The sequence below is a fragment of the Emys orbicularis genome, chromosome 2 (genome assembly GCF_028017835.1).
Source record: "Emys orbicularis isolate rEmyOrb1 chromosome 2, rEmyOrb1.hap1, whole genome shotgun sequence".
NCBI classification, from domain to species: domain Eukaryota; kingdom Metazoa; phylum Chordata; order Testudines; family Emydidae; genus Emys; species Emys orbicularis.
In genome coordinates this window covers 37,733,238-37,805,326 of record NC_088684.1, presented here as the reverse complement: position 1 = coordinate 37,805,326, position 72,089 = coordinate 37,733,238, and positions in this window count along the sequence as shown.

Genomic DNA, 72,089 nt, shown 5'->3' with positions numbered 1-72,089 from the left:
TCTTACTTAATTGGCCTCTCAGAGTTGGTAAGACAACTCCCACCTGTTCATGCTCTCTGTATGTGTGTATATATATCTCCTCAATATATGTTTCACTCTATATGCATCCGAAGAAGTGGGTTGTAGCCCACGAAAGCTTATGCTCTAATAAATTTGTTAGTCTCTAAGGTGCCATAAGTACTCCTGTTCTTTTTTTGGTTTGTAGGTGTTACTCAGATTTACAATGCATTTCAGCAACAATCATACAGTAGAATCTTATCTTTGCATATAGTGTCGCTACACATTTTAACAGGATAATGATATGCAGCAGATTAGGACTTTTTAAATGATATCTCACAGGCCATACTTTGTACAAAAATTTATCACAGTCTTGTTAAAGTGGTGAGCATAATAGTATAGACTGTCACACCATCCATACTTGATGGGGATTCTTCCACCACAGTAGAGATGTTACTGTGATAGGAACTGTTATTATGGCGTTCATGGCCTGTTTGTTTGGTGAGTACACTGTTTGAAGCCATGCCTGCAGGCAACAAAGGAGGAGTCTGGTGAACAGTGTACCATAAGTGCATGAAGCCATATGCCCCAGGAGAGAGAGACAAATTCTAATTGATGCTTGAGGGTGGTTCATAATCTGATCTATAAGGTCATTCATCACTTGAAACCTGTCCATTGGCAGATAAGCCCTTGCCATGATTGAATTTAGGGATGCTCTGATGAAGTCTAGAGTCCATGTTGAAGAGTTTACAGTGACCCTCAGGGAACACAGGAGCTGAAGCATTGACAAAGTTGACTCATAGGCGTCTTGATATGTCTTGTCAATGAGAACCTAGTCACTGAGCTAGGGGAAGATGGTGAAACCGAAATGCCTGATATGGGCTACTACTACCACTGAGAAGACTCATAGACTCATAGACTCATAGACTTTAAGGTCAGAAGGGACCAATATGGTCATCTAGTCTGACCTCCCGCATGATGCAGGCCACAAAAGCTGACCCACCCACAACAGAATCTTCCAGCCTGCGACCCCTGCCCTATGCTGCGGAGGAAGGCGAAAAACCTCCAGGGCCTCTGCCAATCTACCCTGGAGGAAAATTCCTTCCCGACCCCAAATATGGCGATCAGCAGAACCCCGAGCATACAGGCAAGATTCTACAGCCGGACCCTCATTCTACCCGCGATGGCACGTTAATGCCTAATTGACTAAAATCACGTTATCCCATCAAACCATTCCCTCCATAAACTTATCAAGCCTAATCTTGAAGCCAGAGAGGTCCTTCGCCCCCACCGTTTCCCTCGGAAGGCTGTTCCAAAATTTCACCCCTCTGACGGTCAGAAACCTTCGTCTAATTTCAAGCCTAAACTTCCCCATGGCCAGTTTATATCCATTCGTTCTCGTGTCCACATTACTACTAAGCTGAAATAATTCCTCTCCCTCCTTTGTATTAATCCCTTTGATATATTTAAAGAGAGCAATCATATCCCCCCTCAGCCTTCTTTTGGTTAGGCTAAACAAACCGAGCTCCTCGAGTCTCCTTTCATAGGAAAGGTTTTCCATTCCTCGGATCATCCTAGTGGCCCTTCTCTGTACCCGTTCCAGTTTGAGTTCATCCTTTTTAAACATAGGAGACCAGAACTGCACACAGTACTCCAAATGAGGTCTCACCAGCGCCTTGTATAACGGAAGCAGCACCTCCCTGTCCCTACTAGAAATACCTCGCCTAACGCATCCCAAGATCGCATTAGCTTTTTTCACAGCCACGTCACATTGCCGACTCATAGTCATCCTGCGATCAACCAGGACTCCGAGGTCCTTCTCCTCCTCCGTCACTTCCAACCTATGCGTCCCTAACTTATAACTAAAATTCTTGTTAGTCATCCCTAAATGCATCACCTTACACTTCTCACTATTAAATCTCATCCTATTATTGTTACTCCAATTTACAAGGTCATCCAAGTCTCCCTGCAGAATATCCCGATCCTTCTCCGAATTGGCAATACCTCCCAACTTTGTGTCATCCGCAAACTTTATCAGCCCACTCCTGCATTCGGTTCCGAGGTCAGTAACGAATAGATTAAATAAAATCGGACCCAAAACCGAACCTTGAGGAACCCCACTGGTGACCTCCCTCCAACCCGACAGTTCCCCTTTCAGTACTACCCGCTGCAGTCTCCCCTTTAACCAGTTCTTTATCCACCTCTGGATTTTCATATCGATCCCCATCTTTTCTAATTTAACCAATAATTCCTCGTGCGGCACAGTATCAAACGCTTTACTAAAATCTAGGTAAATTAGATCCACCGCATTTCCTTTATCTAGAAGGTCTGTTACTTTCTCAAAGAAGGAGATCAAGTTGGTTTGGCACGATCTTCCTTTCGTAAACCCATGTTGTAATTTGTCCCAATTGCCATTCACCTCAAGGTCCTTAACTACTTTTTCCTTCAAAATTTTTTCCAGGACCTTGCATACTACAGAAGTTAAACTAACAGGCCTGTAGTTACCCGGGTCACTTTTTATCCCCTTCTTGAAAATAGGAACCACATTAGCTATTTTCCAGTCCATCGGTACCACCCCCGAGTTTACAGATTTATTAAAAATTATCGCCAAGGGGCTTGCAATTTCTCGCGCGAGCTCCTTCAATATTCTAGGATGAAGATCATCCGGTCCGCCCGATTTAGTCCCATTTAGCTGGTCAAGTTTGGCTTCCACCTCTGATACTTTAATGTCAATCGCCCCTCCTTTATTCCCCTCTGTCCCGCTCCCTCTATTCCTAAGCCCTTCATTAGCCTTGTTAAAGACCGACGCAAAATATTCATTTAGATATTGTGCCATGCTTAGATTGTCCTTAATCTCCACTCCATCTGCAAGCTTCAGTGGCCCCACTTCCTCTTTCTTTGTTTTCTTCCTATTTATATGGCTATAAAACCTCTTACTATTGGATTTAATTCCCCTCGCGAGGTCCAACTCTACACGGCTTTTGGCCTTTCTCACCGCATCCCTACATGCTCTGACCTCAATAAGGTAGGTTTCTTTGCCGATCTCTCCTCTCTTCCATTCTTTGTACGCTTTCTGTTTTTTCTTAATCGCCCCTTTGAGACGCCCGCTCATCCAGCTGGGTCTAATTCTCCTGCCTACTGACCGTTTCCCCTTTCTCGGGATACAGGCCTTGGACAACTCGTGCAACTTCAGCTTGAAATAATCCCAGGCCTCATCTGCCTTTAGCTCTCTAAGTATGTTAGCCCAATCCACTTCCCTAAGTAGTTGCCTTAATTTATTAAAGTTGGCCTTTTTGAAATCGTAAACCTTAGTCACAGTTTTATTTCTGTTAATCCTTCCATTTAGTTTAAACCGAATTAGCTCATGGTCACTCGAGCCAAGGTTGTCCCCTACAACCATTTCCTCAACGAGGTCCTCACTACTCACCAGCACCAAATCTAAAATGGCATCCCCCCTCGTCGGTTCCGCTACTACTTGATGAAGGAATTCATCTGCTAGCACGTCAAGAAACATCTGAGCCCTATTATTGTTGCTAGCATTTGTTCCCCAATCTATGTCCGGGAAGTTAAAGTCCCCCATGATCACACAGCTCTTATTAGTTTTTACTTCCTTAAAAACGTTAAATAGTTCTCTGTCCGCATCCAGGCTAGATCCCGGCGGTCTATAGCACAACCCAAGCAGTATCTCAGGGGAGGCTCTAGTAGTTCTTTTACCCAGTGTAATTATTGCCCAGACAGACTCTGTCTTATCCATTCCATCACTTATTATTTCTTTACAGTTTACCTCATTATTGACATACAACGCCACACCCCCACCTTTACCTTTTTTCCGGTCATTCCTAAACAGCACATACCCTTCCATACCTGCACTCCAGTCATGACTACCATTCCACCACGTTTCGGTTATTCCTACGATATCAGGTTTCATTTCTTGGACCAGGAGCTCCAATTCCTCCATTTTGTTACCTAGGCTTCTCGCATTTGTGTATAAACATCTTACCGTATGCTGTCTATCCTTTCTCCCATTAGTTATGTACTTTGGTACGGACCCCGTAGTGTCCATCCGCCCCCTCCTTCTTATGTCCAATTCCCTACCCTTACCTATATCTGTGCTTATCTCCTCGCCCTCTTTTTCAGTGTTGGAATCTGGCGTGGAGATCAACTGGACATCTCCCAACCGTCTCCCCCAAGTTCCTAGTTTAAAGCCCTTTTGATGAGATGAGCCAGCCTCCCTCCCAGAAGTCTATTTCCTTCCCTACTCAGGTGAAGTCCATCCCGCAAGAACAGCTGTCTGTCCCCGAAAGCCTCCCAGTGGCCATACATCCCAAAGCCCTCCTTATAGCACCACTCCCTTAGCCAGCTATTTATCCTCACAATCCTGTCAGCCCTTTGCTGTCCTTCTCTAGGAACAGGCAGAATCCCACTGAAGATAATCTGAGCCTCGACTTCCTTAAGCGTCTTCCCCAGCCTGGCATAATCTCCCTTGATTCTCTCTAGCGAGAACCTAGCCGTGTCATTCGTTCCTACGTGAAGGACAATCAAGGGGTTCTTACCTGCTCCTTTTAGAATCCTTTTCAACCGCAGGTCCACATCCCGTATCTTAGCGCCCGGCAGACAGCACACCCTTCTGTTTTCCGGGTCCGCCCTGGTCACAGGCCTGTCTAACCTCCTCAGTGAGGAGTCCCCAATCACATAAACCTGCCTTTGCCTGGGGGCAGCGCAATCTACCAATCTATCCCCTGTTCCCTGCGGCCATAACTCCTGTCTGTCTCTATTTTCCCTTATAGTCCCCCTATTGCCATCCTGTATCCTCCTGGGGCAGAGTGTTGATGCTACTTCCATCAACTCCTCCCCGCTGTCTATTGGACTAGCCGCCCTTCTTTTCTTCCTCTGCCTCTCACCATCAGTTACCACCTGCTGCGTCCCCTCCTCGTTAGCCAAACACCCAAACCTGTTCCTGAGTTCTATTTCCCCCTCACTAGCCCTCCTTTTCCTTGGCCTGCTTCTCACGGTCACATGCTTCCACTGCTCTTGTTCTCCCCCTGACATTCCCCCCTCAGAGACCATAGCCCCCCCTTCCATCTGCACCCCCGAGCATGCTCCTTCAGCCACCCCTTGCCTTTGCTCCATTAGCTGCTCAAACCCCCTTCTAAACTCCACCAGGGTTTCTACCTGCATCTCCAACCCCCGAACCTTTTCCTCTAACAGGGCAATTAGGCGGCATTTCATACAGACATACCTCTGATCAGGTGCACCTGCTAGGACTATATACATACCGCAGCTGCTACATGCTTTCATCTGCATTGTGTCCCCTGCTGCTTGGCTCATGGCTGCTGTGGTGTCTGCCTGCAGCCTCTGCGAGAACAAAGCACACCGGCCACCGCACCCCCTGCCTCCCCTTCCACCTCCCCCTGTAAACTCCCACTTAAACTCCCCTGTTAGCCTCCCTGTTGGCCGGCTCCTGGGGGCCGCTGCTCGCTTGAGGATGGCAGCAAGGCTGAATGGGAGCACTCTATCGAAAATGGTCAGGGCCCACTATGAACCTGAGAAAACACCTGTGAGCAGGGTGCAGTCCATGTGAGAGTACACGTCCTTCATATTGAGAGCTGTAAACCATATGCCCTTTTCCAGAGATGGGATTATAGGTGCCCAGGTGACATTTCAGTTTGCAAATAAAGCAGTTGAGATGACGGAGATCAAGGTTGGGCCTCCAGCTGTACTTCTTCTTGGGTACTAGGAAGTATGTTGAGTAAAAACCTTCTGTGGAGCTGATGAGGTACTACTGTATTGCTCCTCACTGTAGGAGGGATTCTACTTCTTGTTTGAGTATCTCCTCATGAGAATGGTCACTGAAAAGAGGCAGGGGTGGAGGTTTGGGAGTGGACAAGGAGATAAATTCAATTGCATAACCAGAATGGATGATGCATAACACCCACCTGTCCATTTTTACTGCACTCCAGGGGTGGAAATAGAATGCTAGATGACCCTCCAACCGCACCTTTCCCCCCCCCCCCCACGTCTGGGAATTGGCAGATGGTGGGAACATTGGTTTGCAGCTCTAACTTCCATCAAAGATATTGTTTTGACAGGGCTGGAATGATGATATTGCCATGGATGGTGCAGGGAAACAGGTGCTTTACCTCTTACAGGGAGGCGCATAAGGCTGCTGATGGTAAAATTAAGCCATCATATAGGTTTATATGATTGCTGTGGAATTCTCTTCAGGGCAGGTGTATATATCCACAGGGTGGGAGGGTGGCTCTGGAGTCCTTTAGAGTGTGTAACGACTCATCTGTCGTTTGGTTAAAAAAGCCGAGTTTCACTGAAGGGCAGGTCTTCCCTGGTGTTCTGGCCTCCCTGGGAAACCTCCAAGTGTTAAGCCACGATTTACGGTACATCACAAAGGCAGTTACCATTGATCTTGAAAATGCAACTGCTGCATCTGCCACTGACTGGACAGCGGTTCTAGCAACCAACTTGCCCTCCTCCATGAGAGCCTGAAATTGAGCTCTATCTGGTTGCAGAAGCTTGTCAAGGAAGTCCATGAATTTGGAATAATTCAGGTAATCATACTTAGCCAACAGTGCTTAGTAACTGGCTATTCTGTACTGAAAGCTAGTAGAAGTGAAGACCTTCCCTCTCAATAAGTCTAGCATTTACCCTCTATCAACCAGAATAGATCTAGGATGTTGCTGTCTAGATCACCCCATGGAAGCCTGAACAACCGAAGAGTATGAGAAAGAACTCTGCCCTTTGGCTGGAACAAAACAGCATTTTTCTGCCCTCTTAGGGATGGGGGCATAAGTGGCTGGGGTATGCTAGACTGCCTTAGCTGGTTCCAGAATGGCTTCATTAACAGTAAGCACCATCCAGCTGGATCCAAAAGGATTGTAGGATGTCCAGGAGTTTGTTGGAGGATCCCAAACTTCCTCACGGGAAATCTGCAACCCTATGTAACAGTTCCTGGAACTGCTTATGATCACTGGGGTGGGGGGAGACGGGGGGACAGGGGAGGGAAGTGGGGATATTGGAGTGACTATTTCATCTGAAGATGAGGACAGTCTCGTTGGTACGAGCAGAAGCGCCAAATCAGGATTGTAATCTTCCTCGTCCATGGGGTCAGGAGGAAGCTCTGTATCTTCTCACAGAGGAGGTGTACTGACTCCCTGGCAGTTTGTGTTGGCTGTGGGGTGGTATGAACTAGATAAATTCATGGAGGATAGGTCCATCAATGGCTATTAGCCAGGATGGGCAGGGATGGTGTCCCTAGCCTCTGTTTGCCAGAAGCTGGGAATGGGCGACAGGGGATGGATCACTTGATTATTACCTGTTCTTTTCATTCCCTCTGGGGCACCTGGCATTGGCCACTGGCAGAAGACAGGATGCTGGGCTAGATGGACCTTTGGTCTGACCCCGTATGGCCGTTCTTATGTTCAATATGGCCATTAAGACAGGTCAAAAGGTGGTTGTGGAGGTTGCCATGGCATAGGATGCCAACAGTTCCAAGATAGGTTTGGAGGTTGAGATTGATTCATGACAAGTCCAGGTCCTTCGTCCAGGAAGGTATGCCTCTGAGGAGGACATATCAGTTCCTAGGGTGGTCCAGAGTCTCCTAAAAAAATGCTGATTCTGGGGGATTGACTCCTCCCATATGTTGTATCTCCTGGTGGAGCCAGGACCTGCCTCATGAGGAAAGGACCTGATGGCAACGGGAGTTCATGAAGAGTAACAATGTTGGCAGGTGTAGTGTAAGACTGCTCTCCCTGGAGTGGGAGGGGGGCCTGTCCACCCAAATTGACTGAGCTGGAGTAGTTACAGTCATCATAGTCAGGAGAGTACTGTCGCTGGCGGAAGCGCCCAATATTTGCTTTTTGTCAGTGCTGTCAGTTCCCAGGGTTTAAGTTTAATTGGGACCAGAGGTACTGCTGCCGCCAGAGCATGGTCTGGTACTGAGAGAGACCTGGATTTCTGGGCTCTCTTGTCACGTCCCTAAGACTCAGAAGGTCCTCAGGCCTCGTGGATTGCGTAGGAAGACTTATTCAACGTAGGCAGGGTTGCATCAGACTTCTTTGAAGTGGACTTAGAGCAGGAGGCACACTCCTTGCTGAGTCAGGCCAATGTACAGGGGTGTTCCCCAACCTCAGTTCAACTGTGGCCTCACAAATGTCTCTGTTAAAGTGCTTTTTATGGAAAGTTCCTGTCTCCCATGTGAGCAATACAGGCAGTGTTGATGGTCACAGCTGACCAAGAAGCAGCATGGGAAAGGAGCACAGATTTTGAAGCCTAGAGTCCAGGGCATAGTCCAGTACGTGTAATAGGTATGGGGGGAGAGGGGGAAGGGAATTCCCCAGGATGGGGAATCTATCTATGAAATTTATCTAAAAAGCTATGGAGTACAATCTGTAAATAGTTTAGAGTTGAAGAACAAAGGAAGAAAAGCTCCAGCCACTGTAGGTTCTGACCTAGGCCATGCAGTGCTAAGAACTGGAGTCAGTCAGTCCATTCCACCCTTTATCTCTTTGATTGGAGGCATGAGGACAGTGAGGGCGTATACGTGGACCAATGGACACTGCTTTCAAGAATTCTCCAACTCCAGGCACATGGAGCACATGTGTACCCACAGTGGAATATACATAGGGACCTTTACTAGGTCCAAGTTCTCATTTACTAATCACAGTCACTTATCCCCAGGTGGGGCCTTCATACTGCAGTCTAGGCAGACTAAGCCCTAACTTCTGGAAAAAGGGCAGCTTCCCCATAACAGTAATCAATCAGAAGCTTGAAGACTTTAATTTACTTTTGTTGGCTTCCCAGTCCATGCCACAGTGAAAAAATTATGTCCATATTAAGTTTAAGCTCTCAGACTTGAACATTTTTGATGGAACAATGTTCAAAAGAATGGCAAATTTTTGGAGAGGAGGAAATGGGCAATTCTGAAACATGTCCCCAGTTTAAAAGTGACCAAAGGGCTTCCTGGAAAAAAATCTGCTTTGGCAAAGATCAAGAATGCTGCAGATATTTATCCCAGAGGATGACTATTTCGTAAAGTTGGAAATATTTAGTTTTGGTGAATTTGGCAGTAAGTAGAAGTTGAGGATGCACAGCACCTCATAAGAAGCAGTCAACACCTTGTATGATCTTGCCCTAGATGATTTACAAATGATATCCTCTTTGGAAAGATTTGATCTAAATTTTATCACTTCCACCTCATTCATCTACTACATCCTAGAACACATTCCAGAGCTCTGCTAGAATGACAATTTTATTTTATTCAGTAAGTTCCCTTTCCTCTACATGTCTCACCACAGCAGGTAAACCTACCATGGCTCAGACTAGGTCAGCTCCATGCTCTTATGCAAAGTGAAACAAGGATCAAAACAAACATTTGGGTATCAAGATCACCCCTTTAACTTCTCCCCCTTTTGGCTTGCAGTCGGACACTCCCCACCCCCTTATTACACACGCATACAGATAAGAGAAGTCTAAAATGGCAAGTTTGATGCCATTAGATTTAGAGAGGTTCTCCTTAGAAAAGTGGTATTACAAATAACATTCTGAGGCTCTGTGTGTACGGTCTCTCAAGGATTCCATTGCAAATGCATTCAGTTTGAAAGGCATACTTTTTTTCTAATTGCCACCCTTGAAAGTTCAACCTGGAATTGAAAGTCAAGCTGGGTTCTTTCCTTCTTGTGCATCACCACACCACCAGTAATCAAGGTTTGGCAGGCCAAATTAAGCCCTCAGTTACACACCTCTCCAACTTCATAGTCTTATATGGGTGGCACCTTACCATTGAATTGTCCCCAATTTCAAAGGATGTCACTCATTTTAGACCAAAACATCCCTTCATGACACACAAATTTGGTGTCCTCATTTTTATTGTGGAGAATTATTGACATCAGAAATAAGGAATCATGAGCCTGAGGTTATAGGAAGTATTATTTACATGAAAGGAAGATGTCTCAGAGCATTTTAAATGTCTTACATTAATTATTTTGTTTGCAGTTCATTTTGACACCCTCACACATGGTGTTCCATAGAATGTCCCTTCGCAGGTTGAAAGGTGTGGGTTTCACAGGTGTAACTGATTAGCTCTGCCCTTAAAACTGATGAGCTAACAATTTTGTTGATAATGCATGAGAATGTCAGCTTTGATGCTGGCATGTTTGGAAGAAAAAGCAGTATGCACTAGGGAATATATACATTAGCTAAAAGGCACTTTCCTCTGTGATTTTTTTAAAAGCAATGTGTAATGAACTAGTTAGTGAACACTTTAAACACTGTTGCCACTCCTTACCCAAGTGGTTATCCAGTATTCAGGGCCTTGCTGAGTTGTTTCTGTTAGGAACAGAAATTGATGATAGGAGTCAGGTATTTCTTTGGTGCAATCCTGTTTATTTACCAAAAAAAAAAAAAAAAAAAAAAACTACACAGAGTCCTGTTTCCATGAACACAGTAGAAACAAACAGCAGGAGACTTTTTTTTTTTTTTTAAAGAAATCCAGATCATTTCCAGTAAGTACTGTGCCCAAAAGAAGCTCTTCTGTCTTTTGGCTTCCACCCGGGGCTATGCTCACCACTGCTTCCCTGGCTTTTTGCCTCACACATAGCTACTACTAATGAATCCCTCAACCCCTGCATTAGCAGTCAGTCCTCAAGGAAACCCCTCCATCCACATACCTTAAGTTCTTATGAGCCGCACTTTGCCTTGGGTAGTGGCTTACTATTATTTCAGCTATCACTAATAAAGGGCATTTAATTGCTCCTTCCAGTTAGCTTAAATGTAAAGTGTTTAGCACACCCATCAATTTTTACCAGCTCTGTGATTGATCTATAGCTCAAATACACTTGATAGTAGCCATTAACACCTTCCAGGATAACAATATGGTACAATCTACAGGGAGAGGCTCAAACCGTATATATAAAACTTTAAATGGATTCTACTTTGAAAAGTAACTACGTAAGAATTGACAAGGTGGGTAAGGTAATATCTTATTGGAGCAACTTTTGTTGATGAAAGACAAGTTTTCGAGTTACACAGAGCTCTTCTTCAGATAAGAATAGATCTGCTCCCTTTGTATTCAGAATCAGAACTACTAAACTTTAATGACTAAAAAAGTATTACTTTTTATTCTGCTTAGCTGAATTTGCAATGCAGTACTATGGAAGAGTGAGGTAAATAGTGTTTTTATTTTGGTTGTTTAACAGTCAGAAGCAAATTAGTACTTTCAGGCAAACTTGGGCTATGTCTACACTTACCATTTAAAGCGCAAAAAACTCCCTTTTCTGTGCTAAAACCGCGGGAGTGTCTACACTTCTTAATGACTTTTTGCAGTGAAACTCAGAAGTTTCACCGCAAAAAGAAAATCACCTTCACAAGAGGCATACAGTTCTTTCCGCTGTTCTTTTTGCACTGTTGTGAAAGTGAAGACACGTTCTACCAGTGTAAACACCTTTTGGCCTCCAAAGGACATCCCACAGTTCCCAAAGTGACCACTCTGGCCAGCATCTCCGCTGCTCTGACGCCCGATAAATGGATGTCTGCCCCTCCCCCTGTAAGCCCCGGGAAGTTTGAAGCTCCCTTTGCTTGTAGATGTGGTGGGGAAAGCAGCCAGATAGCAGGGGGTTTAAAAAAAAAAAAATGACACGAAAGAAACAAGAAAGTAATGCGGCTCCTGAGACATGAATCAGTGCAGCACAAGGCACTGAGCAGGGACCCAGAATGCCTTCCGCTCACCTCCCGCCCCTTCCCACAAGACATATGGAGAGAGACACACTGTGGGATAGCTGGCCTACAGTGCTGCTCTTATTGGCGATGGAAGTGCTCAGAGTGTAAACACTCTGACTCCTGAGGAATTAAGTGAGTACACACACCAGTGCTTTTCTTTCACTAGTGATAGGGAACCGGTGAAACTTACAGTACAAAAAACTCTGCAAGTGTAGACATACCCTAAGTCTAATAACCTAAACATTTCTGTCATTAAAAACCATTGCTGTTTTAACTAGATATGGAATTCATCAATTCCTGACCATAACCATGAGATAGTGTAAAACAACTGCCATGTTCCACCCCAGAAGTGACTGCATTTCACTGGTGGGTGAAGTGACTTCCTTAGAAACTGCTTGGGATCTTCTTAACTGAAAGTGGAAGATTTATACAGGTTTGAGTATCCATTATTCATCACCTGAAAGGAAAGTTAAACACATCTACCTTCTAAATAGCTAAAATTTTAATATCTGTATGTAAAAAATGTATAGAACAAAAATACAGCAGAAGCTCTAGACATAGTTTGGAAAGAGGACACTGCCTGTGAACAAAATGAATTATGGAATGTGACTACAAACAAAGAAACCATAACTGGTAAAAGAAAAATGGGCTATCAGAAAAACAATTTCAAGATGCCTGGTAAAAGGAAACCATAATGTTTTTACAAATGAGAGGTTTATAATTTAACTGTTGTCATGGTTACAGAGTTAGCTGCACCTCTGACCCCTTTTCTAGTCTTTCAGTGCACTCTCCTCATGTCTCAGATTTTAGGCCTTCAGCTTTCTCAGTGTGGAAACCTGCAATTTTCCCACTCAGACTGGTCCCAGGACTACAGCACCCTGTGTACCAACCCTGCTTACCCAGTAGGTCCAGCTGGACCCCCCATACCTGACCAAACCAGCTGTCTTGAACCAAAATATTGTTCCAGAAGGAACAAAGCATGGCATAAGAGAAAAAGGATCTTAAAAACAGATGGTCAACATGCATGTCTTACCCAAAGCCCTACCACCCTGTAATGGGAGCTTAGGAAGGTCTAGCTTCCTCAGACATCCCAGTAGGTGCCAGTCTGTTTCCCCTAAAGAGCCCCCTGAGAACAGCATCTCCCTGCTGCTTGAGGAAATCCTTAAAAATTGCCATAATCTTTGTTCTCCCCAGCTTCCCAGGCTTGGACCCTCTGCCCAAGATGAGTTTGGTGAGCTCCACAGGAGGTTGAGCCAAACCCCTCCAAACCAGCTGTTCTCCTATTGTCTCATTAATATAGCCCCCCCCCCCCCGCCCCCGTTTGCTCATCTTGAGTCACAGTCTCATTTCCAACAAGCTGCTACTAAACTAAACCACTATAAACATACACTAACTCCCCCAGTAACTGTGGCATTTACAGCACTCATACATTATTACAGAGCAGGCCCACAGTTTGGATAGGGATTATGAAAAGTTTGAAATACTGTGGCACAGCAGTTAAATGAAAAATGGCTTGGTTAGTGTTATGTCCTCCAGCTGCTATACACCATTGTTTTTAATAGGCAGTTTGCAGTAATCAACACACAGATGCTACCCTAGCCTTGAGGCAGAAACAATTAGCACAGTAAGATCTGTAAGGTAGAATCTGGTGAATATGCCCAGCCAAATTCCACTCTGTTATATCAGTCCAAATCCAAAGTAACTCCGTTCATTTCAACCCTGCGGTCCTCTTCATTGATTTCAATAGAGTTACTAGACCTACAATGGGGTTTAACACTGCACAGTTTGGGGTTTGCAGTTTTCCTCACTACTACAGTGGAAAGTGAGGAGAGATTGCTGGAAAGCCAGGCTTTTTATTTGTTATTGGCCATATTGTACCATAAATTTTTAACTGGAAGCCCCAGTGAAACTAATTAAGAGTTCTGCCTAACAGTTAATAGCACAATATGATCCTCCGGTAGCACTAGGTACTCATTAGATTCTCTGTCTAAGCAAGGACTTTTTAGCCCCACATTGGAAATAGTGTTTCCAATCCCAACCAATTAAAACAATCAAGTGAGTCTATGCTCATGGTACTATTTCACTAGCACCAAATTTTGCTATATTTAATTCCACTCTGCTTTCGTTAGAGCAGACTACATTCCTTCAGACTCCTAATTTATTTTATGTCTTAAAATTTGTTATGGAACATCAAGTGGTTTTCAAGGAACATAAAATGCGCAATGTACTTTCTCCCCAATTAAATCTGACTATCAAACTGTAAAAAATGCAGTTCAGCAAAGATATAATGATGTGATAAACAAAACAAACAACGCATTTCAAAATACGAAAGACTGATTTATCCAGAGGATTGAGCAAACTGTAAAAGAAAGAAGAGAAGGGAAAAGAGCAAAATGATGTAAGTTACACCGGGAAAACATTTCTAATTTAATGTAACAGCAGAAAAATAGTGAAAGGAAATATTGTTTCTCAGAACAATGGAAGGAAATGAAATTATTAAAAACATAACACTAAATACTATCAGTTTACAAAAGAACACACAAGCCCCAGGGATGGAGGTCATCTAAAATCAGGAATCAGATTACTACAGATAGCAGATGACCAAAGACCATCATAAGAGAATTACTGAAAACAACTAAACACTATATTTTGATAAGATACAGGTTCACTGAAGGCTGCTGAGGATTTCACTGATGCTACAGGCAATGTTCTGTAACAAAGCATAATGATTTCCTGCAGCAATAGGCAGCACCACAGTCTTCTTTGTATGTGCAACTGTGTAAAAAATAAGTTGAAGGGGAAACATGAATGGAAATTTGTTACAAAAGAGTTCTAGAGAGACCTCAGATTATACAACCATTTGGTTTAAAGCAAAATAAAAAGGCATAATGAACAAGAGTCAGGTCAAGGAGGCGATGCTCTGATCTGGATTAGGTTTAGGGTAGGAATCAAGATATGGGTTTAAGGTTGAATCAGGGCTAGGGTTTGGATTCAGCTGCATTGAAATATCACAAGATTTCAATTCAAAATAGCAGAAGCCTCACAAACTGTTCGTACAAGATTTCCTCCATCTTTCATGGAAGGAATTGTGCAAGCTTTACTGCTAAGCACTTTTCACCTGTAGGATTTAAAGTGCTTTACAAAAAGCACTATTTCCCCAATTTTATCTATGGGGAAACTGAGGCACAGAGCAGTGACATCACATAGCAAATAAGTGGCAGGGTAGGGAATAATCCATGTTCCTGATGCACGCTCCTATCTGCTAGGAGCACACAAGTTTTTGATGCCTTGGGCCAAATCTCACAAGACTAGTTATTTTTATGAAGTTTTGGCTCCATCTAAAGCAAAACCAGAAAGTCAGTCCTTTCTAATTCTGAATTCAACATGGAATCAAAACTACAGCGCAGCATCAGAGCAGAGGATTGAAATCAGCCCCTTAAAAAAAAAATCAGAAGGTATACAGATTCTATGTTCCTGTTTTGGGTAATTTCTAGAATAAAAAAAAAAATCAGTCAATAAGGTCTCGTGTAGGACTAATCAGTTATTTTAAAGGATGAGAAGTAGCACGGCTCTGACACAGCCATACAGTTCCAGGAAGGAAAGTTCAGGCCTGACTAATTTACTGGAACTCTACAAAAGAATATAGTCACATTATATACAGCGCTAACATTTTCAAAATCAGTTGACAGAAGTTCACTACATAGCTTATGTTCCAAAGTCAAAGAAATAGCAGGAAATTGAAAAATCTAGATTTGAAAACAAGGAGATAACTACTTTATCATAAATTAGTTAAGCAGGAAGGTACCCTTGAGAGCCCCGGGGATTCAATATTGTTACCTGAGGGTGCAGCTTGCTCTGATTTGTGTAGGTGATTTTTATTATAGAATATTGAAGAAGCAAATTCTTTAGTTCTGCATATATTCTAAACTGAGATTAAAAAACCCCAACTGCAATGCAAGGGCTCTGCATGGATAACTCTAGCATAATTGTTTTTTTAAAATTCTTCATTAAGTATTAATATTTATCATATCAAGTGAGGGACCCTGGTGATAGAATATTGTGAGATTTGCCTAGCAAATTGAAGGGATATTGTCACAAAAAATTGATCTGTGGGGAAATTTCTCTAGATTCTAAATATATTTAAAAAAATAAAACAAATACCATGCATCCACCTGTCTGTCATCTAGAATTTTAAAAAAGTAATGGCCCCTACTTGCTATATAGAACCTATATAATAGTTTGTTCTTCTGTATTCTCTGAAACAGAAGTTAACTAACAAACCCTGTACTTAAAACATGCAGGAACTGAAGAATACAGGTAGGAACTGAAGAGAAACAGTCAAATGAAGAGTCCCCATTTAATTACGTCACATAATGGCAGGCAGCTAAAAAGTGACAACTTTGATAAGTGCTTGTATACAGATGCTAAAAGTCTAAATTCTAAGATGGGTGAACCTGAGTATCTGGTATTAAAATAGGATATTGATATAATAGGCATCACAGAAAGTTTGTGGAATAATGATAATCAATGGGACACGGTAATGCCAGGGTACAAAATATATAGGAATGACAAAGCTGATGGGGGAATGGCACTATGTGTGAAAGAAAGCAGAGTCAAATATAATAAACATCTTAAATAACTCTAACTGTACCATAGAAACTCTACAGAAGAAATTCCATGCTTGAATAATAAGAATATATCAGTAGGAATCTATTACCAACCACCAGACCAGGATGGTGATTGTGAAATGCTCTGGGAGATTAGAGAGGCTATAAAAACCAGAAGACTCAATAATAATGAGAGATTTCAACTATCCCCATATTGATTGGGTGCATGTCACCTCAGGATGAGATACAGAGATGATGTTTCTAGACACCATAAATGACTGCTTCTTGAAGCAGCTATTCCTGGAACCCAGAAGGGGAGAGGCAATTCTTGATTTAGTCTTAAGTGGAACACAGGATCTGGTCCAAGCGGTGAATATAGCTGAACCACTTGATAATAGCGACCTTAAATATAATTAAATTTAAACATCTTTGGGAGAGAGGGGGAAAAGCCAAAGAAGTCCACCAAAGTAGCATTTAACTTCAGAAAGGGGAACTACACAAAAATGAGGAAGCTAATTAAATGAAAATTAAAAGGCATAGTCACAAAAGTTAAATGCCTGCAAGTTGCATGCAAACTTTTAAAAATACCATAAAAAGATGCAAATTAAATGAAGACCCCAAATTAAAAATCATAGTAAGAGGATTACAAGTGTCACCATGGCTAAACAAAGTAAAAGAAGCAAAGGCAAAATGGCATCCTTTAAAAATTGGAAGTCAAATTCTACTGAGGAACATAGAAAGGAGCATATACTCTTACACTTGACTTGCCAGGCAACGACACACCAAACTGAGTTACATGAATGATTTCCCAGCCACTCATGAACCATCAATAGAGAGACTCCGTCCAATTCCCCCCAGCTCCAGCCTTCCACCCCAGAACTGTACCATCTTACACTGCTCATGGCTCCTTTGGGCAGTGCAAGTTCATTAAGCAGTTCACCACTCCCTCACTATGGAATGGACACACACTAGCCTTTGTAATCTGAGCTGAGATTTCCCAAGCACTTCAACCAAACCCCACTCTGTTTTAGATAAAATATAAAACAGATTTATTAACTACAGAAAGAGATTTTAAGTGATTATAAGTAGCAGGCACAGAGATCAAAGTTCATTACCTAAGAAACAAAATTAAATTCAGTCTAAATTCTAACAGACTGAGCAGGATTTGAATCAAGCAGTCTCATTCTAACATATGATACAAGCAGTTTACAGTTCCTCAATACATAGCTTGGGACCAAACTCCCCCAGTTTGAAAGTTCGAAGTCTTTTTCTTCCAGATGTTCTTCCAGGTGTTGAGATGGGGGGTGGGGAAGAAAGGCCAAGTGATGTCACTGTTCCTCTTTTATAGTTTCTTCCAGCTTTCTGGAAAGATCCTTGCTGTGACATGGGTGTGCACCCATGGCATACATGCCTTCTCCAAGAAGTCTCTGGGATAGTGGATTGGGTGTTGATGAGCTATTAACACCTGGCTGTCAGGTGATGGCTGTTACTTTGTTGCAACCGAAAGGATGTCCATGAGCATTCCCAACCTCACAACGTATTTCAGTAAGACGTATAACAATACTTAATAACTTCACATACAATGAAAGTACATACAGTCCAACAGAATATTAATGTTCAACAGATCAAGACTTAAAATAACACTTCACAAAACGTGCATTTGTACCAAACATATCATAATCATATGGGGGTTCCAGGATGCTGCTTTGAGGTACAGAGTATCATACCCTTCTGGGCTAAATTCCCTCTGGAACTGGATCAGCAGGGTTCCCTCTAAACACCTGCCACTGATCATGGCCAGCAATGGGCTTGGGCTCTAGTCTAGGAAGCACACCCTTCTTTGGCTCCAGCCAGGAACCGACTTGCTGACAGCAGGTAACTCCTTTTATTTCAGTCTGCTGGACCTTGATTGGCTGTTGCTGGTCCCCAGCTCTTCTAGCTGCTGGAAGACCAGAGCTCACTGGTTTCCAAAATGGCTGCTACCAGGATGCCTTTCTAGGCAGCTTGGGAGGTCTAATATTCATCATTCTTTTCTTCTCAAAGAATGGTGGCAGGGTACCGGCAGTGGGGCCTCCAGGAGGGGGCCATGAAGGTCTGGTACATACCATGAGTCATACTACCGAAAATCCAATACTTGAAGAAGGTAGCTATAAGCAAATACATGTATGTTCCCGGTTTGTCATGTCTTCTTTTGTTGAAGACTTATTAAAAAGTACTGAAAAATCTCTCTACCAGTCTAGGTTTTATAAAGTACCTATCACCATGGTATCTGAGCAACTGTTTCTGTGCACTGTAAAAACAGTACCACACATGTAATATTCCCTTTGTAAGATTTTGCCCCCTGCAAGTATGGAAATATACCAGGTTTGCTAATGGATGTCAGCCACATCTCCAAGTGGGCACTCCCTCAACTGGTGGTGAGCAAGGCCGACTCATTGATGTGGACAGGTTCAACCAAGTTCCATACCGGAATAGCAAAGCAAGGTGAACGTTTACCATATTTTCCTGCCATGGGTTTTGACTTCCACTGACTCCATTCACACCAGTAACACAATCACTATAGGAGTACTGATGGGGGAGCTGTATTGGAGAGCCATTAGTAAGACACGGTAGGAGAGGTAATATCTTTTATTGGATTAACTTCTGTTGGTAAAAGACAAGCTTTCATGCTACACAAGCTCTTCTTCATATTACTTAAGATCCTGTCTCTTAATATCCTGGGATCAAAATGGTTACAACACTGCAAACAACTTTGAGAGCAATTGTCAAACAGCTTATTTTCAAAGTGCACACAAAGCCTATAGGAGGCCAGCAGCCAACTTCTGCCTTTTTTTTTTTTTAAAGAAACTGACAAAAGAAACCAAAATCTTCTTTCCCCTTTAGAGAGACCAGCAGCAGACTTCCTGTTAGCACCTCTTCTGTGATTCAGAGTCTGGGAACCATTCCAGGGATTCACAGAATGCTACTGGGCTATCGTTAGGAATATGGCCATTACCATGTATAACATGACCTGTGAGCCCTTTGGAAAAAGTTAGACTGTCCAGTAAACCATGTTGTTTCATTAAAGCAGAGCAGGGGATTGGAAGTCAAGACTCCGGATTTATTTTCCTGGATCAACCAAAACAAAAACACAACACACTTCCCATACTTGCTCTCCACTTGAAAGTTCATTAAAAATAAACAAACAAACAAAAAATACCTAAATCACACATGAGAGTTCAGAGAGAAGGAATAAAATTCATTGGACAAACAAACATTTCCAATTTTGAAATAGTTTAGCCAGGACTGGATTCTCTCATGACAAGAATTGATATACGGAGGGAAGGGGAATTTTGTGTTTTAAAATGTTTTGTTTATTTTTAATATTATGCTTCTATTACCTTTGTAGCTCTTCTAAACAGTTTTCCAAAAAGCTAACCACACTTGTTTTTCAATAGGGCTACTGCAAGTCAAAAATGACTGACGTTTGAACACTGAAACTTGGCATGTTCTTAATGAGTTGTGCCTTTGCTAGTTTTAAAATAGTTATTAGTCCCCTTTCAAGACTGCATAATGAGCACTCACGGAACACAATTTCACTGATGTGGGCATTATGGGAGAGGTGTACTTAGCAGGGAAGTGCCCACCTTTGATGCTAGGTGTAGAGAGGTGGGAAATATTTGTTTTTTATAACAGTCATATATCCCTCAGTCTATCTGTGTGATATTATTCTGCCTGAATGCAGAGTTAGATCAAAAAGGCTTGTCAGAAGAAATCAGGCAGGAATGGCCTAGATAAAGTGCAGTTCCTTATACAATAGCCAGGTTTATAGCTGTGAAGGATTCCTTAGCCTTAACACTGGCAACAGGGCCATTGGGCCAAAGCTAAGAAAACAGGTCAAAAGATACTGGTCTGTTAAATTGTGCCCCGGCAGAAAGGGAGCCCTAGCCACATGGCTCCCAACAGTCTTTCATTAAAAGGGGCGCCCCTCATTTTTTCCATCTCTGTACAACAAAAATTGGGAGTGGCTGAGTGCTGCAAAAAGGAGCAAGAAATACCTGTGGTGAAGGTGTGTAAGTACTGCTTATTATTAATGATAATAAATGGGAGGAGGAGGAGGAGGAGGGATGGGGTGGGGGTGCTAGGAAAACAGTCCCTTATTTTTGAAATACAATGTTAGCAATCCTACCTGCAGCACACACTCACACAGATTGGTTGGGAGTCTGGTACTTTCAGCAGGCAAGTTGTAACTTGGTGCCCAGGGAGAATGGGGGACACCCAGGCTAAGTCATGTCTCCCTAGCCCGAGCTGCTTCCCGCAGCTCCCATTGGCCGGGAACGGTGAACGATGGCCACTGGGAGCTGCTGGGGGCTGTGCCTGTAAATAAAGTGTCTCACAGCCCACCAGTGGATTACCCTGATGGGCCACGTGCTGAAGGTTGCTGACCCCTGCCCTAGGGGCTCAAGAGGAATGCTCATCTCATTATTATCTGTGCCACTGCATACTCTTACTGACCTAAGCACGCCACTCATCCAGTATTAAACCAGACAGTTCTGTTTTTCTAGGGTTTGTCCCCTATCCAGTACTCAGACAAAACCGGACGTGGTTGTGTCTGAGGCTTTGTCTTCACTACCCGCCGATCCGGCGGGTAGCAATCGGTCTATCGGGGATCGACTTACCGCATCTAGTGAAGACGCGATAAAATCGATCCCTGATCGCTCTGCCGTCGACTCCGGAAATCCACCACGGCAAGAGGCGGCAGCGGAGTCGGCGGCAGCGCGGCAGCGGTCGACTTTCCCCCGTCCTCACAGCCAGGTAAGCCGACCTAAAATACGCAACTTCAGCTACGGTATTCACGTAGCTGAAGTTGCGTATCTTAGGTCGGACCCCCGCTGTAGTGTAGACCTAGCCTGACATTGGATGGGGGAGACCATCTTTAAGAATACGCCGCTCCACTCCCACCAGTGTGGCCTCACACACAAGGTCACACCAGCAGGGTTGGAAAGTGGCACCACCTGTTTGGCATGACCTCGCACATAAGATGTATGCAAGGTCACGCTGCATGGGAGGCACTATTTTGAAGAGCATCCCACCCCCATGCAGCCTGACCTTGCATGCACCATGTGTCTGAGGTCACACTGGCAGGGGCAAGGTCCTGGCATTCCCAGAAGTACCAGAGTGTCCGGTATTCCAGAAACATGTAAGTGACCATCCTCTACTGACCCCAGGCTCCTGGAGGAAAATGCTTGCAGGTGCCAAGTCTATCAGGCTTGCTAAGCAGCATGACTGCACACCGGGGGGGGGGGGGGGGGAAATGTAGGCCAATCAGAATGGTTGGGCCATGAGGCCCCATCCCCAGAAGTAGTAGAGGCCAGAACCTGCCACTCTGGAGTTTAGGAAAAGAGTAGGTCTTAGCCAACCCAGGAAGTGTGAAAACGAGGACCAAGACAGCAGTTCAGCTGGACTAACAGGATTTTAAAAATTTGGCCTTAGATTCTTTTCAATATAACTTCAGTGGGAGTTAGGCGCCTAGGCTCTTTTGAAGATCCAACTAGGCACCTATTTGCATGTTTAGATTCCTACATACTTTAAAAATCTGGCTCTGTCAGACAGATTCATACACAGGAACCTCCATTTTTACTTTCTATGAACCAGTAAGTGAAAAGTGAAATATCTGGTCATTTGCCCTTCGTTTGTAATTCTTCTAACCCAACAAAAGCTAAATGCAGTCTCATGACAACCTAATATTTACCACTACATGATATCATAGGAAAGTATAAATTTAAGCATCTCATATCGAAGTGCAAGAATATTTCAGGCTTGCAACATTGATAATTCTATCATTTGTATTGCAGTAGTGCCCAGGGCCCCCATCAGGCCTGGGGCTCCATTGCACTGGGAGAATGTAATGCCTGCTCCACAGACTTTTACAGTCTTGTATGGTTTCTGTGTGCTGCACAATTAAGCAGGTATCTTCTATACAAATTACCCTCTCTTTTTCTGCCTGTATTTCAGCAAGGGCTTGATCCTGCTCCCACTGAAACCAATGTCAGAACTCCTACTGGCTTCAGTGGAGGAGGATCAAGCTCAAAGACATTCAGACAGACATCCATTTTGCCAATGCTGGAAAACAATGCGATAGAGCTTTCTACATTTACCCACGAGCCTCTCCTTCCTCATTGAGGGATCCATTGCATTCATTTACTGTAAGATTCAGCTTCCTTTCTGATTCATTTAGTTTACCTTTGATAAAACATTGATTTCAGGGTCACAGGTGCAGAACAATGGAAAATATTCATATACAATCTAAGCCAATATTAAAGGCTGAAGCAGGGAAGCTACACTCATCATCCATTTTGCTTATTCCAGTGTGTATGGACAGCAGTATACAGCAGCCCAGTAAGGAACATGGGTTGTAAGCCTGCAGGATTTTAACATTTAATTTACCTTGATTTCTCCATTTCTCATCTTAGTTCTCTGTATATCCTGGTTATTCAATGGTCTACAGAAGTAAGCCTATATATAAGCTTGGCAAAGTTCTATTTTTTTAAATAATTTTGATGGATAATATCCATGTTTATTTAAGCAATTTTTAAAATTTATATCTATTTATATCTATTTTAACAGCTGTGCAAAATTATGGGCCGGTGTTAGAGAATTGTTTAATGACAATAGATGTTGAGATTCAAAAAGTTAGAGCTTTATAACAGTTAAAACACAAATTGTCAACATCACATGTCAAAACATACGAAGTAAATAAAATAAATAAAATACAATTTATTAAGTAAATATCATTAAATTAAACTAAGCTCTCAAGCAGGATTTTTCTTACTTTGCCTATCTGTAATTTTTGATCATCAATGGAATTCCCCCATCACCTTCAGTGTGTACAGTGAAATCAAGGTTAACCAACATTTACTGATAAGTCTAATCCTTCCTAGCCTACCTATATGCAGAACATATACTTACTTAATTTCCTGTACTTGGAACAGCCTTAGTAAGGGTTCAGAAAATTATTTTTAGAGCCATTTTCCAAAGTCTCTTGAAGGCCATGCTGATTATTACCTACCATGTAAGCCAGGCACCATGTAATTATTGCAAATGTCACCTGGAGAAAAATCACTTCTAGTCAATCATCTCACTCAGAAGTCAACTGCTCTGCAGCAAGTTAAACAAAAGGGTGAGGGGGCTAGAGCCTTTCCCTTCAGTACTGCACTTTCTTCCAAACATTATAATCTCATTTCCAGCCTGTTAAATTACAGAGGCTTGTCCCAAGATACTCTATTTATACAGTATTTGCATATTACTGTGCAATACAGTATATTAGTCCCACTCGGTGTAGTCTTCATATTGGGCAAATAATTTTTTTTAAGTCAAAGTACTTTAATACCAGTCACAGGGATTAGCAGCACTGTGGTCTATACTCCACTTATTGATTTTAATAAGTGCCAAAGAATAGCCAAATACAGTTCCTCTAGACAACCACAGAACAGGCACCTCAGTGAGGATATACAGAATTAACTTCTGACGCAAGGGTAAAGTAGCAGAAATATCTTGAAATAGCTCTTGTACTACACCAACCCTTCTGTTGCCCTGGAAATATACTTGCACATCCTATACAGAAGTGACCCCCAAACTTTTTACCTCATGCCCCCCTTACCACAGTCCATGTCCCCCCTGGAGCCGGGGCCCCAGGTGCAGGGCCAGCAGCTGGGAGCAGAACTGGATGGCAGTCCCCACCCCCGAGGGTTGGCCCAGGCCCCAGCCATGCCCCCCAAATGTTCCTCCATGCCCCACAGTTTGGGGACCTGTGCTATACAGGATCATGATGATACTCATATGGCTATGCTGTGTACTTTGTGGCTATGCTGTATACATTTTAGCATTCCAGCAAACTTGCTAAAGACTTGATTCATTACTCTCTATAGAAGTCAATGGAGTTACAATGATGTACAACCAAATACGATTTCAGACTGTGTATAACAAATGGAGCTGACCAGCCGAGTTTGAAATGCAAAGACTCATGGATCCGGCATACAAAGCGTACTTGCAATTATCATAAATCCCAATGATCAGAAAGTTTCTTGTGTCCCCAATGAAACAGCCAAAATGTATGTAAAGCATCTATAAACATAAAGTAGCACTAAAGATTGCTTATTGTTGAGATTGCAAGATTGTTTCCATTGTAAAACTCTGTTTTCATTCATTCATAACTGACAAACTTGCACCCATTTGAGCTGAAATTGTTCACATCTGCTCAGTGCCTGAAGGTGAATTTTTTTAAATAAAGCATTAAACAAAAATGGCTCAGCCACTTGTCACAGATATGACAGTTCCCTGCAATATCCTTGGAGGACCTTATTGTACTAAGATTACATATTATTGTGGGCCAGGATTATATATAACTTCTCTAGGGGCAAAATGAAATAGATGAGACACCTGGGAGTTCAAAAGATTATACTGAAAATGTGCCAGGAAAGTATGGACTTTTGGGACAATAAGTGTTAAGCGGATTTCCTGGAGAATTCTTAGGGAGAGGTTAATGCAAATTCCCCACCTCTGATTATGCAAAAACTCAGTCTTTTGAAGCTATGCTCTAAGGCAGTGTTTCCCAAACTGGGGTTCGTGAACCCCTGGGGGTTCACAAAATGTTACAGGGGGTTCTTGGGGGGAAATTCCCTAATGGCGGACAGAGCTGTCCCTAGGAACCCCGGACAGCATGGGACACTGAGGAGACTTAACCTTCAAAACTCCTTATAAGAAATGGAAAGGGAGGTGGATATTTTTTGCTGTTTTTAAAATTAAATAGGTAGCTAATATTGTTTTTAAAATTATTATGAAGAACAAGTTTAAGTTTTGTTGTAACGTGCGTTGTTTGCCTGGACTGCTCAAGACCTGAATGCTTGTGTAGGAGGAACTCTTTGAGTTGGCTTCTTAAATACCTTCATGCTGTTTCACATCTGATACTCCTTGATGAAACATAGGAGCCTTGTCTTATAACAGGCTTATTCAAAGTGATACAAGCTACAAAAGTGAGATCTTGGAAGAGTTGCCATTTTCATAATGCAATAAAAATACTGTAATGATAAATAATAATTAATAATACATAGTGTGTAATAAACATGTCACAAAAACAAATTTTATATTTCCAAGATCACGGCTTTTATAATTTATACTCAGGTAAAGGAGAAAATCCCTGGAAATATTCATTTTTAAGAGGGGGTTCACGAGACTTGACATTTTAGTGAAAGGGGTTCACAGGTTGTTAAAGTTTGGGAACCACTGCTCTAAGGAGAGGGTCACTGTCTGCTGATTTCCTGTTACAGAAGGCCAAGATCAAAGACCTAAGCTGTATAAAGAAACATCTGACCAGCCCAGTCTCTATTCTGGATGTAAGATGGATGAACTTGTAACCACAGGGAAAACCCATTTGTGGGTTCTGGAAGAGTAAAACCTACCAGAGCCCTAGACTGGAGTTGGGGGTAACCTTTGGTAAGCTTTTTATCATTGTAAAAAGTTCTGTGATGCTTTCACCCGAATAATAAATGTGATTGTTCAGAAGGAGCTGTGTGGTAACTTGTAACTGCAGGCAATACATTGGTCATAGTCCTTGGAGAGAAAGCAAAGTGCACATGCAGGCCTTTAGGCAGTCTGGCTTGCTGGGAAGATCACAGTATATGGCAGGGTACTGTAGAGACTTAAAATCCAAAGTCATGAGATGAGGATCATAAGAACAGCCTTACTAGGTCAGACCAAAGGTCTATCTAGACCAGTATCCTATCTTCCGACAGTGGACAATGCCAGATGGTTCAGAGGGAATGATCAGAACAGGTAATCACCAAGTGATCCATCCCCTGCCACCCATTCCCAGCTTGGCACCCAAGAAGTGATGGCTGGAAGCCGAAACCTTTAAGTGGGTGTCCTTGAGGGACCACAAAGGAGGAACTACAGATACCCTTATCTTGAAACTTGACACCACTTTTGACTGCAATTGACATGGGAGGGGGGAGGAAGGAACACTTTTCCCATTATAAAAAATTTCTGGTGACCTGTTTTGAATAGCCTCATAACATAAGCAGCTGGAGGGTAAGCATTAAAATAGACCTTGTTGAGAAGCAGTGCCCAGTAATCAGATACTATAGAGATGGGCACCAATACAAGAACCTGGTTAGACAGATAACCTATTTCCTCTAGAACAAGGCTTTGATTTGACCAGTATATGGGGTTTTGAAATATCAGGTTTTTTTATGTTTCCGTCCCCCTGCCCCTGGTAATGAAGCAAAGATGCACTGCAGATATGCATGGAGCTTAGTTGGTCACAAATGTTTGGTCAAAAAAATATTACTGCAAATTGATAGGAGGCTCTTGGCTGGAGAAAAGGGTTCCTGCCAACCTTTTAAGGAGTGAAGGGGCTGAGGAAAGCCTCTTGCAGCTTTTGAAAGGTGTATAAGGGATCAGCCAAGGGGCTAAAAACATTTGAGAAGCAGTATGCAGCCATATAAATAAAGGCTGTATGCCTCCTAGTGCAGCTGCATTATGAAGAGTTAAGGTTGTAGATACAACCTTAACTTTTGCATTCCCTGGTGTGTGATTTCTTATTTGTGCACTGTTCTGTGGAACAATACCAAAGCCGCATCTGACAATGCTTGGATTGAAGCTGACACAAAAAAGCAACATCCCTATAGAGTAAAGGGGAAAAATATTTCTTTAACAGGTTTTCCCTCGGTAAATTTACATGATACTGTAGGTGAGACTATTGAAAGTGTCACAGCAAAATATTCAAAGATATTGGGAAAATACATTCCCCAAAAATCAAACTCACAGCACCACAACACCAGAAATAAATACTAGCGCTCATGTAATTCACAGGCAGAATGATGCTATTTGTAATGATATAAACCTATATCATTTTTACAGCGATTCACAAACAGCACTATGCATGTTAAATGAGAAAAGCCACCCACAAGACGCTTGGATGGCCATGGAAATCTCTTTGCAAGAGCATAACAGTATATAATGAGAATCAATGAAGTACTTCATATACAGAAAAAATGAGAGCTTCCAGATCAGATGCTGTGAAGTTACAGTATGCAATAGCATTTAATTACATCCATTTGTTACCTGTTTTAGTGATAAAATAGCACTTAACATGACCCTAGCAATCCCAGCAGATCTTTCATAAACTGTTATGACAACGAACAGGAATGGCTAAGGAAGTTTTGACATTTCCTGTGTTGCAAAGATAAAATCAGTAGATCAGGCTTTCAATACACTGTTAGATCTAGACAATCCTACAGTTCTCTTTTTCCACTCAAACAGATCAATATTTACATTGCATGCCAAATGCCAACAGGTTTCTCATGCTGGGTTTCTAACTGCAAGAGTCTAACACAGTAGGAGACCCTGCTCCAACACCTGTATTAGGCACACATGAAGACTATTTTTAATGTGTGTCATTGGCAATTCACATCCCATTTTATACAGCATAAGAATCAAAAGAAAGCTTCCTGTATGAACCCTGTGACCTGCTGAGAGTGTTTATACAGGGGAAATGAGTTTGCAGTCTTGTTTAGACCCTATATACTACAGTGATGGTGCTTTAGAAATTCCCAAGACAGTCTCTTTCTGATTCAGGGTCATCATGGTCCACAGTTGTTCACGTCAGAAAAACACCACACAGTCTCTGCTTCTGTTCCATCATCAGGCCTGTTTTGAGGAATTACAGGTAGCTGTGCAAACCCTGAGGGACTGCAATATGCCCAAGGACCCAAGCGAATTTGGAAAACTAGTTTAGTTCATTTGTGACCCAAACCACATTTGAACTGAGGTCTCTTAAGTTCTCCCCAGGGGAGAGAAGCTATGTCGCAAGATCCTCTACCCTGCAATTAAAACCCATGGCTGGCCCATGCCAGCTGACTTGGGCTCCCAGGTCTCGGGCTAAGGGGCTGTTTAACTGCAATGTAGATGTTTGAGCTTGGGCTGCAGCCTGGGCTCTGGGACCCTCCCACCTCACAGAGTCCCAAGCCCAAATGTCTACACTACAATTAAAACAGCCCCTTGCCATGAGCCTGAGTTAGCTGGCACAGGCCAGCTGCATGTGTCTAATTGCAGTGTAGACATACCCTACATTCCCTTCATACCCCCTGGTCCTCTCCAGTGTGTGGAAACTTGTCTACTCAGTGATCAGGGCCCCACATTGGTACTAGCTATGTGGTTTGCCTCAGAGAACAACTAGCTTGTGAAGATCTGTACTATTTCTTTAAATCTATAAGCCGTACAGGACAGGGCTGAGGTCAGTTCTAAGTTGCTCGATAGTGAAGCCAGAGAGAAAAGTTTTAGCTATAATATTGTTTTCTTTATTCTGATAAGGGCCACTGGGATGGGCAGCCAACCAGAGGGCTAAAATTCACTAGAAGGCTGGAGCACATCATTGAGACAGGCTTCAGCCCCAGCCAAAATCATTTCACTCCTGGAAAAAATCATGAGTTGGCAATACCATCCTGATGCAGGCCACAGGAACATATAGTGAGCAGTAGGGCTCTCTGCACCTCAAAAACGTGAAGAGTTCTTCACTGCCTTGACAACTCACAAGATTCATCTGGGATTCAAGGATGCCATACTTTTAAAATGTTGCAGTCGGTCTTTTGTTTTATTTGGCTAAGTCAACTAACCAGCATTGTCAAGCCCTGCATCACAGCAGGGAGGAAATTAAGGTAATAAATTCTACCTACATTTTGTAAGACAACAGAAAACTTCAGAGTATAGTATGTGTAACTGCCATAATTTACTGGCATCATGCAGTTGCCTTAAACAAAGGACCCCTGCCATAGGATACTTAAAGGAAAAAAGCATGCTACTAAAAGAACTTCAAATGAGGGGAACTCCACTCTGCCTCCTTCATCAGTACCAAATGAAACCTATCCTTAAAGCAGCAAGAGGAACACTTGTGCAAAGGCTATTATCAGAGGACAGGACTAAACTGCAGCCTGCTCAGGCTTGAAGCAACTCTGCTGTTGCTGCTGCCTGGCCCCAGACAGAAGAGAAGGAAGGGTGCTGTTTTTTACCATGGCGGGGGGGAGGGAGGGAGGCGCACATCACTGCCCTCCCTAGGTCTGAGGAGAGGAGAGGAAAAAATAAATTCCACACCTCTGCCTTCCTCAGGCCAAGGGGGGAGGGAGTTGGGGTGCCACAGATCTCTGCTAACCTGCTAACCACCCCCCCACCCCCGACATTCCTGGGGGAGTTTAAATTCCACACTCACAGGGGTAAGGAACTACAATGATGGTCCCAGATAGATTCAGATTCCCCCAACCATGGCAGGGGAGAGTGCTCTGAAGATCCCCATGGCTCTCTGTTCTGGGTTGTGGAGAAAAGAGGAGAGAAGCTATGTCGTAAGATACTCTTCACTCCTCCGCTGTTTACTAGGAAATGCTGGGGCAAGGGAGTGTTTTAAATCAACGTGATGGGCATAGGTGCAGACTCCGTGGGTGCTCCAGGGTTGGAACAACCACAGGGAAAAAATGGTGGGTGCTCCCATATCAGCTCCCTTCCACCCCCTAGCGCTTCCCACCCGCCAGTGAGCCCCACAGATCAACACCACCCCCTCCCTCCCAGTGCCTCCTGCCCGCCATGAACAGCTCTTTCATGACATGCAGGAGGCTGGGAGGGATGGTTGAGGAGCAAGGATGCAGCGCACTCAGGGAGGGGGCGGAACTGGGCGGGAAGAGGTGGGGGGGCAGAAAGAGGTGGGGCGGGGGCAAGGCCCTGGGGGAAGGGGTAGAGTGGGGACAGGGCCTGGGACAGAGCCAGGGGTCGAGCACCCCCTGGCGCTTTGGAAAGTCGGTGCCTGTAGTGATGGCGGAAGGTGTTTTGTACTGATCAGTAAGAACTTGTGTAGGAAAGTGAAGGAAGTTCTTCTAATATGTAGCCCTGACTACATTAGCCCAATCAAACTGTGTTAAAACTCCATCACACTTCAATAAACCTGTGTAGAAGAGGCCATAGAATTGAAGGTACTTAGTTTGACACCACCACCATCCTCTGTATGTTTTATACCTTATAAACTATCATGTTCTAAATGGTTTAGTGTAACAAATGCCCTTGAAGAGTTCAGCTTTTTGCTGAAAAACAAAACAAACATACATTTGGGTTGCCATAAGGCCAAGGTAAGGGAATTTTATCATATCTCAGTGCACCTAGGGTATATGTCCCAGGCCCACTTACGTTTAAGGCAGCACTTTGTATTTAACCAGACCAACCACCTATATTTACAAATCTCTGCTTAAAGTGAAGAATATATTGTTTGCTTTCCTTTAGAATACAGTTTTTTCAAAATGAGATTCTGAGACAGATCTTTCTTTTATATTTTAGATTATTTCTCTGAGCAATAAAGTAAATTTTGTTTCAATCAGGTAGAATTTCATTTGTGCCTGTTAATCAAATTATGTACTATTTAAAAGAAATATTCCATTAAAGGCCATAGATGTAAAATCTCAGAGGATTGTACATTGTATTCTGGCAGATGCATTAATCTCTCTTATGTGCTTCAGAGTTCTAAAATACTTTACAGATGGCCACTGGCCAGCTACCAGCTTCTACTGCACACAGTCTCTTCTCTCATTAAAGGGATAGACCCTATTGTAAAGGTTCAGGGCCTGATTTTCAGCCCAGCTTTTACCAGGCCTCCTTTTCTGCTCACAAATGACTGCACCTGCAAGTTTTAAAAATCTGGCCCTACATTTATTTTGCTTGGTATATTGCGCAATGACCATTTTTTCCAGTATATTTCCGATTTTGTTTAAGTTCAGCAATTTGTTCTTGGATTACAGGTATAAAATTACTTCACTGCCTTGGTTGGTAGCCAACTAGCCAATGACAACAGTATTCTGCTTTTTCAGTGTCTATGCGCAAAGACCAGTAATCAGCCAGTAAGCTGCAAAGAGAAGGTACTGACCACAGGCAAGTTCATGGACAAGGAAAACTAAAGGCCACCTTTCCTTTACTTCTATTTATACAGCATATTATAGGTTACACTGTTTTTACATTTGTCTTGAAAGTTTTTGTATACTACTATTGGAGGGGAGGGGAGGGTGGGGAGAAAAAACAATTCCCCTCCTCCCTTTGCTGTTAGGGAGCTAACTTGGGCTGACCTCTCTCTACAGAGCAGAAAGGGGTAACGTTGAATTGTGAAATAGTGATTAAGTAATATTAAAACAAAAAAAATCTCACTGACATTTGTCTTTTAACCTTTTCCACCCCTGTTTAAAGGGGTCCTTTCCTATGCCTTTCCAAGGATGGAAGATCTCAACTTTCTAGTCATATTGTGGTTTGAATTGTTTTTAGAAAGAAAATTGCAATTTTTTAGATCATCCAGACCATCACTGCTCTCTGCAGTACTTTTTTTAATGCTTTGCCCAGTTGAGTAAGTCCCAAGCTATGGGACTTGCATCCTGGGACACTATTCCACACCTGTCTGTTCACCAGTGGGAAGGTAAGAATTATGTAATATGCACAACAGGGTTGAGAGAAAGACTCAGTTGTGTCACAGATAAGTTTTAGGGTCCATCTGTTAGTGGTGGAATGGGTCCAGGACCTGAGGAAAAATTGCAGCCGTCCAGTAAAATTTGCTGGGGCCTAGTGAGAGGCCCTGTGATTTGTTGGTACTGCTGTGGACAGACAGGATGGTTTAGTTTTAGACTTCTCAAGGGATAATTGTAGTAGCCCTTTGCCTTTAATGGTGCAGTAGGAATAAAAAGGGATTCCACAGCTTTGACTAGAGGTCTCCCTAGATGTCCTGAACTAGGGAATCAGTGGCAGAAGAATTTTTCTTCAGTTGTTAATGGTCGCTTCCTTACAGGCTGTGTAAAAGGTCTACCTAAAGCAGTGGTTCTCAAGCCCTGGGGCGGGCATCCCAAGAAAGGTGCAGGAATAGGTCAAGGGAGGCGCAAGCTGTGTGGTTTTTTGTTTTTGTTTGGTTAATTAAGATCTCTGTCAGCCCCAGGTGGCTGGGGCTCGTGCAGAAGGGCCATGCGTATCCAGAAGGCAGGAATAAAGGGAACAGCTGGAGACCCGCCACCCTGGGGCTGACAGCCCAAGCCCCACCACCTGGACTCGGGCTCTCCCCCTGCCCCAATTGCTCAGGGGGAAGCAGCCTGGCTCTCCTTCCCTCCCACCAAATCCCTCACCAAGAGGCTGCGGGGCTCTGGCTGTCAGCCCTGGGGTGGCAGCAGCAGCACAAGTAAAGGTGGCAATGGGGCACTAAGCCTGCTGTGAAAAGTGATATTGACAAATATCACTTTTCATATTGCCACCCTTACTTCTGTGCTGTGCTGGTGTGGCACTGCCTTCAGAGTTGGGTGCCCAACCAGAAGCCGCTGCTCTCTGCTCTGCCTTCACAGCTGGGTGGCGGTACATGTATTTGGGGGGGGGGGGGGGCTAAATGATTACAGACACAAAGAAGGGGGGCCTGATCAAATAAGTGTTTGTTGCTGTTAAAAGCAGCATAAATAAAAAATACTTTGCATATCATGGCTGTAGCCAGATGCTGCATCCCTCCATCACGGAGGGAAATGATGAGTCTCCTCAGTCTCTCCTCTATCCCCTCTAATATGTTAATCTCTGGCGTACAGTATTTATCACAGGCTAAGGGCGGGGGAGAACATCTTTGTGGGACCCCCTGTTAAAATACAACACTGCCTTTGTTTAGGTATGATGATGATTTCTGGACTGACTGGAAGATAGGCAGCCTAGTTTTCCTGCCTAGCAAACTCCTCCACATGTTCTGGGTGTACCCCAAAGCTAGAGGACAAAAGGTTGACAGTAGGCCTGTAGGGAAGCTGCTGAAAGAGGGGCCTGATGGAATTGGGAGCACTGAGCCAGGGCCATAGAAGAATCCCCACCAACTGTGGAAGACAGCCAGTTGGAGGCAAAAGAATGGAGGAGAGAGACTGGGAGCTCGAAGGCCTGCTTAAGGGAGAACTGCAGTCATTGCATTTATCATTCTGCTTTGGGGCTGCAGCCTCCCCCCCCGCCTTTTTCCCCTCACCACTCTAAGGAGGTGGTTGTAGAGAAGTACACCAATCCAACCACAGACACACAGATAGTTAGGTATTTGGTTTGGGAATTTAGTGCCTGAGAACCCAAAAGTGAAATTTTATAGAAACTGATTAAAAATAAAAGCATATCTGAAAAGTTCAATTTCAGAATCCAAGTTGTAAGAAACGCAAGACAAACAAATAGCATAAATAGTAGGAAAAACACATTTGGAAGATGATCTCAGTGTTAACAATCTATAGGTGCTGTTAAGTAACAGGTAAGGAACACAAGGTCCCCGACTCCCCCCCCCCCCCACTTTTTCATGTTCTCTGTATATAGATATATATCTTCTTACTGTATGTTCCATTCTATGCATCTGATGAAGTGGACTGTAGCCCACGAAAGCTTATGTTCAAATAAATGTGTTAGTCTCTAAGGTGCCACAAGTACTCCTGTTCTTTTTGCCTACCTCTGTAGTCTTTTCCTGCTTCTCCCTCTTTGGTGGGCTGGTTTGTCTGGCAGCTTCTCCCTAGTCTGCTGGAAAAGTCCTCTCTCCACAATCCCTCTGACAGCCAACCCACCCACCTACTTACAGCCCTTTTATCCTCACAGCTGCTGTGGCGCTGCCAATCAGCTCTGGCTGAGCAGGCAGACAGTTGCTTTGTTAACCCTCTGGCTGCTAAACCAGCATGGGGTATATACACCCCATGATATTATCCTTAGGTTAATTATTAGTAAGTTTTCCTAACTATAAGTGTTCCTTGCTGCAGATTAAACCTATTACTTCTTGTCCTCTTTATAACAGCCCTTAACATATTTGAAGACATTTATCAGGTCCCCCCTCAGTCTGCTTTTCTCAACACTAAACATGCCCAGTTTCTTAACCTTTCCTCATAGGTCAGGTTTTCTAAACCTTTTATCATTTTTGTTGCTCTCCTCTGGACTCCCTCCAATTTGTCCACATCTTTCCTAAAGTGCGGTGCCCAGAATTGGACAGGGTACTCCAGCTAGGCCTCACCAGTGCTGAGTAGAGCAGCACAGTTATCTCCTAGGTATTGCATACAACATTCCTGTTAATACACCCCAGATTGATATTAGCCTTTTTTGCAACTGCATCACTGTGATGTACTGGACCTCAAAATAGCACCCTGTAATCCCCATAATCATCATTTGTATATGGCTGTGATATCTCATACAAAGCATGCCATGTAAGATACCATATGAAAGGTCATGATCGGCTGAAACACATTGTTCTGTCAAAATGTGTACATCATTAGTGTGCACGAAGTTATGAGATTTTGCTATATGGTTGCTATTGAAATATGTTGTGAGTTTGGGAGATGCCGACAGCTAGCTCTCCAGTGGCAACAAAAGAGGTGGCCCACAACCATTGTTCACTTACATTCAATTTGTGATCCAGGATAATTGCCACATCCTTTTCAGCAATACTACTGCCTAGCCAGTTACTCCCCATTTTGTAATTGTGAATTTGATTTTTCCTTCCTAAGTGAAGTACTTTGCACTTTAATGACTTTCATCTTGTTAAATTCAGACCAACTCTCCAATTTGTCAAGGTCCTTTTGAATTCTAATCCTGTCCTCCAAATCTAATCCCCACCTCACTTGATGTTATTTGCAAAATTTATCAGCATATTTTCCATCCAATTATCCAAGTCATTAATGAAAATATTGACTAGTACCAAAACCAGGACTGACCCCTGGGGAACCCCACAAGATATGTTCTTCCAGTTTGACATTGAACCATTGATAACTACTCTGACTATGATCTTTCAACCAGTTTTATACCCACCTTACAGTAATTTCATCTAGACCACATTTCTCTAGTTTGCTTATGAGAATGTCATGTGGGACTACGTCAGATGCCTTACTAAAAATCAAGATATATCATGTCCGCTGTTTCCCCCCTTATCCACTAGGCCAGTAACCCTGTGAAAGAGCAAAATTAGGTTGGTTTTGCATGATTTGTTCTTGACAAATCCATACTGGCTATTCCTTATAATCCATGCTGGCTATTCCTTATAATCCTATTATCCTCTAGGTGCTTAGAAAATGATTTGTAATAAGTTGTTCCAGTATCATTCCAGATATCAAAGTTAGGCTGACTGGTCTATAATTTCCCACATAGGCACCAACTCTGGATGCTCCAGGGCTGGAGCACCCATGGGAAAAAAATAGTGGGTTCCAGCACCCACCAGCAGCCCCGCGGATCAGCTCCTCCCCCTCCCCAGCTCTCCTGCCCACTGGTGGGCCCTGTCAATCAGCTCCTCCCCCCGCTGCGCTCAGCTGTTCAGTGGCATGCAGGAGGTGCTGGTGGGGAGGGGAGGAGCGGGAGCAGGGGGTGCTTGGGGGAGGGGGTGGAATGGGGCAGGAAGAAGCAGGGCAGGAGCAAGGGCTTGGGGGAAGAGTGGAGTTGGGGCGGGGCCGGGGTGGAGCAGGGTGGGCAGGGGAGGTCAAGCACCCCCTGTGAACTTAGTAAGTTGGCACCTCTGATTCTCTGGGTCCTCTGTGTTTCCCTTTTGAAAAATTGGTACTAGGTTTTCCCTTCTCAGGTCCTCTGGGACTTCATGAGCTGCTGGAGGTCAGGTGAAGATAGTTGCTAACGGTTCCAAGATTGCTTCGGCTAGGATTAATTTCATCAGGCCCTGCAGACTTGAATACATCTAAATATTCTTTAACCTGTTCTTTCCTTATTTTGGCTTGTGTTCCTTCTCTCTGGTTATTAATTGCATTGAGTATCATTACCTTTAATGAAGACTGCTGCAATTTTAATACATTACAGCAGATCCTGGGAAGTGCAGGCAGTGTAGATTGTAGGTCAGTGGTCGTGGTGGGGGCAGAGGGGAGTCTGCCTTTGCATTGCTGATCTTTGGGCTGCTGTGTGCAGGCTGAGGGGCTGGTCCCCTGGGCAAAGGATACAGCAGTTTTATCTATTAGCTGATGGTAGAAGTTGTTGGCGCCACAGCTGGGGAGCAGCAGGATATAGAGGATGTCCTCAGAAACACCCATGTGCCAGTATCAGGGAGAGGTAGTGGCATGGAGTCTCTACAGCAGATCTGTGTTACTAGAGGATCCTTCTTGCACCGGGATGCTCATGGGACTAGATGCTCCAGCTCTATGAATGAGTCTGCTGGCATTGCAGCACAAAGTGGCAGGATTTCAGCAGAAAAATCTGCTGTGTGTCTTAAGAAAAAACGTAAGATGTGTTGACCAAACATTAATAAGGCACTGTGATGGGGTGAGACTTACCATGCTAGCACCTCCTGCTGGTCATCTTGTGGATCAGCTCCACAGTCAGTATGCCTCAGTACGCCATCTCTCGGCGGTGTCTCACCCACTGTCACTTCTGCTCCTGGACTCGTGTCACTCCAAGGACCACAGCATCCTCTTCAGGGCACAGCCCTCTGGCTCTGCCATACTCTGTGCTCCCCCTTCCAGGGGACAGTACTGCAATTCAATGGTCCAGCCACTTCCTCAGTGGTGATGGGGGGACCTGGGCCCACCCACTATGCCGGGTCCTGGCCCAGGGACCCTGTAGATTGCAGTCACATACTGCATCCCCTCCAACCTCTCAGTCTACTTTCCTGGGCCACTTCCCTGCAGCCCCAGCACCTTCTCCACTCTTATCTTGGGGCCTTAGCATGCCAGTCTTTGTCAGCCAGGAGCTCGCTCTCACTCCCCCTGATCCTGCCCAGCACTGCTCTGTCCAAGGTGCTAGCTTGCTTTCTTCCTTCTGCAAGGCAGCCAGTCCTCCCTCCTCAAGTGCCAGGGAGTAACTGAAGCTGCTGTGCCCTGCAGTCCTTCTTATATGGGCCTGCCTGGCCCTGATTGGCTGCTCCTTGTAGCCCCTCTCTAATTGGCTGCCTACTTTGCAGCCTCCCTAGGGCTCTATTACCCCTTATAGACCAGTGTGGGGCAGATGCTCCATCACAGGCACCTTCAAATTCAGCATACTAACAGGAATAGAAACAAGTTAGAGGAGTGTGAGCAATTCAATCAAAAGAAAATTTAAAGTAATATATTTTTCTGGCCCCTAGCCCTGTTTTCTTCAGTGATATGTGCTTTCCAGCAGGATTTAAATGAACAAAGTTATCTCCTCTCCCAGCCCTCCCACTGCATATCTTACTTTAAAATATATTATTCTGGAGGATGTTGCAAAGGATATTCTGCATAAGAGAACCTGGTACCACTTCTTGGCTTTTAAACGCCCCCCATCCCCATCCAGTATTTCTTGATTTCATTTTTCTCCTCTTAATCGTAGAAGTAGGTACAGGGAGTTCCCATTTTTTACTGGACAGAAGGGGTACAGCATCTCTTCACTTTCAGTAATACAATAATTCAATAAATTAGTTACGTATGAATGAGCCAAGCTCCTGATAGTGCTGTATATAAAACTGACAAGTGATCAAGAAGAAACAAATAGGAAGGCAAGAATGGAAATAACATGCACCGTGTTGAGAATGAGCCTCAGGGCATTCTAATTATCTATCTTTCTGGCACCAATGACCTATTTTTCCTACTGGATTTAACAAAGCGTTGAATATCTTTCTACCGAATAGATGATATCCTGTAGCAGAAACTGGAAAGGGAGCAATAAATAGCTCACTCAGGGCTGTGTTATGGCCACTTGGAGAAACGAGATCAGTAAGGCACTTTCTGAACACTTCACTTTTGCAGCATCCATTGTAGCAGTCAGTTCATTTCCTATACTCAATAGGTGGGCTCACCTCTGTGATAACAACCAATCACATGCTCTGGTAACTTTTCTATTTCCTCACTGGACAAGTGCACGTAAATTGTAAACTGAAGTCTTCCAAAGGTTGACAAAAATGTCTGTGCTTCCAGGTGCTAATTTGTGTTGAGTAGAAATAGTGTATTTACTGTAAGATATAGTCACAAAGGACTATGGATAGTGATGTGGTCACTGAAAATAGTTAATGTAGCTTAATTCTAAACCACTATGCATGCTGGAATATTTTCCACTATTGCTCAATATTATTATATTTCATACAGTATATTGTCCAGGCACTGTGTACTCTATACTTTTCCAACATCTCTTTCATGGACTCTGACGGGTTGGATCACAGAAACCCCCTTGGGAACTGCCAACTGATGTGCCAAGACTACTTCTGCTCCTGCTTTCCTGCCCTGGCTGCTTAGGACTCTAGCACCCTGTCTTGTTGAGCCAGACCCGCTAGTCTGCTCCAACACAGACCCAGGATCTGAACCACATGCCCCAAAGCTGCAGTCTTAACTGAAAGCAACTTACAGAAACGTTCCTGTCTTTAACACTCAGATGCCCAACTCCCAATGGGTCTAAACCCCAAATAAATCTGTTTTACCCTGTATATGCTTTATACAGGGTAAACTCATAAATTGTTCGCCCTCTATAACACAGAGATATGCACAGCTGTTTGCCCCCTCCCAGGTATTAATACATACTCTAGGTTAATTAATAAGTAAAAAGTGATTTTATTAAAAACAGAAAGTAGGATTTAAGTGGTTCCAAGTAGTAACAGACAGAACAAAGTGAATTACCAAGTAAAACATGCAAATTTAAGTCTAATACAGTAATAAAACTGAATACAGATAAAATCTCACCCTCAGAGATGTTTCAATAAGTTTCTTTCATAGACTGGATGCCTTCCTAGTCTGGGCACAATCCTTTCCCCTGGTACAGCCCTTCTTCCAGCTCAGGTGATAGCTAGGGGATTTCCCATGATGGCTCCCCTTTGTTCTGTTCCACCCACTTATATCTTTTTTGCATAAGGCGGGAATCCTTTGTCCCTCTGGGTTCCCACCCCTTCTTTTTAATGGAAAAGCACCAGGTTAAAGACGGATTCCAGTTCAGGTGACCTGATCACATGTCACTGTAAGACTTCATTACCCACTTGCCAGCACACATGTATACAGGAAGACTTACAAATAAACAGAGCCATCTACAGACAATTGTCCTGGTTAATGGGAGTCATCAAGATTCCAAACCACCATTAATGGCTCACACTTTGCATAATTACAATAGGCCCTCAGAGTTATATTTCATATTTCTAGTTTCAGATACAAGAGTGATACATTTATACAAATAGGATGACCGCACTCTGTAAATTATAAGCTTTGTAATGATACCTTACAAGAGACCTTTTGCATGAAGCATATTCCAGTTACATTATATTCATACTCCGCATACTTTCATAAAATCATATAGAGTGCAATGTCACAGACTATCAAGCATAGAAGGAGTAGAACACAGCACTGCTATATCTTATTACACATGTTATCTAAGCATACTATACTTTTTTCTAAGTATGAGTAGCATGATCATCTAGTTAATCAGTGTCATAATGCATACCTGAGGAAGAGTGAAGATTGCAGTATGTTACCGGATTTGAGTGCTTAACCATACCACCATAACGTTACGTGAATGTAGTTATTGGATTTATTTCTATAGTGCCAACAGCAGACAGGTAAATAGGAAGACAAGGTCCTGATGTGAAAAGCTTAAGGGCTATATTGTGGCTGTTTGCCACTGACCTGTGCTATGAGCAGTGCTGGGCCACACTGCCTAAGCAGGAATACCAGGAGGCACTGTGCCTAGGCAGCACATATCGGGTGAACAGTCTGGAAGGTACCTTCTGCTTCTTTCTAGGAGAGAGTACAGCAAATGCTCCCTTGTACTGGCCATCACGTCTCCTGGCTGACGTGAAGGAGGCAGGTGAGGGAGGGGACACTGTATTCACCTGCTAGGATTTATATGGTTCCATGCCTGACAAGCATATACTGTGCATTGAAACAGGTGAGGAAAAGAAAGTAGTGACACCAGCAGCTTTACAGCACCATGTACTGAAGCATAAACAAATTCTAGATGAAATGGGGAAAGACTGAGATTATAAAAGGATTGAATACACGAGAACGGGGAAAACCAAGACAATACAGCACAGCAGATTTGAGAACAACCAGCAATTTACTGGGAAAACAATTTAATGTCTAAAAATTCAACAGGTTATTGCACTGAGTGCTACTTGCAACATTAGGCGTGACAACATTTAAAAGTCCATGAGCATCTGGGGCAGGGAGCGGTTTTCATTTTATAAGAAACTGTAAAGGGGAGTCTTCCCAGTAAGTGGCCACCCATGGCTGCGAGTCTCAGAGCCTGGGTCAACAGATTTGGGCGGTGGGCCTTGCGCTACATCATTAAAAATAGCTTTGTAGACATTTGGGCTCAGGCTCTGAAGCCTAGGGAGGAGGTTGGCTTCAGACTCCAAGCTTCAGCCGAAGCCTGAACATCTACACAGCTATTTTTAAGGACATGATGCAAGGTCTGCAAGCCCAAGTCTGTAGACCCAGACTCTGAAACTTGCTGTCGTGGACTGATGCTTGCTGTGTAGACATAATCAAAGACATCAAAAGGTGAGGTGCCATCTTCTTTTGGCCAGAAAGCATCAGGAGGCACAATCTACTCTTGTGATTCAGATAGCTACATCAGATATGTCCTAGAGCAAATTAATTCTAATACAGCTTAAACTAAAATATCTATAGCCATTATAATGGATGCTAAAGTGGTTAAGTTAACTGCAAAAGTCAACAACTTAGATAAAACTGGGTAGGAACTAACATAAAAAATGGAATGGAGATAAAATCTGATACCCTAACCTAGAGGTTCTCAAACTGTGGTCTGCGGACCACCAGTGGTCTGAGAGCTCCATTCAGGTGGTCCGTGGATAGTTCTCTCTAAAGTGTGCACCTGGGCAGCCGCACACAAGAGAATGAAGGCCCACCCACCTAATTAATGGAGCCCAAGGGGTGGGGGCAATTTGGGATGTGTAGGGCTGCGGCAGCCAGAGAAAGAAGCAACTTTCCCCAGCTCCAGAGGTGTGGCTGCCAGGGAGAGACAGCCCTCCTTCCCAGCCCCAGCTTGGGGGCTGCCGTGGCGGGGGAGAGAGGGCACATTAGAAAGGTAAGACTATTAAAATATGAGTTGTGTGCTTTTATTTGTAGAACAAAAAAAGATTATTATTATTATTAAGGTTTTTTTATATTGCACTTTTATCCAAAGTGCTTTACAATACTTAGCTAAGGGTACAAACAACATTTGGAAAGATCATTAAGTGGTCCGCTGAGACCCTCAGCAATTTTCAAGTGGTCCGTGGAAAAAAAAAGTTTGAGAACCACTGACCTAACCTATTCAATTCAAGAGGGAACCAAACAATGGGATACTGCACGGGAATATCAGAAAGCCAATGGTGTGATTGTAAAAACATCAATCAATGTTCCAGATGAAGCAATATTTGGAGACCTGATAGGTCCTGAGTAACTGAATACCAGCAACCCTGCAGCTGGACTTGGAAGACAATCACACCTCCACTGAAAGGGCCTTGAGGATCCCAGCCAGAAACACTGGTAAAAGCTCTGCTGATATAAGCACAAAAAACCCTCTGCTTCTCATGTATCTGAGTACTTCACATAAATTAATTGATGTATCTTCACAATACCCTGGTGACGTGAGAAAATGTTTTACAGATGGGGAACTGATGCACAGAGAAATTAACTAAAAATATATGGTAATTTTGGGTGCCCAATTTGAGATAACTAGAACCTGGTTTTTCAGAGTACTTAGCATTATGTAACGCTTATGTTCAAAGCACAGCTCCCATTCACTTCAGCTGCAGCTGTGAGTGCTCAGCACTTCCACCAATCAGACCCCATGATATCAAGCTGGGCACCCAGAAAATGAGAAACACACAACTAATGACCACCTTTGAAAAGTCTGGTTTAAGTGGCTTGACTAGCATCATGCAGGTTCTCTGGGGCATAGGCAGGGATAGAATCCAACTCTCCAGGGCAGTATTCAATTGCCTTAACCATTAGATCATTCTTTCTCTCCCTGCAATTCACTGCCTCCTTCACTGCACTTCTTCCAGCTTCTGCAACAAATGAAGCAGGGACCCTGAAGACAACAGCCTCCTTCACGACATAGCATTGATTGATTCCCAGAGCACCACCCATCCTATGCACTGAATGAGTCTTGAGTCTGTGGAAAAAATAGTAGGTGATCATGTAATTACACATGCACAAGAGGGCCAAATTAAGGTTGCACAGGCAACCTTATTTGTAGCATTTCCTAGTTTTTCAGTGCTTGACTCTTTAACATGGGCAAAACAACGTATTTTCTCTATCCTCATTCTTGGAAATAGATGAACCACTTTGGCTGAAATGCTCCAAAATAATTCAGTCTGAGGCTGACACTCAGACTAGCAAATTTTAGCCCAAACAATTGTTTGGCAACCTAAAAACAGGATCTTAAAATGGGAGGTGTTGTGCATCCTTCATAATAGGCAGTGCAACTAGCTCCATCTAGAATTTATTTTGGTAATGATTTTACATTCCTCCAAGTGAGCTATTTACCATTTGTTTGTGTTCCTAAATGTCTACATCGGTCAACCCGATAAACCTGTTTTGCCTTACACAGGTAACTCATTTATTTATGTATTCACAGTATTACTTAAAGTTCTCTGGATACAATAAGGATACCCAGTACACTACAATTACTGAGATAACTAATAACTAAGTTATTTTCTGTCAATGTTTTTGTCTTGTTCAGTATAGTATGCCCTTTGACCCATGTTTTGTGCTTCCTGACAACTCTATACATAAAGTCTGAATAGTTACTTAAAATGCGGCTTGAACAACATATCTACACTCCTGTAAATTATGACTGGTCTAATGTGGGAGTTCCATGTAATAGTCTCATTGGGAAAAAAATGCTTTTATAGAGCAGAAGTGGCAATATAGGCAATACAGAAATATATACATTTATATAAATGCTTCAAGCACTGTGGTTACCAGGATCACTTGGGATGGTTCTGGAAGACTTCATGGGACAGATCCTCATCTGGTGTAAATGGGCACACCAATGAAGGTACACCTGGCATAAAACCAGTAAGAAATCAGAAGCAAGCCCCACATCCTTTCATTCATCATTACAAACTTCTGAAGCAAGTGAGCACTTGGTGTAGTTATTATTTATACTCTACAAACCACACTGCACAACATGCAAAGTAAGGAGCCTTTAGCAACAAAGGGGTTTTGTTCTGTACCCAATAGGCATGCCAGCTTTTACTGTGTATGCAAGTCTGGTAAGATAAAACCTCCCCTAGCATATACTCTGACTTATGGTGGCAAGGATCACAGTTAACGTTTGAGGGAATGAGAGTCACAGGAGCAACTTTAAGTAAAGTTGCGGGGAGGGGAGGAAAGGAACTTCCATTACTACCGGCACAAAGAGCTAGTACAGAGAGTTCCCTGTGGTTAAACCTCCACTTGACTTTCCACTGATGTCAGCTTTCAACCTCAACTAATGAAAATTAAAAGTAATGAACGTTTATGAAAGGATTCTAGAGGAGGGTTATCAATAACTGGTGTTTATTTAAATATCAGCTATGTGGGTAACAAAAATAGACAGATTCTTGTCTACCAGGATCCACAGGACAGATGAAGCAAACTTTAAAATAAGTTTGATATATCCAGTCCATATCAAAACAAGCTACCCAGCCCAAAATAAGCAAGCATAGAGTATTTCCCTAAAGTGCTTAGCTTTCATTCCAGCTAACACACAGTAGAGTAAGCTATGCAGCAGAATAGATCGTGCTTCTTCCAGGAAGTAAAAAACATCCCATTATGAAGTATAAAAAAAATCATTTCTTAAGAATGTATTCAACCCTTGGTGGGAGAATTTAACTGGGAATCTCAAAGTTACCATTTTAGACTAGCCTGTAGAGTACTGAACCCTGCCTGTGAAGCACTGAACACCCTCATGCCCCAGTGAAGACTGGGGCGGGGGGTCAGGGCATTTGGAACAATGCAGGACTGGGCCCTGAAATGTGGCTTCCCTCTCCTCACCCAAAAACAAAACCGGAACTTGCTCTACACACCTCTGTAGGAATAACAACTGTCTGGTTAAAAAGCACTCCTGTCGAAGCAGATTTATGTGTGCTTCCCATCTATGGAGTGCCTTACCTGATTGATTAGGTTTCTTTCATGTATTTAAAAAACCCTCAAACAGAGAGGATAATATTTAACAGCGCTCAGTCCGAGAATGTTTTTGAAGAATCCAACAAAGGAAGCAGCTTTAGCTCCTACAAAATGTGTGAACATTGCAAAGTTCTTTTTTTAAAAAAAAAATAAAATAATAATCTTGATTATGTGTGTGTTATAAGAATGAGGGGGAAAGGTTAAGTTTCTTCAGATATTTCCAGTTTATTGAACCCTTCCAATCTATTTTAATGAAACTCCAGGTTACAAAGATGTCCCAACTATCGCCTTGGGGATACAAATAATTGTGTAAAGTCCTGTTTCAATTTATCACAAAAATCGAGACTAAATGGAGATTATTTCAGAGGACAAAATGCAAACAAATCCTGTACTGCAATATGAAGGAATATTAGTACCCAGTCACTGCCAATATTTCTTTTCCTACATAAGAATTGGTGGACTGATAATATCTGGAAAGGAAATAAAGTGAGCTGATACAAGTTAAGCCTTACAGGAAACCTACCATCATATCTACACTTGCTGTCTAGACGGAGCACAATTTTTTAACCCTTTAAGGACCTGGTGATAAGTGGTGAGAGGGTCATAACTTAATATGGAAAATACTACATTATACCATTTGTTGCTATTGTTACTGACTTATAAAATATGCACTCACCAAAAAATTGAGTACACTTACAATTTTAAAATATCAAAACCAAAACTGACATTTCCACTGATCTCTCATTCCCAACCAGAGTGATAGGTTCTTCTACATCTGTTAGGCCCTCTGCACCTGAAGATGGGGTGGTGAGCCTGAACCTAAGGGTTCAACCAAGAGGCTGGTCTTCTGGTTGACACACTTGGTTAGGACTCAAGACACCTATATTCAACTCCCAGCTCTACCACAGACTGTATGTGACCCTGGGGAAGTCATTTAATATCTGTGTTTCCATTCCCCATCTGTAAAGTGGAGATGACACTATATTTACTATTTCCCCCTTTTTGTGTCTGTCTTTAGACTGCAGGTTCTTCAGGGCAGGGACTGCTCTTACTATATTTATAGCACAATGAGGGCCTGATCTTGTTTGGGGCTTCTAGGTTCTATCATAACACAAACAATAATCCTACTAGGTGCTGAGACTCCTCAGGTCCATTTACCTTCAGCACTTTGCATGATCAGATCCTAAAAGAAGGAAACAAAAGGATGGGTCTCAGAGATACCTTCCATCCTACATGAAAACCCTCCTGCCTAATTAAATGGCACTACCGAAGATATTCTACTGATGCCCTAGCAATACTCATTCTTGCTTCCACAAATTAGGATGCTAGGCCAGGTGGTCCAGAAGAGAGTATGCCCCAATCTTACAGACTTACATCTGTAAGCATTCCTATCATAGTCAGTGTGATTACCTAGGGTGTTGTCATGGGGTGGCACCCATCTCTCATGAGTGCCCCCTTGGCCAAGTGATGTGCCTGCACACTCTAATTGCAGTAGGTCTTCCATGACTCAGCCCTCCAGCCAAGTCTCACACAGTCTGAATGTGAAATACAACCCCCTTCCAGGGTAAATAGTCCAAAAGGGGCCTATCCCAGTACTCCTCAGTTGGCCTCTTCCTCTAGCCCTCCCTAGGCTCAGGCTTTAAGCAGTCCCAGTCTTTAAACATCCCAGCCCTGGTATCAAGCCATGCCTCCAGGGCTCTCTCTCTGTAGGCAAGGTCTTCACCCCCTCTGGGTCTTTCTGGTCCAGCTCTCCAACTGGGCCACTAAACAGTTCAGGTCTCCACCCAGAGGTGTATCAGAGTTCACTATTCAGGCCACTTCCCCAGTAGCTAATGGGGGTGGGGGGAGGGAGGAATCCAGGCCCACCTACTACTCTAGGTCCCAGACCAAGGACCTTAAGAATAGCAGCCAACTGCTGTATCCCTTTAACTAAACTGTGTGACTGCTATGATTCCCTGGGCCACTTCGCTGTGGCCCCAGCACCTTCACGAACACTTCACCCTTACCATAAGGCTGAAGACTTTAACCTTCTCTACTCTCCTGGCCCCTGCCAGCAAACTCCAGGCAACAACTACTCTCTGGGCTGCACTGCAGCTCCTTTTATATGGGCCTGCTGGGCCAGGACTGGCTGCTCCATGCAGCCTCTCTCTGATTGGCTGCATCCCACGCAGCCTCTCTAGGCTACTTGGAGGACTCACCTCCAACTGCTTCATTTGGGAATGGGATGTGGTAGGATCACAAGCAGGGGGGCTCAGGGCCTGGTACACCCGGTCACAGGTGTATAAAGTTAAACACGTGTAAATCTTTGTAGAACTGATCCTTAAATTTGTACCACGAAGTTAGGGCATGGAGCTGGCAAAAGCTCAGGTTATCACAAGTGGCTGTTTTTAGGTTGCTTTTTTTTTAAACTGATTTTATTTTACTTGCATTCAACATGACACAGTACAAAGTGAAAGAGATGTGGCTTTTCATAGCTACATAAGATTAAGTTGCAGCAGGTAAAGTATCACATCAGGTATGTGTCGCAGAGAGAGATTAACATAGCCTTGGAGAGAGATCCAACAGCAGTACAAAAATATAGGGAGTGTACATTTTCAAAAATGTAAAGCATTTAGCTTCATGACAGCTTAAGTAAAGAAGTCACACACAGGAAACCTAAGTTCTGGTATTTCCAAACTTTTGAGTACTTAACTTTAGTACCTTAATATAATTACACACAGTAAAACTATGTATGAGGATTATAGGAACGTATTGTTTCTGGTAGGTACATGCTAGTTCACCAAAGAATGTCACATGAGGTCATAAATGAAAGCCAGTGTCGCACTGGTCATTAATATCACTGTGAAATGTATGTACAAATATTATGTAAGGAGTCATGTACGTAAACTGAAAATGTTTTAAAGTCTTTATTAAGATAGTTGACAAACAAATTTTCTGTCACAAAAAGGGATCTTTATTCACCTGTCTCCTTATTAAAATGTATTAAGTATTGTCTCATTCACAATGGGTCTCCAATCACCCATCTAAGCTGACTGCAGATGAAGGATGGCAAGAATTTCAGAAAGGAACTAACAGGTATAGAAATGCACCAGGTAAAAAAGAACCTTCTCTTGAGATGTACCTCAAAAGTTTGCTGGACTATATTTGGTGAACAAAGAAGACACCAGTCTTCCTGCACCTGGAAAGTAAATGGGCAATGCATTTACATTCATGAAAATGAGATCACAACCAGATGTGTCTGAGGATGCTGCAAAAGGCGTTGGGTGAAATAAACTTCTTTAGACAGGAGGGTTGCCTGTTAAGTTTAGTCATGACAAAGCATGTTATGATTTTGTTTTATATGTAACCTTGTGTTTCCATTATCCTTACTCGCTATCTCTTGATTTCAATGTGAATTAGGTGCCTAAATACCTTTGAGGCTCTGGGCCTTTCTGCCTCTCCTGTTCTGGGTTTAGCAGGATTACTTGTTAACAGGGCCAGCACAACCCATTAGGCGACCTAGGTGGTCGCCTAGGGGGCTACAATTTGGGGGGCGGCGACCGCGGCGGTATTTTGGCGGCAGGACCTTCCGCCGCCTCTGTGGGGGGCGGCATTTCGGGGCGGGACCTTCCGCCGCCTAGGGCGGCAGAAAAGCTGGTGGCGCTCCTGCTTGTTAACCCCCCCGTGAAGGTTAGAGCAGCCTCAGGAGCTGCCCTCCCTCGTGTTCAGTTGTCTATGTCCCTATTCCCCAAGGAACGCACCTGACATGCCCCCTTTGCTGCTACAGCCATTATGCCAGCTCTATGCTACCCAGGAGCTCCTCAACAAAGAAGATGCAGTGCAATGATAAATTTGGCCCTTATTCTTCAGTCTCTACCCCAAACTGCTACTCGCACAAAAGGCACCACAGTGACGTAATCCAAGAGCAGAATTTTGTCAATGGAAGCAGGGGAATGAGGGGTGTGTGTGAGAGAATATCTGTGCGTTAACCTTGCAAAACTTGACAAAAGTAAAATATTTTGGCAAAAGTTTGCACCTATAATCACTTACATGAGAAACTTTGAGGGTCAGATCATGCAGTCCTGGTAGGCCTCGGCCCATAGTAAATAATCACATTTTAAAACAAAAGCTCTGGAGTTTCCCATGCTTACAATGCAACTCTCTCTAAGTAAGTCTTCACTTTGTAAAAGCTGCTTTCAGAAGTCATGATCAGCCAGTGGCATGTCCAATAGCAGGCTTCCAGGGAGGGCTCAGCACACATGGGAGTTGGGATGCATTGCCCTACTGAACATCTATCAACAGTACTGCACTTTCACTAACCAATTACTAGTTCATGATCACAAATAGTAACCAACTTTATAAGCTCCAACCTATGTAAAGGAGAATTTGTACTCAGCCTTAAGAAACTGATTACACTGGTACTGTCACTTAGTAGTAACTGATCTCACTAGTTGCAGCAAGTATTATTATGCAATAAGATGTCCATTACTTGGATCCATGGCGATACAAATAGCAGGATGACATTGCAACCTTATACTTAAAGTATTCAGCTCAATGTGATAGAGCCCTGGATAATGCAATTCTTTCCTGTTTCTAACCATAAGTACTAGTGCACTAGGGAAATCTTTTTAAAATCAGATGAATACCTCTCTAGGGCTTACCAGTTAGCAGTGTAAGGAAGCAGACAGTTCTGAATGGCAGTTTGATAAAAGCTTCCAAGCAAGTGTGTGGATTGAGATTTCTAGCAAGACACAACCACACACAGTGTAACAAAATGATAGTTGGATTGACCTGTCGATGCTTAAACTGAACTGAGAGTGATCACAGAAGGGCCAATTACCTTCAGACTGCCAGTTTTCTGGACAAAATAATATGTCTGCCCTATATTACAAGACAATGAATCAGTGTATTGATTCTTCTTGTTAAGGAATATCTAAGCATGAAAAGATGCTGGAAATTACAATATAATATTTTTATTTCAAATCGCTTTTAATCCCTCTGGACAGAATCATTTATTGTTAAATCTACAACAATTTAACTCAATCTATTACTTTTCCAAGATTTTTGGCAAACAGATTAACAGAAACTACAGACAAATCGCTATCTTCATCACAGTCTAAAATGGCTTTTTGTAACCTATAGGTCCACTAGATTAAACACAAACAAATGTTATATCTTAATTTCAGTTACAATTATCTACAGTCTTTGCAAATTTATAATATTTAACATTTTACTTAAGTGAACAAAATATACCTTTACCACCAAATAAACAAACAAAACCACTGAGATGTTCCATCAGTGATTTGAAATTAGGCAGGCCATTCATTCTGTTTTAAGCCAGACAGTCCTCTTTTTCTATGGTTTTGACCCATCTGATATTGAGGGGGAAAAAATCGGGTGTGCATATGTGATAAATGAAGGGGGGGGGGGAGAAGCTCCCTTTTATGGACACCCAGCCAGCCAGTTAGCTATAAAGTCCCTCTTGGTGGCTGTTCTCTGCTTGCTTTACCTGTAAAGGGTTAAAAAAGTCCCCCAAGTAAAGGAAAGGGGGTGGGCACCTGACCAAAAGAGCCAATGGGAAGGCTAGAACTTTTTAAAAATGGGAAAAAAACTTTCCCTTTGTCTCTCAGTTGTTCTCTCTTGGCTGAAGAGATGGGGCAGCAGGAATGCTGTGTAAAGTTTGAACCAGGTATGAAAAATTATCTTCCCTACCTAGAAGGATTCATTGGGACAGGGAATGTTTAGATAGACGTGATCAGATTTATTTCTTTATTCTGGCTTGTGGATTTCCTCTGTGCTAAGCTCAGGTATTTTTGTTTTCTTTTGTAAGGTTAAGCTGGACCCCAGGGAGCCATTCCTGGTGTTTAACCCCTTTTCAGTTGCTCTATAACATCTAGCAATAGCCTGATTTTCCAGATGTGTTTTCTTTCTTCTTTTTTTAATAAAATTTATCTTTTTAAAAACCCGATTGGTTTTGTGTCTCAAAAGGTCTGTGCATATGTTTTTCAATTAGCTGGTGGCAACAGCTGGGTTTCCCTTTTGTTTGTTTTCTTTCTCAGCTTCCCCAAGGGAGGGGTGGAAAAGCCAAGGGGCCTCAGGGAAGGCCAAGTGAGTCTTTCCAGGATTTGCAAGAGGCAGTTTTTCACTTGGGTGGTGGCAGCGTTTACCAGGCCCAGGTCAGAGAAAAGCAGTAACCTTGGAGTTTAATACAAGCCTGGAGTGGCAAGTATTAATTTTTAGAATCCTTGCGGGCCCCCACCTTCTGCACTCGAAGAGCCAGAGTGGGGAATCAGTCTTGACAGCATATGTCCAGTACCATGGATGAGGGACATCATTTTGAAGAGCATGCTTCTCCACTCCTGCCAGCATGATCTTGCATGCACTGTGCATGTGAGGTCACACCAGCAGGGGCAGGATGGCGCGCTCTTCAAAATGGCAACCTCCTTGCGGCATGACCTCGGAAGTACTGGAATGTCCTTTATTCTGAGGATGTGGCAGTGGCCATCCTATTTGAACTAATTCTTCTCTTTCAATTTTATTTTCATTAGAAACAGACTCAAACCAAAACCATGGATCTGAGAAACTGCAAACATTTATTTATTTATTTATTTTGGCAGGGAAGGCGTTTTGAAATCTATACCCAGATTTGAATTTCCCAACTTGAGGTCATCTCTAGTTATGACCTATTGTTTTCCAGTGATCATGTACTGTGAGTTGCAAAGCACGGTTAATGCCACATCTTCTGTCTGGAACTGCCATAGACTTGAATAAGAGCTCTGGCAGGATACTGAGCTAGATGGACCATTCATCTGACCCAATAGGGCCATTCTGATGTTCTTATGTACTGGAAGGGGAATCAGTTAAACCTGGGGTGAATGCCAAATCATCATTTGGCTAATGCTCCCCCAAATGGCCATGTGTATAGTGCTATGATCATTGGGGATGGGAGTCAGCTATGTTTGGAGGAGGGAAGGCACCAAGAAGTTGTTGAAAATGCTGCTTTAAAATAGACACATTTATAAAATCAATACACAGCACATCTGGAAGGGAACAAAATTAAAGAAGATATGCACATAAAAAAGAAAAAGAAACAGTCTTATCTCCTAACAGAACTTTGACTTGGCCAACCAGCATGGGCAATAGATAGTTCCATTTCTCTGATGAGAGTCAGGCAAGAAAAGAATGACCATACCCCTCCCTCCAAACTCCATTTCTTTAAGTCACTCTAGGCCAGATCCTTGCCCCCCGCCCCGCCATGAAGTTTGCTTTGTTTTATCAGCACACAACAAATTTAAAATTGGCTACAGTCATCTGATGAGGATTCCTTTGGCCCAGAGGAATCTCCAGTGTCAGAGCCAGTTTAGCTGGCCCTTTATGATATCCCTTTGCAACCCATGCATAGGAATGCACTAGGCTTATGGCTGGGAAAAGGTGAATAGCCAGAGCACTGCTGTGCTCCTGCATTCCCAGTTGCTAGCACAGCCATTTGAGGGATACTGCAGCTAGGTGCAGATTAGAGAAGCCCTATAGCTGCTCTAAATTACACTGGGGCCTAACCCAACACTCAGCCAGCCCCAGGATTATTGGAACATAAAGGTGTGTAACGGCACGACGACTCACCATGTAGCACCTCCTGCTGGTCGTCCAGGGAATTAGCTCGCCAGCCTCTGGAGCGCCCTCTGCAGGCCGGTGTCTCGCTTGCCGCTGGCCCAGGTGTCCCTCCCAGACCCCAGTGCCCCTTCTCTCGAGGTTCTGCCCCCTGCAGTACCCCACAGTCTCACTGGGTCTCCCCTCCCCAGGAAACCCCCAACCCCCTATCCCCACCTCGCCTCAGTCTTTGGCTACTGCTAGTCACCATCTAGCCCCCGCTCACTGGGGCGGACTGCAGTATAATTGCCACTCATCATCGGCAAGGAGGGTCTGGACCTGCTGCCTCTGCCTACCCTTGGGCTGCCCCTCTGCAATCCCAGTACCTTCTTCAGCCTTTAGCAAGGCCCGCAGCCTGGGGGTTTTCCAAGCAAGAGCTCCCCAGCTCCTCTGGCCTTTCCCCAGTCCTGCTCCAGTCTAGGTACCCTGCTCAGCTCCCAGCAGCCAGGCCCATCTCTCTCAACATCTAGAGAGCGACTGCTCCAGCCTAGCAGCCCCTTTATAGGGCCAGCTGCGGCCTGATTGGGGCGTGGCCCAGTTGCGGCTGCTTCCCCAGTCAGCCCAGGCTTACTGGTTCCCCGCTACAGCCCTCTCACAGGGCTGATTTAAGCCCTTTAGGGCAGGAGTGGGGTTACTGCCCCGCTACAAGGTGGTTTAGAGCCGCCTTTGACTTCCAGCTGTTCCTCTCCACCAGTGGATTCTACACCATATAGAGCTCTGCAAGCCTGAAGATCTAGCCACCTGCGTCCAGGTTCCAGTCCTCTGTCTCTAGGCTCCCTAGTCAAAAGCTGTCAAACAGCCTGATTAGGCTACACTACACTCTGGTAGAGGTAGGAAGTGAACCTGGACCTTCTACCTTCCAAGTCTCAAGTACACATTTTTGGCCATGTCTTTCAGAGAATTTCTCACCACTGACTATGATCATTCCGACAAGTCCTCTTGACTGCTCGCTCAAGATGTTTCTTTTCATGTGTTGTCCATCTCTTTCTCTCTTCACTGACTTGATTCTGACTTTCCAGTGTATCTATTCTGCCCTGCACCTCTTTTTCTTTCTCTCCCATAACTTGATGGTGTCATCTGTAATCAAGTGTTGCTTTTTCAGTCTCCTTAGTCCAAGTTCTCCAGCAATCTATGGGATAGAATCCTACAATAAGTCCACTCTTCCTTCATGGTAGACAGCTGGGTCATCCAATATAGAATACTTGTTGGAAATTCCAATCACATAACCATTAGCACTCCTTTCATTATGAAGCTTATCAACACTGAGGAGTAGGAGGAAACTGACCAGAACCCTTACTTGGATCCAGAGTGGGCACGGATTTGAGTGGCTAAAGAAGTGAGTTACACTCTGTAGACAGAGTTAATAAACCAGACCCCTTGAATGTGGGTATATGTTTGAACTAATCTGGTCTGCATAATGACTGAAAGAATTGAGGCTGTGTGCTGCAGAGCCACAACTGTCACAAAGGGCATGCAGCGACTGCCCCCACCTTCACAGGCAGGCCAGATGTAGGAATGGATCTGACAGGAAACTAGTTGATGAGATTTTAAGTCTCTAGTGGGAACCTAGTATGAGTGAGTGGGAATTTCTGGACTTCGCTGTTTAAGAAAAGTAGGATTTCAAGGCCCTATAGAAATCCAAGCCGTGCCAGAAGATTCCCGTCTGTGCCTTGGGGTTTGTTGCAGAAGTTGGGGAAGGAGAGGAATCTCCTGATCAAGGTGAAAGGAGGTGGCGAATTTAGCAAGGGAGCTATGACAAGTGCAAAGTACTGTTTTTCCTTATGAAAAGTGAGGCACAGGGGAGCGCAGGCCACCACCATTAGCCTAACTGGGCTGTGATGCTACTGACAGCACTGTTCTCCAGGAAAGCATGTGGAGGGACTCTGTGGCAGGGTATATTATTGCACAGGTTTTGTTCCCAGTTCTCCTGCTTCCTCAACCACAAGCCCATTCTTCCTTATAAGTGATACACCTGAGTAACAGTAATAGAGGTGTGGGTACGTTCATATTGTGTGTACATAGCAACTAATGTACAGAAAGCCATATGCATTTTGGGAAGCCTATCTCCATTAAAGCATAACCTACACAAAGTTCTACTGGTTTAAATAGAAGTGTGATGTTACAGTGATTTCATTAAAGCAACACAACTTTGTATGTGGACACTCTTGCATTTTCTTTTTTAATCTGTTTTATAAAAAGTGTTCACACACAAAGTTGTCCTGGTTTAACTAAAATCACTTTAACATCACACTTGAATTCAACTGATGTAATTTCTGCATTTAAACACATAATATCACCTGCTGAGTTATCAGGAATAGCATTAATGTGAGCAACCGCAGTTTGTATTGACTTTGCCACTCCTGTAAAGTATTGAAATTCACTGCACATCTCACATCAATGAGAAAAGAAAACAATTTTGCATCTCTATGGTAACCTCCAATGAACAGCATATTAACTGTCTCTGAAGAGTTATGCAATTGCATTACACTGATTGACAGTAATATCAACTTACAGAGTGCCTTTTGCTTACAATTTGGAGCATTGGAGCTCGAAGCCACTGAACTTAAAACCAAATATTTAACATAGTAAACATTAGCTTTTTATTCTATAATCCTTATTTGCATAATACGACTGTAACTCCACTGCTTGCCATCACCAACATTTCTGCACACAGTTCCCACTGAATGGAACAAAATCAATGTCCCCTCAAAATGTTGAGGATTTTTGATGAAAGCATGAGAACAAAGCCAGTTGCTTCTCCTTCCTTTCCCTTCTCCCCTTTATCTTTGGTCTGCTAAATGGCTCACCTCTCCTGCATTGTGACAACACTGAAATATCGCATTGGATGTTCCTATTCCGTCCTCTGAATTTAGCTCATCAGGAAAAGAGAGATGTACATTTATAAGCATACAAGTTTACATACTAAGCTGAAAATCATAGACTTCTGAAATAAATTTTGTGGCGGGTGGACAAGCTGAGAAGATCAAGTGTGGAAAAAAGATTGCTTTCTCTATAGAAACATAGCATGCACGTGAAAGAAAGCATTCATAAATCAGAAAATAATACCATAGAAAAAGAGATACAGATTGCACAGCAACAGAAATCAGAAAAAGTTCCAAAAATTTCTGAAGTTTCACGGTACACCACAAGTGAAGAACTGGTTTGTTGATTAGAAATAACACTTTTCAAGATACCTGGAATCCTTGGCTTGATACAATGATATAAAACAGAGTACTCCTTTTATTGTGCTCTTTATATGTTTGTAAAATCTCAGCCCAGCGAGATATAGTAAGATTCTCTGAGGTTCCCTGTATACCCAATTCAATAAACCTTCATGATTTTAGGGCATAAATCAGCCTCTAGTGGTGATTATGTAGAAGCATTCTCTGTGAGCAGGTTATTCCATAACTGCCTATCGCATGGTTTGTGCGCCTTCCTCAAAAGTTTGTGGTAGTAGCCTGTTAAAGACAGGATACTGGACAAGATGGCCCGCTGGTCCAAATATATGGCCATTGATATGTTCTTAAAGAAATGCTTTTTTAAAAGAGGTATGATTTGAGGGTAGTGTATTTGAAGAGTCTGTTGTGATGAACTATCTTCATGTTGTGACCTATCCAAGACATTCCATACACATGAGAAGAAACCTCTCATTTTCCATGAGTGTAATCTCCTGCATCTACAGACATCCTGTATTCACTGATAATAAGGACATGGTCAAGAACTATTGCCAGTAGTATGTTTTCAGCTACCTTTCACAGAGTTGGAGGACAGCAGCGGCTGAGAAGTGATCCTTGTGGGTTTCTCCATTTTATTTAAATTGGTAGAAGCATTTTTTAAATTTTCCTTTTTAAATCTATATTTGAGACCATGTGTTGGAACTCCCCCTTCCCCATCCTCCCTGTTTGTCTGCGTGAATAGTAAGTGTTCTCTGGCTCTGTTCAGAATGAATAATTGATGTAGAATGCCTTTCTGCATATTTAAAACACAACCCGCTATATTTTCTATTTAGTTCCAGCAAAAAATGTATGGACTAAGTCAAAAAATGGCCACACTAAAAAACCCTATCACGCTTGTACATTAGGCAACAATGAAAAAACCTTAACACACAATATAATTATGTGCCTTCAAACTAGAATCAATGATACTTTCTCAACAATCGCTTTCAGTTAAATTATGTTAATTAGCTGCTTAGAGACTGCACCCTGTAAACGGAGCTATACATAGCTCATAGCAAACCAGCACTTTAATAGCACCACTTCAGTACAAATTAATGGAAAAGCAATTCATTTTTAAATCCAATAAGACTTCTGCTCTAAAGCAATTTGATTTGATAGGCAATTTAACTTGCTTAATTTATATTCATCCATTGCTCAATGGCTGAATTTCATAGTCTGTACACTCAGAATAGCAGACGACCCACTTTGAAATATTATTGTTATTACTGGTTTAGGCAGAATGCTTCACAGGTGGGTGTGTGGGCGGGGGGGAGGACTGATAGTATGCTTGTATAACATATACATTTGGTACTTTACTGGTGATGGAATTAGAGAGGAAACAGATAGTTTTCAGTCTGATGATGGAGGACTAAAATATTTTAAATCTGTTAACTTCAATTCCAAACAAACAATTAAATTTGTTTATCACACACTGGACTTCCATAGAGTCATCACAGGAAACAAAAAATAAAAACAGCCTCAGGTCCCCTTGCTCCCCAAAGCCAATGATTTTTGGGTGCACTGAAGGTCCTTGTTGTGGCCATTTCCCTCAGATGCAGACCCAGCTGTGTTCCAGGCCCTTACCACCTGATGGCTAGATCATTGCAGCATGCACATGTGAGGTTACATTTTAAATGAACATAGAAAAGTAAATGGATGCAGAAGCCTGTTTATTAAGCAATGATTCTTGGTTTCCAAATACAGTTTGAGTTGCTGGTTTTGCCTTGGTTTGGGAACTTCTTACCTGAGAGACCAGCAGTAGCCCCATGCCATGCTGCTGTCAGAGACAGAGATAACTGAGGTGGGTCGGGGCACTGGGGAGAGGAGGGAATATCAGAGGTACATGTGGAAATAGTGCACATGGGATGATCAAGGGATCAGAGGCACATGGGAGGATTTGGAGGTTAGATACACATGGGGCATCAGAGGCACATAGGGGCACTGGAAGGGTCAGAGGTATATGTGAGGGGACGATCAGGGTTGGGTGGTCCCCCAGCAGCAGTCTACTGGGAGGCGTGTTGAAGACTCTGGGGACCTATTTGTGATGGCATGTGTGCACAGAATGAATGGGTGTGAAGTGTAGGAGGGGTGTGCGCGCGCAGAATGACTGGATAGAAAATGAATGGGTGTGTGGAGCGGGCATGGGTGCATGTAGAATGGATGGGCATTGAGCGTGAGGATGAGGGTACAGAATGAGTGCACTCTGTGTTTATAGGCTGCATGAATGGTGGGGTGAATGAAGAATGAATGGGATAGGTACTGGATTAAGCTGTGTCTGGGAAGTATGTTCATAATGAGGCTGTGGTAAGACAGGTTGGAGTGAAAGTGGACGTGGAATGAAAGCTAGTGGAAATGAATGCATGGAATGGGTAAAAATGGGACAAATAGGCAACATTGTCTGCAAATGTTTGCAAAGTAGAAAGAATGATTTCTTACCTTATAGTAACTTGGATTTTCCAAGATGGTCTGTGCATGTGGATCCCACTCATGGTGCTCTTGTACCCCACACAAGACTATGTAAAACTTCTCTAAAAGCATCCACTAGGGGTTGCGCATACACCCTGCATGCTCTCGTTCTTCACCTTTCTGACAGCATGAGGGGCCAGGTGACCCCAACCACCAATCAGTTCCTTTGCCTCACGGATAAGACTTGGATCTGTGGGGAAGGAGACCAAGTCATGGGATCCACAAGTAACCCTTCTTTCTTCGAGCTCCTGTGCTTGTGGATCCTCACTCATGATGACTAACAAGCAGTTTGACTCTTCAGGAGATGGAAACTAGGAGTTTAGCTGAACAAAGAATGAAGGATCACTCTCCCAACTTGAGCATCTATCCTCCAGGAATAACGTCTAGTAAATGTGTGAATTGATGACCATGTAGCTGTTCCACAAACATCTATCACTGGGAACCTGTTAAAACATGCCGTTGAGGAAGCCAATTCAATTGATATTCTTGGATGGAGATTATCCAGGCCCTTCAATTTAGTCCCATTAAGCTGTTTGAGTTTGACTTCCACCTTGACTGTAGTAATTTCTACTTCCATATCCTTGTTCCCATTAGCCATTCTGCCACTACCCCTAAGCTCTTAATTAGTCTTATTAAAAACTGAGGCAAAGTATTTGTTTAGGTGTTGGGCCATGCCTAGATTATCTTTAAACTCCATCCCATCCTCAGTGTTTAGCGGTCCCACTTCTTCTTCCCTTGTTTTCTTTTTACTTATTGGCTATAGAACCTTTTACTATTGGTTTTAATTCCCTTTGCAAGATCCAACTCTGCTTTGCTTTTGGCAGTTCTCACTTTATCCCTACGTTTTCTGACCTCCAAGAGGTAGCTTTTCTTGCTGATCCATCCCACCTTCTATTCCTTGTAGGCTTTCTGTTGTCTCCTAATCACCGATTTGAGATGCCTGTTCATCCAGTTTGGTCTGCAACCAAATTTTTATCCCTTGCTTGGGATGCAGGGTTCAGATAGTTTCTGCAACTTTGACTTGAAGTAATTCTAAGCCTCCTTCCCATTCAGATCCTTGTGTTCTTCAGTACAGTTCATTTCCCTAATTCCCTGAAATCTGCCCTTTTGAAATCAAGGACCCTAGTTTCAGATCACTTGATTTCACACTACAAGATCACCTCCAGTTCACCTAGCCACAAAGTGGGCACTTAACCCATAGGGTTGAGAAGCCCCTTCACACCCTAGTGTCGCATCAGCTATGGAAACTGGCACACCAAACTGCATCAATCTGATGAGCCATCTATGCCTCAGGGCAAACTTTGACTATTATTCTCCAGGTGCTTACAAACTCCTTGAAAAAAGAGAGGCAGGAACCAAAAAGGTGGGGAGGAAAGGTATAGATCTATGAACACTGAATCCATATCCTTGACCATGGTTTCAAAATTGCTTCTTTTGAGCATGACCAGACTGAGTTGAGATATTGGAAGAATTGGACAGTTTCCTCTTCTAGAATCTAGGACTCTGTCTACTCTGATCAAAAGGTCTCTGATGAAAAAAATAGTTAGAAGTAGAAGGTTTAGACCTCTGTTTGGCAGCTACTTGAGATCTATGCTGTTCTCTCTCGAAAGACGTGGTATAGAGACCCAACAGTCTTCATCTGACTCTTGAATCCTTTAGAGAAGGCAATGTGTCACCTGTCTTGGCACTAAAAAGATCCTGAACATTATAAAGGTGAGTTCTGTACTGCAGTCTGGACCCCTCCAGGCAGGCCCAATGCAGAGAGCCAAGAATCTCTTCAAATGACAATAGCAGTTGCCAGTGAGTATGCTCCTGCATCCACTGAGTCTAATGCTGCTTTCAGAGATATTTTTGAAGCTAACATACCTTTAGAACAGATGGACATAAATTTGTCTCTTAATTCTGCAGGAGTTTATCTTGAAAACAGCAACTTCAAAAGGAGCACATTGGAAATATCAAGTCCCCCCAAGGGTTCTGAGTGTCCTGTTGTATGTAGTTATACTGAGCAAGCATTGCTTGATAGTTAGAAATTCTAACCTGAAGGGAAGCAAAGGATTCCAAAAAAAATACAATTGTTTGTGGTTCTCTCTCTTTCTCTCAGGGTAGATCTCAAAGCCTGCTAGATTTTCCATTAACAGCAGTGACTACTAGCAAGGAAAGAGCTAGGACAGTATAAAAATACTCAAAGCCCTTGGGGGAACTTGATATTTCCAATCTGCTCATTTTGAAGTTGCCGTTATATAAGCTAGTGTTGCCCACAATTCTTTAGCTGGCTTGAGAACACCCTCATTAATGGGTAGGACGATCCTATTTGAGTATAAGGCTGCAGAATATCAAACAGTTTAGTATACTTTTCCTGCACCAGTTCCTGGGGAATTTCTAATGTCTCTGCCATTCTCTTTAAAAGATCCTGAAAATCCTTAAAATCATTGTGACCCTAAGAACCCCTCAATGCCAACTGGCAAAGGAGCTGCTGTTACAGTGTTCTGTAACAGCAGCTCCTATCAGGCCTGACAAACTTACGACATCTAACACACTGCTTTTATAGTATTTATTCAAAAAGGGTCGGGTGAGGTGTCTAGTGAAAGCTTATGTCATACTGATCCTCATAATCATTATAAGGTGTATGTATGCAAATATATTTTAGCGTCTGTGTCCAGGCAGGATTGACAAACAGGTTTTGCCAGACAAAAGGATATCTGCCTAGGTTCATGTGTAGATTACGCATTGTAAATCAAGACAATGGAAGCCCTTTTTTGCATATGGAATTAACACAAGTACGTAAAGACAACTTGGAGCCAGCACACCAGGAAAGGAACCCCTGCGGGGGTGGGGGGGGAGTCATCCTGACTCTGGGGACAAAACAATGAAATTTGGGAATATAAGAAGGTGGTAACAGGACACATCTTTATCCATCACTATGGGAGTAAAAAGGACAGCGCTTTTTGCATTCATGAAAGGTGGGATTCCAGTCATGTTGGCTGGTGATGCTGGGAAATCACATGCGTCTAACGAAGTGGGTATTCACCCACGAAAGCTTATGCTCCAATACGTCTGTTAGTCTATAAGGTGCCACAGGACTCTTTGTTGCTTTTTACAGATCCAGACTAACATGGCTATCCCTCTGATACTTTAGACAAGGATTTTAGCCTGTTAAAGTTGAGTTTAGACTCTAAGAAGCATGTTATACTTTTTGTTTTATATGTAACCATTTCTGTTTCTATTCTCCTTATTCACTAATCTCTTAAATCTGAGCCTTGGATAATAAATTTATTGTTTTCAAAATAAAGGGATCTCACTGCTGTGATGTTACAAAGGACCTGATCCTGAGTTGTACCAGTCAAGCTGTGTGTATACTTTTCCCTTGGAAACAGCAAACCTGGTCATTTCCGTCAGTGTCCAGTGACTGAGGCTGGATATTACAGGGAGATACTTCAGAAGGGCTCAGGGGCTGGGGTACACTTACTGTTAACCTGCAAGGCACAGTAAAGCCTGGAAGAGGCTTGAGGAGATTGTTTGGGTGACTAACAGATTGGTGGTATCAGGGAACTGACATCCAATTAAGCACAAGCAAATCTTCCTCTTGCTGGAGGTGAGGATAACAAGGAGACTCACAGTCCTGGGCACCCCAGGAAGCACCATAGCCCCCTACTGTCAAAGGAGCAGAAGACACTATGGTTTCTTCAGGAGGCGAAGAAAACTTGCTGGAGAAGGCTCATCCCGGGTCTGCTCTACCTCCTCCTCAGACAGAGGTTGCTATGTTTCCAAAACTGTAGATTTTGGGGAAGAATGGGCAAGTAGAAGGAAATCTCGCCATGGGAATCTGGCTCCTGAAGTGCAGAGAGGAGGAAATTGTTGACTTGGATTGTACCAAGGAGGCCAATAGGGCCACAACTGACATCTGTACGGGCAAGGCATAGAATTCCAAGGTACTGGCATCCACAGAAGTAAGTGAGTACCACTTGGTGGACTCCTAACTGGACTAAACCATGAAGAAAGGGTTTTGTGATGTTTAGTTCTATTGGTAGGGATTGGTGAAGGTTTTTACTAGACTCAGCTGACTAAGAGGATGAAGAAAAGTTCTCTAGTGGAGGGGCTGGTCCAGGAGGTGCAATAATCTGTTTCGGAATGGAAAGTTCCTCAACCTCAGTAGCAGCAGATCGTAAAACTATTTTCATGACTGGTACCATAGGTTCTTGCTGCAAAGATCTTGGAGAAACTGAGGCAGGCGAGGCCTGTAATATAGAAGATTTTGGCTCTGGACTAACCCTAATCTCCTCCGGGGTTATAAATTATGATCAAATTGGTACTGTCAGTACCAAGGTAGAATCCAAAGTGTTCAGAGGTGACCTCTTGGGCACTGCTTCCTCTCCCAGCTACAAAATGCATATGCATCTTTCTGGTAATAGTAATTAGCACTTGCCCTGTTCATGATGCACATCCAGAGCACTTTGATGAGAGAGGTGTTTCTGATGCTCTGATACCAAGGCGGACAGGGCCAATCATGAGCCACTTAATGTTGTTTGTGTCAATGGCAAGGATGTGCTGTGCACTGGTACTGACACCAAAGCTGATGTCACTGAATGTGGTTTTGCAGGGCCCCCAACCCCAGTGCCAGGCGAGCAGCGCGGCATGGCCCGAGCGCCATAGCCCCCAAGCCCCAGGTCTTGTGAACCCTGGCCCCAGCCTGCCTACCCCAGCCTCTCAGCCACAGAAGAGTGGGAAGGGAACTGGAAACAGGCAGGAGGAGGTCTGGGGGCAGAGCGTGGGTGGGGCCCCCGGCCTCTGCTACCTGCCACCCATGTTTTTCTTATGTAGTGCCAGGGATTCAGGTCAATAACAGGACGGCTCCTTGGAGCCATGGTCCTTTCTCCTGCGGGCAGCAGGGGTTTCTGACTGCTCCAGCAGGATGTTTGCCTGCTGTGGCAAGCTCTTATTAGATTTGTGAGGTTTCTCTTGAACCTCTAAGTCTCAGCATGATTTCTCATCTCCGGCGAATTCAAGGTGTGACCAGAGCAGAAGTGGGCTGCTTTCCCATGGCCTTTCAAGTCTCTGATTCAGCAGCTGCTGCCATGGATTTCTCCATCAGGAAAATCTTGAGCCTTGACTCACTAGACTTCTGTGTGCGTTTCTTGACTGCCTTGCAAATCGCACACTTAGAAGTTATGTGGCCTTCCCCAAGGCACTGTAAGTATACGGTGTGTCAGTCTTCCAGTGGAATCATTCTACTGCATGATGGACAAGATTTAAAACCCAGTGAGCACGGCTGAGGCTTAACGGCTGCAGTCCGGCATCAGCAACTAAATTACAAAAAAAAAAAAAAAAAACCTACCAACAGCCAATTGTTTTTTAAGCCAATGGGCATAAAATAAAAGGCCTATGAAAATGATCTGACCAAGAAGGAGGGACACAGAGCAGTTCTAATTCTCTATCAGAGCAGTCAGAAGGAGCTGGCTAGCAGTTGTGACTGCCCTGCCCCTTATGCTCTCGGGAGAGAGAACATGAGAGGTGCAGCCACAACCCCTAGTGGACACTGTTGGAGATGTTTTTTGAACTCCTGTGCAAGGCACAAGTGCACCATGAATGGGATCCATATGCACAGGAGCTTGAGGAAGAATCTCCTACTTGTGTTTGCAAATGTTGGCAGGTATCTAGTTTCACTGAATCTTCTAGCTAAATTAGAAAAACCTCCATTTCTTCCAACCTAAGAGGGATTCCAAACCATAACAATGGCTCCACAAGTTTCTGATGAAAGAGGTTGGGTTAAACTTTGTTGAGGCTGGTGGGTGCATCAGTCATCCTTCATTCTGGATAAATGTAAGTAGTTAAGCTTCTTTTTGGAGTAAGCTAGCTGAAACCTCCACTCTGAGCCACTGCTCAAAACATAGGCCACGTCCAAGGCTGGTCAGAGACCAAGCTATTTGGGCAGAGGGGTTTTGCTTGACAGAGTTGTCTGTCTGGGAGCAGAACCAGCCAGAGAACAGGCAAAGAGAAGCAGCCAAAAAGCCAAGCGGACAGCAAGAGAAGGACTAGGAAATGTGGCCTGGAAAGAAAAAGCTCTGGCTGGAAAGCGGCTTGGAACTGTGAGCAAAGAAACTGCCTCCTGTTTTATTCCTACTGTGTTTGGGGAAACAAGAATTTATGTATATTCTTTGTAAATAAACAGGATTGCACCAAAGATTGCACCTGATTGTCAAAATTTCTCCTCCTAATGAAACAAACCACAAGACCCCAAATACTGGTAATCACTTGGGCCAAAAGTGGTAACAAGCCATTCTTCACTCTCTTGAGGCATCAAGATATAGCCTCTTGATGCAGGGGAGGGAACTACTATCCTGGAACCCCTAAACAAAAAGGCAAGGGCCGATCTCAGGCCTCAAACCTACACTGCCCCAGGCAGCTTCCTTTGCCCACTTCCTAGCACAAGTCCAAACCTACACCCCAGGGTGCTGGGTGATGGTCTTTTCACAAATGTACAACTTATTCCACTTCATGGACCATATTCTCCTGCATGCCTCTACGCCTTGCCCTCTGCCCATTCTCAGGCTCCTTTCCACAGCTCCTCCCAGGGTGCACTCTGCAGAGGAGCATGCCCTCCAGATCTCTTGTCCTTGTGAAAGAAGGGAGCTTATTTAAGCCCCTCACCCTATCCTAGTATGTATTGCTGCCCAGCCTACAACTCCCACGGTCCCACTGGAACTACAACCCCAGAATTCCTCACAGCTTGAGAAGGTTTGTGTCAAGCTGTAACCCTGCTTTCAAGGGCTTAGCATTTCCTGTTACAAAAGGATTAGCTGCTCGTTTCAGCCACCTTTTTTTGTAATATATATCAGATGCACTTAGAGTGCTAGATAGGTATTTTTGCATACTTTTATAAACAAGAATAATCAATTATAATAACAACAGCTGCTGAAAATCAGTCTGCTTAATTTGGTGCCTAAATATGGATTTAAGCACCTAACTTTAGACACATTAGTTTGAAATGCTGGCCTTAACTTTTTTGATTCTGCTAGAGGAAAGGATTGAAGAAGTGATTGGGCAAAGGGCTGGGAATTAGGAATTTCTAAATCTAATTCTTGCTTGACATCAACTCCCTCTCAGGCCTCAGACAAGTCAGTTAGCTCCCAATCCTGTAAAGCAATAAGCATGTTCTTTAAGCACATGAATAGTCCACTGGTGATTCAGTTTCTCCACGGGTAAAATGTGGATGATAATAATATTAACTGCCTCTCAAGCTTGTTGTGAAAGTTCTTTGAACAGAACAAGTGCTAATTACTATTACCAGAGAGATGCACATGCATTTTGTAGCTGGGAGAGGAAGCATTTTTTTGCATAAGTTTATTTAATGTTTGTATCCGTTATTTCAGCTATCTACAGAAGAAGTCAAATGAAATTCATGCTGAAGTGCTGTGAGAGAGAATGCCTCTGGCAGGAAAAAGGCTAAATGTCCATTAGTCTGCCTGTCATTCACCAAGCAGGTGGAAAGCCCATCATTCCATACTGTTGGGTATGATGAGCAGAAGTGGGGGGTGAGGGGCAGGGGGAAGGAGAGATGATGTGAGGAGGTCTGTGTTTTACAATTCAACTAAATTTCACAATAATCAGGCCCAAGACACCAGGGTTGAATATAGTCCAATGTCACTAGACATTTACAATCCATTTACACAGAATCCCATAAGAGAGATCACTGCTGCTGACTGATTAGAATGATCTTTGCTTAACCTCAAACAGTAGTTTCTTAAAATTATAATCACCTTTGTAAAATTAAAGAGACAGAAAGACAGACATGGCACACACTTGATATACAAAGAAAATGACATCTCATACACCTCCTCATAAACATGTTATCAAGAGTCAGTTTCAAGCCTAAATTTAGTGGAGGGCCTTCTGAGTCCCATAACACAGTGCATCTTGCAGGAGAACTACACCCTAAGAAAAGAGAGGATGACATTTTAAATAGAGCTCTAATTACAAGGAAGCCATTTGGCTTGAGTTTTGTAAAGGCGTAAGAGGGGATGTTTGTTATTTATCATCCTGCCATGAACTCATGTCTGTTGCTCGGAACTGGAATAAAAGACTGAGAAGAATTAGATTAACATCAAAGAAGCAGAGCCAAGCCATACTCTTCATCAAAGAAAGAACGCAGACCCGTAACTGTATGTTCAAAATGAGTTCGGTGTCTGGTACTCACTCACAATGCTGCTGTGACTAGATCAGGAGCTCTAATGCACCTAGCATAGTATGAACTGAACTAAAGGTTTCTTGGCAAAAGCCTTTCTTATTTCCATATTTCAGAAAAGACCCTTCTAAAGTCTGCACAATCATTTGCTGCCTGCCTTCCTCACTGTTCCTTGTCAGCAGAAGTAATTAACTTGAACGATTAGCTTGAATGCTGAAAGGCCCCATGTGCCTATAAAGGGACAACACTATGTCTCCTAGCATACAGCAACTCATTAACTAACATGAATTTCTGATACAGTGTGGATTCAAACAGCATATGGCCTTGCCATGCAGTTTTCCCCAACAGATACAAAATCCAATAATAATCCCTCTGATTATTTTCCGTCTACAATTTTGATTAGCGTGGTTACAAAAAATTAACAAACTGCATATTGTGCATCTGCCTTTCATGTATTAAAGAGAAAATTCAATCACTTCAGTGTAATTGTTTTATTTACATCAGATTAACTAAAAAAAAGTTACTTTTTTCAACAGAGTAAGAAATTATGCAATTCACAGCAGGAGACTAATCAGCAGTGAAAATTTATATTTTAGTGAAGAGGCTAGAAACTGGTGAGTGCCTCTGGGATGGGCAGGAAGCCAAATATTAAAATAACCTTGAACATTTCCATTTAAAATTTAAACCTGACAACAGTGGTTATCATGAAGTAATATTTTATTCATTCTCCCCTTCCATACATCAACCTTTCAGCCTCTGTTCTGAGACCAAGCCGTGGAAATAGAATTTCTTTTCCTCTGAATCAGCACTTGACCCATCACAGAAATGTCTTGTGGATGTGCTTCTGCTCTTACTCAGTGTTTAAAGCACCAACATTTCCAAATGAGCTTGACAGGAATGAACTCAAATATCAACCATATCTGCTATAAATGTAATATTATATGACAAGGGGTTGACTGGACACCACATAATGTCATTTCTTTTAATTAAGCTGCTCACAAGGAAAGAATAGCTATAACAGTACTGTCAGAACCGTAATAAAGAAAAACAATTAGCTGTCAATTCAATAATTCTTTTCTGTATTACTTGCAGACTGAGCACAGGGGACTTATCACACTTTTCAAATTAGCTTAAAAACAGTTGCCAAAAAGACAGGTGTCTTACCAGTAACTGCAATTCTTCAAGTATATTGCCTGAATCTTCTAGAAAACCCATGACCATTGGGACCACATGAGTGCCCCCTGATGGCATGGAACATTCAGAGCTGCATTCACAACTGGTTGTGCTGTCCTCAGCAGCCTCAATTCTTCCTATTATACCCCAGAGTTATTCACAGTAAAACCTGCAGGAGGAATGGAAAGTGCACAGTTAGTGTGAATATGCAGAGGCAAAATTATGAACCACACTTACTAGTGACTAAACGTACTTTCTTCTTCAAGGTGGCTTTAGAATATTCCCTGTGAAGTTGGGTTCAGGAGTTCTAGTTCAACAAGGATTGTAGAATTGCCCTCCCAAAGTGAGCATAAGAACAAATACCAATTCATGGAAGTAGTGCTGTCAAAATGTGTACACAGAACTCCAGGGACCAGTCCTACAATTTTCGTATGATGCAAATATTACAGAGGCAGACTACCAATGCTGCCTTAGCCATAGAAGAGTAAGCACTAAGACTTGGATCTGTGAAGTTTCTTCTTTCTCTTCTGCAATGGTACCAAGTCTCCACAACAGGTGATGGTCTCTGAGTTCTTTCCTCTTAACCTTTACATGGGCAAAGAAGCATAACACCAAAGCCTCCACAAATGTTGGGCTTGTCTGAGACCCTGTTTTTAATGACGTTAACTACTGCCCACTTACTGATTGAACTATCGTGCTAAAAATAGAATGTAGCCAGGGAGGCGCAAACAGCAGGAGGTGCTAGCTACTCTGAGTACATAACCATCCATAATGCTAGGCAGGTACTTGGGGCAGCTAGCCCCTTCCACCACTCAGGACACTGCAGCTCCATTCTATTTCTAGCATGCTAGCTTGATGAGAACTAGTGCAAGTATGTCTGCTTGAGCTGGGAATTACATCCCCAGCTCAAAAGAGTAGATAATACCCTAAGAATCCTCCTCAGTATCAAACAGGTGCCAGCACTGAGCTTTAATGGCTGGCACCAGTCTAGAGGAAGCACCAGTGAAGTCTCCAGCACCAAGAATACCCTAGTACCAACACTTAAACGATAGTGCAAGTCTCACTGAAGCTGAAGTAGCCCTGGAAACAAATGCCAGAGTTGCACGGAACTTGGAGCAAGATGAAAGTTTTGGTCTTGTACTCCCACTTTAGAGGGCTTCAAAGCTGATGCAGGTGTACACAAGAACCAGGCCCTGGGCAGAGGATGGATCGAAAGTCTAGCTTGTAGGGCTTTCTTTATGAGTAAGGCCTGAAGCAAAATATAGATTCATAGACTTTAAGGTCAGAAGGGACCATTATTATCATCTAGTCTGACCTCCTGCACAACGCAGGCCACAGAATCTCACCCACCCACTCCTGTAACAAACCCCTAACCTATGCCTGAGTTATTGAAGTCCTCAAATTGTGGTTTAAAGACCTCAAGGTGCAGAGAATCCTCCAGCAAGTGACCCGTGCCCCATGCTGCAGAGGAAGGCGAAAAACCTCCAGGGCCTCTGCCAATCTGCCCTGGAGGAAAATTCCTTCCCGACCCCAAATATGGCGATCAGTTAAACCCTGAGCATGTGGGCAAGACTCACCAGCCAGACACCCAGGAAAGAATTCTCTGTAGTAACTCAGATCCCACCCCATCTAACATCCCATCACAGACCATTGGGCATATTTACCTGCTAATAATCAAAGATCAATTAATTGCCAAAATTAGGCTGTCCCATCATACCATCCCCTCCATAAACTTATCAAGCTTAGTCTTGAAGCCAAATATGTCTTTTGCCCCCACTACTCCCCTTGGAAGGCTGTTCCAGAACTTCACTCCTCTAATGGTTAGAAAATATCTTTATAAAGGCCCAGTACACCAAACAACAACTCAGGAGATGGCCTTCCCCCGGCACCTCAGACAGCTTGTATGTGCATTTGACTCAAGGAACATGGAAGCATACAGACTACTCCTTGGAAAGTTGGTCTTTTTTCCTCATTCTTAGGAATGTCTGGCTCAGACATAACACCTCAGAATAGAGCCACAGACAGGAAATGAAACTGTATAATGGCACAGAAACTACTTAAATTACCAGTCTAAAACCTTTTTAATAATCACAGAATCATACACGTGAAGGTCTGGAAGGGGCCTCAATAGGTCATTTAGTCCAATCCCCTGCACTCAAGGACTACGTAATAACTAGGCCTTTCCGGACATGTGTTTATCTAACCTGTTCCTAAAAACCTCCAATGACGGAGATTCCACAACCTCGCTAGGCAATTTGTTTCAGTGCTTAACCACCCTGACAGTTAGCAAGTTTTTCCTAATGTCCAACCTAAACCTCCTTTGCTGCAATTTAAGCCCATTGGTTCTTGTCCTATCCTCAGAGCTTAACAAGAACAATTTTTCATCTTTCTCCTTGTAACAACCTTTTTATGTACTTGAAAACTGTTATGACCCCCTCAGTCTTTTCTTCTCCAGACAACAAACCCAATCTTTTCAATTTTTCTTCATGTTTTCTAGACCTTTAATCATTTTGCTGATCTCCTCTGGGCTTTCTCCAATTTGTTCACCTCTTTCCTGAAACATGGAGCCCAGAACTGGACACAATACTCCAGCTGATGCCTTATTGACACCTCTGTATCTGAAATACAACAGCAAGAGATTCCTTGTGATGAAGACAAGGAAAAAAAAATCTCTATACCTGCAGCATTTTCCTCAGGGGCTAGTAGCTGCATTTTGCCATCTGGGATCGCTAGGTGCTTCACTGTTGAGGTTGCTGAGGGGAATGTGCTGAATTTCTGCAGTACAAGGACCCTCCACTAGTCTTCATATGACCTTGGCCCGTGCTGGCAGAAGCTGACAGACTCTGGGGAAAAGCTTGCCCACTCTATTTTCAAATAGGCAGAACTGCCTGTAGCATGTTGGGATGTGCCTGTGTCCCTCTTCTCCTGCCTCTCACCAAAAAATTAACCAGATCATGTCTACCATGATCACAACCCAATGCACAAGGCCAGTCTCAGGACTTTGGGGGAGAAGTCAGTAAGATGATTGTCCAGGCTACAAGCAATCTTCTCTTCTGGAGCACAAGGGGAGTCCAGGTGGCTTGGCTCTGTGCGTAGTTGCCAACATTTGAAAATGTTTTTCAAGGGAAAATTCTTCAAATAAGTTAGTGATCTGGAGTCATGACTCCCCCACTATGTGTGTTTTATCCTCTTCCTCTAATTAGCCAGCCATAGATCCCAGAGTAGCTAGCAATAATGTTAAGGTAACATGAGTTCAAAATAGCCGAACTGTCATGTTCCTGAAAACATACGGGGCATGTGCCAGAGAAGTACAGTAAAATTAGAGAAAATAAATTACATTACATTCATTAACCTAGACATTGCATGTCTTTTATTGCCATTTCTATTCTCCTGTTTCTCTATCATCTTTCTCTCCTTCCACGTCCAACTCATTCTTTCCTCTCTTCTTTCTTTGAAAGGTATCTTCTCCTTTTCTCTCCTACTTCCTGTTTCATATTCCCCACATCCTGTTGGCTGTTCTTTGTCCTCTCACATGTAAAGTTGTTGCTTTCCTCTGGCTCACCTTTCTCTGCTCTACCTGTCTCTCACCTCTATTCCAGCACACCTCCACAGCCCTTTCTGTCTCTCATTATTATATACAGCACTTTACTAATATTACTACCCATCAGAATGCACACATGGAGGTCCAAAAGTAAGTGTTGTCATCACAATGTTACAGCTGGGGGACACTAAGGCAGAAAGGTTCAGTAACTGACTAAGGCCACAGAGGTCATGGCTGAGATTAGAATATAGGAGTGAGTGCCTGACCTCAATTCCAAACTTAGTCCACTAGAGCACACTGCCTCATGTGCTACTGAGCTGTTGTGTCACCATCTGCATGATCACAGGCCATAATGAGTGTTCACCAAATGAGCCAGCTCATTAGCCGACAGTCAGGAACAGCCAGGGAGCTTGTGATGGCTCTAACATCATTAGCAGCAGCCCCGCTGGCAAATCTCCTCCTCAATAGCTGCCGATTGGTCTGACTTTTACCACCCCTCCAAAATCTGGGACCCACGGCTGTGGGTTTCACAAGCCCTAGAGACAGCCTGATGACTGTAAGACAGTGGCTCTCAAACTTTTTTACTGGTGACCCCTTTCACATAGTAAGTCTCTGAGTGCGACCCCCCTTATAAATTAAAAACATTTTTTGTATATTTAATACCATTATAAATGCTGGAGGCAAAGTGGGGTTTGGGGTGGAGGTTGACAGCTCATGACCCCCCATGTAATAACCTTGTGACCCCCTGAGGGGTCCCGACCCCCAGTTTGAGAACCCCTGCTGTAAGAGGAATTGTGAATAACTCCTAATTTTTAGCAAAAGTCACTCTGACAGCCAGCCCTAGTGACTGGTTGACATTTTCCAGGCTATCTTTCCCATGAAAATGGCTAAGAAATTACTTGTTTTAAAATGAAATCTGAGATTAGCCTTAACAATTACAGATTCACCCAAATCAGAGAGGAATCACAGGATTCATGGGTCTCTAAACGCTGGCTATGACTGCAGGAGCAGAAATTGGCTCTACAGGTGCAGAATATGTTTAATTAAATAAACAAGATAATCTCAGCTGTTAAAATGCATATCTACAATCCAGGAGACCTGGCTTCTATGCCTAGCTATGCCACAGATCTGTTCTATACCCTTTAGGCAAGTCACTTGGAATGGATCCAAGAAGGTATTTAGTCCCCTAATCCTCAGACTTAAGCACACAAATCTTGGGTTCAGGAGCCTAATTTCCAGTTTTGGCTCCACTGTGATCCACAAAACTTCTGCTGAACCCTATAGGTGCCTAAACTCACTCTGTGCCTAAGTTTTCAGAGTAAAAGTTCCCTAGGGGCCTATGTCTCTGCCTCTGGTCTCTGCACTGCTGCTCCACTCTAGGCAGCTAGACACCTAAGCTCCAGAACAATTCATGAACCAGTGAAAGACAGGTGTTTGGCCACCTAAGCCACATGTGGGGCCTGATCCAATCGGGGTGCTCAGAGGCCGCCTACAGGATCA